Source organism: Panthera uncia, assembly GCF_023721935.1.
Source record: "Panthera uncia isolate 11264 chromosome D3 unlocalized genomic scaffold, Puncia_PCG_1.0 HiC_scaffold_8, whole genome shotgun sequence".
Lineage (NCBI taxonomy): Eukaryota > Metazoa > Chordata > Mammalia > Carnivora > Felidae > Panthera > Panthera uncia.
In genome coordinates this window covers 11890921-11963009 of record NW_026057586.1, presented here as the reverse complement: position 1 = coordinate 11963009, position 72089 = coordinate 11890921, and the positions used below count along the sequence as shown (strand labels likewise).

The 72089-nt window shown below is 37.3% G+C and overlaps 1 long non-coding RNA gene across 4 annotated transcripts; it reads left to right on the top strand.

Annotated features, from left to right (window-relative positions):
* Positions 1 to 20625: 20625 nt before the first annotated feature.
* Positions 20626 to 42047, top strand: LOC125914442 (uncharacterized). Of its 4 annotated transcripts, none has more exons than XR_007455312.1 (7): positions 20626 to 20673; positions 21033 to 21121; positions 28722 to 28863; positions 29339 to 29418; positions 29575 to 29729; positions 36147 to 36340; positions 36428 to 37052. It is a non-coding gene; the product is annotated as an uncharacterized LOC125914442 (long non-coding RNA). The 4 variants fall into 4 exon arrangements; XR_007455309.1 differs by having other exon boundaries at positions 20626 to 20872; XR_007455311.1 differs by lacking the exons at positions 36147 to 36340; positions 36428 to 37052 and adding an exon at positions 41951 to 42047 and having other exon boundaries at positions 20626 to 20872.
* Positions 42048 to 72089: the final 30042 nt, after the last annotated feature.

Sequence of the window (72089 nt, the reverse complement as noted above, 5' to 3'; positions counted from 1 at the left end):
TCCCCAGAGCATAAAACAGTGCCTGAAGTGTAGCAGAAACTTGATAAATATTTTGTGACTTAATTACTAAGCTATAAAATCTATACTCGAAGACATATCACTGAAAACATTTTATATGATCTTTATTTTAATTAATTAATTATTTTCATCTTAATTCAAGTTAGTTAACATATAGTGTGGTATTGGTTTCAGGAGTAGAACCCAATGATTCATCACTTCCATATAATCTTTATTTCAAAATGGGACTTCATCTGCTATAGTTAATTAAATTTTCCTAAAATAAATATGTCATCATCAAACACAGAAGAGAAATATTTCTTATAATATGGAGTCACAGGACTCTTGTTGGAAAGCCTACACTCAAATCAAAAGGGTTTTCCTACATGGCTAACATTAGTAGATTTCACAAAAGAAATATTCAGAGAATTAAGCTAGTCACAAAAAGACACTTACTGTATAATTTCACTTACATGAGTTATCTAAAGTAGTCAAATTCGTAGAAACATAAGGCAGAATGTGGTTATCAGGAGACTGGTGGAGGTAGGAAAAAAGACATTTTTGTTTCATGAGTATAAAGTTTCAGGTTTACAAGATGAAAACATTCTAGAGATCTGTTTCACGATAATGTAAATATACTTAACACTGCTGAACTGCACACTTCACAGATTTACACAATACTGTTATTTGCCTTCTCTAGCATCATTCCGTTACTTAAATCCATTATATATTTTGGGGACATATTAAAATGCAAATGCACATAAATTAATGAGCAAAGATGGAGATGAACACATATCAGATTATAAATGTACTTTGTGGCCCAAGAGCCCAGCAGGTTACAAATGAATTTGAACATGGCTACGACTATGTCACATGAGACAGCAGTTCAGTACTAGCATTATTAAATGATTTTACTTTGCAGAACTGGGGCTTCCAAATCACCGACCAATTTAAACTATCTTAAATAGTCCTCCATTGTCTTCAGGATAAATTCATTCTTGGTTTGCCTGTAAATCTGAGCCCTCCACAATCGGCTTTATAATTCCAACCTCATCGCCCGCCATTATCGTGCCCACTCTTCCCAGTCACCTCTGGTGCTCAACTGCATTCATGCCTTGCAAGTTCTCAGTTCAAAAGCCTCCTTTCCTTGCTGTCTGTTAGAGCAATAATGTCTTTCATTCCATTCTCCCATCTGTTTAAATCTTACTAAGAAGGGACTTCTTCAAATCATTTCCTTGTGAAACACTGCCTTATGTGTATTCCTCTCCATTCAGACATACTCTACAGAAAAGTTACTTTCTGTCCTAGACCCCAAAGACCTACCAAACTGCAGAGGGGAATAAGGGCAAGACAGTATTTGGCCTGGTGGGTGACTCAGGACTCCAAACACCGATGTTTTCCTTCACTAGTAGCCACTCTTCAGGAGATTCTCATGATAAATTATTTCAACAGCAGACAGCAAAGTCCTTCCGGAGAATGAGTTAACTTCAGGTATGAACCTATCTCAATACTCGTGGAATAGAAGTTGAGTTTATGAAAGCCATAGCAGGGATAGCTAATAATAAATTTGAAGTTATCTGTATTGCTAAAATATAAACATTTCTTCCATCCCTAGGTTATGTCCAATCTACTAATCATCTATGATGCTCCCAAGGGTTTGGTGTGAGCATGTTTGTATGAATATATATGTGTATGAATGTCTGTACCTACTTATTTTGAGAATTTAAGGGAGTTTTGACCTTCATACTTGACTCACATGGTATGAAACTTGGTATGAAACAACACACAAATGGGAGTCCAGATCCACAAGTGACCTGTGGAACAGAATAACACCAACACCGAATCTTTGGCCTTATTATAAAAGAACATGGTATTTTCAAAAGGCATATAATAGCCATACCAACAACTTTTTAGTTTTATGTTCTTGGAGGACCAACATCTGAACCTTAAGTAAAATTTTATAATAGTATTGGGTATTTTTATTTGTGTTCTTTTTGAAAAAGAAATTAGCCATTTTACTGGATGTGTACCTAGTGCTGGTTTTGATTTGCATTTATATGATAATTAATGATATCATTAATGACGTGACAATTAATGATCAGTTTCTCATGTGCTTATTGGTTATTCTCATGCCTTCTTTGGTGAAGTGGTTTTTTTTAAACGTTTGTTCATTTTTTTAAAACGTTTATTTATTGAGAGAGAGAGAGAGAAGGAGAGAGAGAGAGAGACAGAGAGAGTAAGGGGTAGAGAGAGGGAGAGAGACAGAATCACAAGCCAGTGTAGAGCCTGATGCGGGGCTTGAACTCAGGAACCATGAGATCATACCCAAGCTGAAATCAAGAGTCAGATGCTTAACCAACTGAGCCACCCAGGTACCCACCCTTTGGGCACCCATTTTTTAATGTATTGTGTATTAACTGACTGCATTTTTAAATGTTCTTGTATTAATATAACAATTTTTATTAGATATACATTTGGCAATATTATATTTCAGGCTGTGGGTTGTCTTTTAATTTTCTTACGTATCTTCAAAGAGGCAGAAATATTTTATTTTAATGAAATATGATACAGCATTTTTTTGTGTGACTTATGCATTTCGTATTCTAAGAAAACCTTGCCTAACTAAAGGTCACCATATTAGTTTTCTATTTTTCAATATAAATAACCTCAAATTCAGCAGCTTAGAACAACAACATTTTGTAGTTAGGTAAGTTAGAAGTACAGGCACATTGTGTCCTGGCTTGCAGCTCAGGGTATCACAACACAAAAATCAAGGTATTAGTGAGGCTATGTTCTCATCTGCAGCTGGTGGTCTTCTAGACTCCCACATTTGTGGCAGAATTCAATTCCTTGCCGAGGACTGAGTACCCCATTTCTTCACTGGCTGTCAGAGAGGAAGTTTCTCACTGAGTTTCTAGAAGTTGCTCAAATTTCCTGCTGCTGACCCTCTCTATTTCCAAAGTCAGCTTTGGGGAATCCTCTTTACATCAAATCTTTTCCATCTTCGAATCTACTTAACCACAAAGAACCCAGATGCTTTTAAGAGTTCACTTGATTGTGTAATGTCTACCCAGGATATTTCCTGATGCGGGGCTGGAACTCACGAACCATGAGTTCATGAGCTGAGCTAAGAGTCAGACGCTTATTCTGCTAAGCCACCCAGGCGCCTTATCCTATTTCACTGTCTTACATACAGTAATTTTATATTAAATCTTTGTATCAGATAGTTCATTTACTTTTCTTCACAGAAGTATTTGGGCACTTGTAGGTCCTTTATATTTCCATAACAATTTTTGAATCATCTTGTTATATTTTATAAAACATGCTAAAATTTTAATTGGGATTATATTGGAACTCTAGATCTATTTGGAGGCATATGATATTTTCAAAATATGGAGTCTTATAATCCATGACTGTGGTGTATATCTCTCCATTTGTTTAATTTTTCTTAGCAAAAATGTTTTTAGATGTCATTGGGTGATTTTTCTATTTTTTTTACACTTATGCCTAAGTATTTCCAATTTGTTGATGTTATAGTACATGGATTAGTTTATAATTCAAATTTCCTATGGCCTGTTGTGTATAGAAATATATTTGATTTTGTATATTGTCAATTTTCTTAACTTATTAATAGTTACAGTAACATTTTGGTGGATGCCTGAGGCTGGTTTACATAGGCTATCACATATGCAAATAGAGCTTTATCTTTCCTTTCTGATGTATATATATATATATATGTATATAACTTTTCTTGTTGTTTTTCCTTATCTTATTTCCCTGACTAGGGAATAAGCTCTATGTGCTTATTTCCAGTAACACATAGAGTAGAAATGATGAGTGAGTTTTCTTTCTGTTTCTTACGTTAGGAAAAAAGCTTTATTCCTTTATCATTTAGCATTATGCTAGCTGTATTTTAAAAGATGGTTTTCTATTGGGTTGAATAAATTCTCTTGTTTTTCATTTTAATTTTTTAATTTTTTTTTACCTTTTCAACTAATGGAGGTTGATTTTTTTCAAATGCTTTTTATGTATATATTAAGGAGATCATATGGTTTTTCCTTTCTAGTCTATTCATATAATGAATTGCGTTGATTAATTTTCACATACCAAACCAACCTTAAATGCTCTAATAAACTTGCTCAGGATATAATTGCATTATGTAATCATATTCATTATGTGATATATATGTATGTGTATATATATATATATATATATACACACACACATATACATATATACATACACACATATCATACATATTTGAATTTGCTTCACTAATATTCTCAAGAATATTTGGGCTGTTTTATGAAGAAAAATCATAGTTTTCTCTTTTTGGTAATAGCTTTGTCATGTTTTGATATAAGAATAACTTTGTAAAATGAGTTTGGAAAGGTTTTGTCCTTAATCTTCTGGATAATTATTGTAGAATTGGCATTATTTGTCTTTAGATGTTTTATTGATTCTACTATTGAAACCATTTGAACCTGGGGGTTTCTTTGTGGAAGAACTTAAACTACAAGTTCAATATATTTAGAAGGTTCAAAACTACCCAGTTTATTTATTTATTTATGAGTGAAATTTGGAGATCTTAACTTACAAATTTATTTTTTCCCGTATTATCATATTTATGGGCATAGAATTCTTAATATATACATATTTTCCATTTACTACAGGATCTACGTTATGTTCCATTGCTTATGTAAGCTGTATTTAATATGTATCTTTTGTGTTTTTCTTACAATTAATCTAGATAAAAGCTTATCAAAGTTATTTATATTGTCACACCACCTTTGGTTTCATTTATTTCATTATTATTTAAAAATTGTTTTTTAAATGTTTATTCTTGAGAGAGAAACAGAGCATGAGCAGGGGAGGGGCAGAGAGAGAGGGAGACACAGATCTGAAACAGGCTCCAGGCTTTGAGCTGTCAGCACAGAACCTGATGCAGGCTCGAACCCAGGAACCGTGAGATCATGACCTGAGCCAAAGTTGGTCATTTAAGCTTAACCGACTGAGCCACCCAGGCGCCCCATATTTACTCTATTATAATTTTAATGATTTCTAAGTTAATGAATTTAGTGGCATAAAACAATGTATATTTATTATATCACTGTTTCTGTCATTCAGTACTAATTTTTTTTTCATTTTTCAACCCTAATTATTGTTTTATTATTTATATATGGTGTGCCATATATTGAGTAAGTTTTTGAAGTTAATTCGCCTTTTTACAGTGTTTGGAGGTATAGTTGGCTTATGTTAAATTCCATATACTTAATTTTTTTTAACACTTACTTATTTTGGAGAGAGACAGAGTGCATGCATGCACGCATGGGGGAGGGGCTGAAAGAGTGAGACAGAGGACCTGAAGCACTTGCTCAAGCAGATGTGGAGCTCAAACTCACAAACTGTGAGATCAGGACTTGAGCCGAAATCAAGAGTCGGCCATGTCATGGACTGAGCCTCTCAGGCGCCCCTAAATCACATATACTTAAATTTGATATGTAGTAAAAGCTTGGTTTGGGAACATAATTCATTCTGGAAGCATGCTTGTAATCCAAAGTGCTTGTTTATCAAAGCAAATTTCAAGAACCTTTGGCTCAGTGTGATCATGTGTTGTTCTGCATCACGAACTACTCATATTGTAAGACATCACTTGTTTATCAAGTTAAAATATATTAGAAATGTTTGCTCATCTTGTGGAACCCTGGCAGAACAAATTACTTGCAATCCAAGGCTTTACTGTATTTTGATATAGGTATGCACCTGTAAAAACAGCCTCACGATGAAAATAATTTAAAAATCTCTTTACTACCACCTCATCTCCAGACAAGTGATTGATCCACTTTCTGTCACTCTAGATTAGTTTCCATCCTCTATAGTTTATATAAATGGAGTGCAGCTACAGGTGCTCCTTCTTGTCTGGCTTCTTTCATTTAGAATAATTATCTTGAGATTCATCCATGTTGCTTTGTGTATCACTAGCTCCTTCTTTTTTATTGCTGAACTCTATTCCATTTATAGATATGCCAAAGTTTGCTTATCCGTTGACTAACTTATGGACATTTGGAGTGTTTTCACTTTTTCGTTATTCTGAATAACGTTCCTGTAAACATTCACGTCTATGTCTTTGTATGGACATGTGTGTTTCACGTCTCTTGGGTGAGTTTGCAGAAGTGAGACCGTTGGGGTGGGTTACATGGTGAATTTATGTTTAACATTTTAAGGAACTCTAAAGTTGTTTTTGCACAATGGCTGCACCATCTTCCATGCCCAGCAGCAATTATGAATGCGCGGACAATTTTAAGTGTTCCCGAGGATGTGACAAAGCCATCACATTCACACATTGCTGGGTCCAGGGCTGTTGGTAGAGCCTCGCTGAATCCTCTGTTCAGGGTACACAACACTGCAATCAAGACGGCAAGCAAGCTGTGTTCTCCTCTGTAGTTTGGCATCCTTTGCCAAATGTATTCAAGTTGGAAGAATTCAGTTCCTTGTGATTGCAGAACTAGAAGCCACCCCTGTTCTTAGCCAGTTTACAACATAGCTGCTTGTTGTTGTTGTTTTTTTTTTAAGTAATCAGGAGAGAGTCTCTGAACCTAGACCCTCTTTTCAAAGGCTCCCCTAATTCGGTCAGGTTCACTAAGATAGTTTTTTTTTCTTCATTAAATTAAAAGTAACTGATGGGGTATCTTAATTATAGCCACAAAATGTTCACCTTTGCTACATAAGATAATAATCCCAGGCATCCCATCTCATCACCTTTGCCATATTCTCTTAGTGAGAAGCAAGTTATAGGTTCAGTCCACACTCGAGGGGTGTGTATTATACAATGGCAGAAGTCATCGGGGGGAATTTTAGTATTCTATCCACCACACCCCCTTCTGCTCACTTGGAACCTAATTTGCTTTTTATTATTAACTTCTTGAAGTCTAAGCTTACACCATGGATTGAGAATTTCCTTCGCCTCCAATGCAGACATTTAAAGCTGTCAGCATCTGGGCACGACCGTAGCTGCGGTTTACGTGTTATGATGCACTACCATTTCATTTTCCTCCAGTGAAAATTGTTTTCTAATTTTTTCTTTCGAGTTATTTCTTGAATTGGGGGTTTAGAAACATCTTTCTCAATATTATAACATTTGAGGAACTTCGAAATCTTTTTGTGATTAATTTATATTTTTATGCTATTGTGGTCAATCGCACCCCTCATAGGGTATCAACAATTTTTAATTGATTGAGAATTTGTTTTTCAGCCCACAACATGCTCAATGCTGGTGAATACTCTGTGCGCACTTGAAAATCATGTGTATTCTGCTATGGTTGTAGGAAATACTCTAAAATTTTTAATCAGGGCCAGTTTGAGAATATTATCAAAATCTGTTCTATTATCCCTCAGTTTTTGCCTCTCAGATCTCTTGCCTTATCTTTCTGATGAAAACCCAGTAGAGGCACACGGAAAACAGTGGCGAGCAGGGCAGACCCCCCTGTAGTCAGAGGCTCTCAGGGATCATAAACTTTTATGCTTGCCTGCACTTGTCCTTTAAGAATTCATTAAAATTTCATTTGATTTTTTCTAGCCGGGTTTATGGTCGCCCCCTCTCCCACCAATGCTCTGCCAAAGGTGAAACAATTTTATGTGACCTGTCTCTCTTCAGAGGGGCTTTTATCACCTTTGGAATCCAGTTCACCTTGTGAACTTCACTGTGATGGAATTTGAAAAATGACTTTTCCCGTTTTTAGGACAGCACCGATCTTCTCTTGTGGTTTTCTACCACCTAAGTACGAGCAGAACCATAGAACTTTGGGGCTTTGAAACTGCCAGCAATGTTTCTGCACCCTCCCCAACCAGGAGGAGCCTGGAGGGAGACTAGGTGGGCTCCCCACAGGCCTCTGTGCTCCTCCAAAACTGGTCCCCAGTCTGGCAGCTGACGGTCAAGTACGTTTTGAAAGATTGAAAATTCTCAGCACAATGAATACAAAAATGGGTCCTTGCTGATAAGTGATGGGAATGATAAATGATACGATGTTGGGAATCAGTGTTGTAAAAAGCAAACTAGTATTTATCCCACAAAATCTAATCCGTCCTCTCTCTCTAGGTAATTCCGAGGGCTTTCGTGAGGAGAAAGAAACACCTGTCACAGGTCCTACGGAGCCCTAAGGAACCACCTCTAAGTTGTCCACTGTCTTGTTGTCTGTGGTTTTCACGAGAAAAAGAAAAAGTGGTGCAAAGATCTCCAGAAAGATACATCCTCAGCCATTAACTCAGCAGCGGGGGAGGCTGGCTTGTTATTTAGTGAGTATCTGCGTGTACATATGTGTGTGCACACATATGAACGTGCGTTGTGTAAGAGACAGAGTTCCTCATGGAATACTCAGTACCTAGTTACAAAACAAGAAAACACCTGTTAGCTTTTAAAGTGCGATACAACCCAGATTACATATTATCCGGAAACAGTTTATTTCTTCCATTGCTCTTTATAGTGCAGTGCGAATTACCATAAGTAATGTATTTTCTAAAGCAACTTTAAATGAAAACAATACTATATTATGAAATCTTATAAGACTATAAAGGAAATAAAAAAGAGTACACTAGCTTAGGAAGGACTGTAAGGGCCGCGGAGAGTGAGCCTGGAGTTTCTTCAAACCTTTAAGGCCAGACTCTGGCAGAAAAGACCTTCTTGTTCCATGAGCCAATCCAATCCTGATTATACCTTCTATGTGCAATTTGTTTAAAAACCCTAATCATCCTCTCCTGCTCCAGATATAACCTCTCCACCCCATGTGGTTTATATTATGTAAATGGAATCAGAAATGTAATAGCTCAAATTTGATTATCGCTGCTTGCTGCCCATGGTATCATTCAAAGTGCAGGTTGACACATGGGCTTCTAGTTTATGGGACCGCATGTCATAAGCATATTAGTTAAGGCAGTAACAGCTCCTGCTTGATTTTACACCAAAACTGGCAAAAGGCATATTTGTAAAATATGCTAAGCGCCCTAACAAGTGACTTCCAAATCTCGGTGGCTTATGCAAGTTTCTTGTCTGCATCTCAGAGGTGGGTAGGTTGGCTGGGGGCGGGAAGGGTCCCGCAGGCCCCTCCTTGGGCTCTCCCCGCCCTTCACTGGGTCCTTTGGCTGATGAGCTAGAGGGCTTTCGCTGAAGACCTAAGAGAGGCGCAGAGAGGCCAGCCCGCTGCATCCGCGCTTGCGCACTTTCCACTGGGCACACCTGTCACATGGCCAGTCCTTCCAAGGGGATTGCAGAAAGCTGTCGCAGCACGTGATCGGGTCCCAAAGGGGTGTGGTTAATGGAGACACTTTTCCTGCAGGCCAATAAAATACAGACTTATCAGAGAAGTACCTATTAAAAATAATGTTTTACGTGGCCAGCGTTTTAAGCTTTTACCACAAGACATTGTCAAAACACAATGAATCACTAAGAATGTGGAAAGTTGACTTCAGAAGTGGAAAATAATTTTAAAAACGGCACATAAAAAACTGTATTCAATACCTAATCTTCCAATCGTGTAAGTCACGGGGCAGTAGCCAAGTGGCAAGCAAATGAGAGATGAAAGGAAAATGCTTCCTTATTTCTTTCCCGTCCTTGGTCCCGGGGGTAGAGTTTTCTAGCAAGTCTGCAGAGATGCTACAGATAATCACAGAGCCACTGCAGGAATTTGGAGTATTCACATCGCTACTGATCGGAGAATCCTTGAGAGCACACGTGTTGTAACCCAGCCAGACTATTCGTAAGGGAGAGTTTACGGAAACTGGCGGTAAGCACAATTGCCACAAGCCATGCGGGGCTTGCTAATGATTCACAGAGTAGAATCAGCTCCATGTAGGAGAAAAAGAACCCATTGCATCATATGTCTACCCTTAATATGAGATATTCTAGGTTTCCCATATGCATTGCTTTTTGTCGTTATTAAAGCACCCTAAATGTATTGTCATCAACATTATGTATCACAGATGATGATAGATTTTAGTAAAGGATGAATTTTTTTTACGTATTTCACCGCACAATAAATCTGAGGACACACAGAAGAGCAAAGTGTGAAATAGAATAAAATATCACTGATGATCCACTTCATGGACCCAACAGTTAGCGTCTAGGAATATAGTTTTTCAAAATCCTTTTCTCTATTTTATTGTTGATTGCACTATCTGTTGAGGATGATCTTTTGAACAGTCCATTCATTTTATTATCTATTTCCTCTGGTAAATTTATTTTAAACATTGTTAAAATCAATTTGATTTACTTTTATTTAGTGTATTACACAATTCATTAGTTACTTATCTTTACACAGAATAGACCTCTGGCAAAAAGAGGCACTGAGACCTCTATCCTAAACTCACCATTTCACAGGTGACTAAAAAAAAAGAAAATGAGTCATGTAGATCCTGAGCTATAAGGATCCACAAATGGCACCTCCCATTTCCTTAGGCTATAAAGAGCACCTAAATGCCTCGAACTCTCCCAAGTTCCCAAGAGCAAAATGTCTACTGGGCTCTTTTTTTTTTTTTTTTCTTAGAATTGCATATTTAGTCGTGTTTCTAGCAATCACGCTGTGTCACTTACAAATGGGGGCTCATAAATATTCCAGCTTGCACTGTCTTGCGTATGGAGCGTTCACATTTGATGGTGTAATTTCATTTTGGTTAAGGAAAATTTTATGCATTTGGGATCCTTTTAGTTCCCAACATGATTAAACCTAGTGTTGTAGCTAAAAAGCTCTTATGGCAATTTATCACTTGTTGGCTTAAAGAAACTTTCATTACTTTATCCTGTGACATCGTTTTCTTTCCTGGTTGCACAACAGATTTTTCACTTAAAGACACTTTTCTCTTCTCACACTCTATCTCGGTTACTGCCCACGTCCTCTTTCCTTCCAAATGTTTTGTTACATTTTCCCTTGCGCCAGATCCAAGAGAGTACTTCTACGAAGAAAGAGACAGTTTCTCCATTTCATAATTCAACAAAATTCCTTAGTCTTCCTTTTGCTATGCACGTCTTTTACTAAAATGCATTAGTAGTTACAAAAGATAATCCGCTCACCCACAAACAATTGTACTCAAATACAAACAATTGAAAATAATCTTCATTTCCCAAAGCCCTAGCATATACTTTGATTCATTTTTGGTGTTTGAAATTAATTATTTAACTTAATGTTTGTGGCTTCTAACCTAGAAGAGTGCTTATTTTAATTTATAAAAAGGAAACTGAGGATATTAGGGCTTGTATAAATTTCCTAGAGTTCAAATCTGATAAATAGAAGCAAATTTTACTTCCAGACTTGACTTACTCAAAATCTTCAACTTATTACCACCTTGCGATCTTGTCTGGCTCCAGAATGTCCTGACAGAAGTGTTGTTAGTAGAAAAAAAAAAGAGGAAAATCAATGATAAATTTAAGGAGCTGTGTCACCTATTATATCTATTAGTGCTCCTTTCTCAGACTATCACAAAGACTTGAGAGCTTCCTGTGCCCCAAATCAAGAAACTGTTTTGGGGTACAGGTAATGTAGCTTGCTGATTGCCTCATTATGATATCCAGCTACTAATTTTAAAAATAGAAATGGTGAAAATATCTTAAAATATTTTATCAATAATTTTTTAAAGTTTAAAACACTTTCACAGATTCGCAGAAAAGCTCCCTATGTTTTATAGTTCATTTTATCTCATTTTGTCTTTTGAGAGTATATATGGTTTTCAGAACATACCTGGTCTAGTTTGTTCTCTTCTTTAGCAGAGTTACCTTATTCATTTTAAATACAGTAGAATCTATTTGTTTGTATTTGTAGTGTACCTGTTTGTCACCCACATTGCTGATGTGACTTTATTTTTGTGTATGAAACCCCTGGCATGATTCTAAAAGAACTCTATGCGGAGGAAAGCTCTAAGCAGCGTCCCTCTCTCATCCATTTTACCCATTGTCCCAAGCTCCCTGCAGAGAATCGAGTTCATTGGGTACAGATTCAGCCTCCCTGTGTTTCTTTTCTTACACAAATATGCATATACAGGTGTATTTCTTATCCCAACGTTTTTGTTTGTTTGTTTGTTTTTTCTTACACAAAAAGTAGCACCCGACAGATACTCCTTTGAATGTTGTGCTTACTCATATCTGGCTTTTTTCACTGCAGCCTGTGGGCCAAATAAAGCCCATCACCTGTAAGCTGAATTTTTACCTTTTTAAGCATTGTAGGAAGAAAAGAAAAAAAAAAATGTTACAGAGATTTAACGTGCCTAGCAAGCTGAAAACCTGACTATAAGTTTTCCTGCCCATGACTTAGCATACTTAATTTAGGCTCATCTGTGTTGTAGCTTATGCTTAAAGTTTATTCCTTTTTATTGCTGAATATGATTCCATTGCTTGGATAGATCACATCGTTTATCCATTTGCCAGTTGATGGGCATTCGTATTATTGCCACTTTGGAACTATGAACAACAATGGTTTTATTTCATACATACAAATCATTGTGGGTACATATGTTTTCATTTTTCTTGGGTGGATACCTAGAGGTGGAATTATTGGGGTTTATGGAAAATACATGTTGACCTTTTTTAAGAAAATCCCAAACTATTTTCCAAAGTGGCTGCAACATTTTCCATCCCTACCAGCAATATAGGAAGGTTTCTGTTTATCCATATCCTTGTCAATATTTGTTTTCTTTCTTTGCATGATTGCCATTCTAGTGGGTGTAAAATAGCATCTCATTGTGGCTTTAATATTCACTTCCCTAATGACTAATGATGATGACATTCTTCATTATTTTATTTTATTTTATTTTATTTTATTTTTTTAATGTATATTTATTTTTGAAAGAAGAGGGGGGAGAGAAGAGAGAGGGAGAACACAGAGGAGAGGCAGAGACAAAGGGGAACAGAAGATCCAAAGTGGCTCAGCACTGCCAGCACGGAGCCTGACGTGGTGCTAGGACTCGAGAACTGCAAGATCGTGACCTGAGACCAAGTCAAAGTTGGACACCTAACAGACTTAGCCACCCAGGCACCCTGATGGTGAAAATCTTTAAGAGCGCGTTTTTTTTTAAATGTTTATTTATTTTTGAGAGAGAGAGAACATGAGCAGGGGAGGGGCAGAGAAAGAGAGAGACACAGAATCCAAAGAAGGCTCCATGCTCTGAGCTGTCAGCACAGAGCCCAATGTGGGACTCAAACTCATGAACTATGAGATTATGACCCGAGCTTAAGTGGAATGCTTAACTGACAGAGCCACCCAGGTGCCCCTCAATCTATTGGGTTCTAAATTTTAATTTTTTAATGGTTTATTTATTTTTGAGAGAGAGAGAGAAAGAGAGAGCAAGGAGGGGCAGAGAGAGAGAGAGAGAGAGAGAGAGAGAGAGGGAGACACAGAATCCCAAGCAGGCTCCAGGCTCTGAGCTGTCAGCACAGAGCCTGAAGCGGAGCTTGCACTCACGAACCACAAGATCATGACCTGAGCTGAAGTCACTTGACCGACTGAGCCACCCAGGCGCCCCCAAAAAAGAGCACTTTTAAAGTACATTTGGGCTGGATGTCCTCTAGTTCTTGAGCAGAAAGAGTTCTTGATGTATTTTGAATACAAATCCTTATCCACATTGTGTGATTTGCAGTTGTTTCCTCCCGGTTTACGTAATGGCTGCCGGCAGAGGATCCCCTGCCTCAACTGTCTCCTTCGAGCAGCTTCCATTCCTGCACCATCCATTTCCTGGAGAGCAGGTAAGAAGGGAGGAGAAGTACGTGTCTAGCCCCTGCTACCTTTACCTCCGCATATTCTAGTTATTTAGCGTCCACTTGAGTTGCCTTAGTTTTTTGTCGGGTTCTTCCATAGTCACTCAGTTGTGTTCATGCCTTGGGTCTAAGACTTTTAGGATCATGACACCCAAATTCAGGGTCGTGCGTTTTCTGTTTGAAGACTGAATATTTTCACACTTGTCCTCAGGCTATTTCCTCGCTCAAGTCTGGATTCTTCTGTTTCATGAAACTCAAAAGTATGGTAACGGTAACTGTGTATGTACTTATTTGTTAAAAATAGAGTTTTAACTTATTTTTATTTTTTGTTAGTAGGATTGTGGGAGAGTGAGTGGCACCTTTAAGAACGTTCTTCCTTGGGGCGCCTGGGTGGCTCAGTAGGTTAAGCAGCTGACTCTTGATTTTGGCTCAGGTCATGATCTCACAGTTTGTGAGTTCGAGCCTTGCATGGAACTCTGAGATGACAGCACAGAGCCTGCTCGGGATTCTCTGTCTCCCTCTCTCTGTCCGTCTCCTGCACTGTCTCTCTCATTCTCTGTCTCAAAAATAAATAAACATTAAAAAAAAATGTTCTTCCTTGACTTTCCTTGCAAAATTTAGGAAGGAATACTTTCTCAATAAGGGGGCAGGAGATGGGATTGGGGGAAGGGAAGAAAGAGAGAGACACAGAGAGATGTGTGTCCAATTTACTTTTTCATTGTATGAAGCTAGTTGGTGCAAAGCAGTGTCTATCAAGTTTTCTCTTCTGTGTATTCTCTCCACTTCTTGTAGGTTTTTTGTTCTACCAGAAGAAATGCAATGGTTTTGAGTCTCAGAGTAAGAGCATATCATTTTCTTACGTGGCACTAAGTATTAAATTTGCATTCAGTAGTAGACTTGGAAAGATTCTATACAGCAATAAGTCATAACGATTTTAACTTTGTTGATTTTTCCTTTAGTCTTTATTCCTAGTTTGTTGAATAAATTAAGTTTATTTCTTCTGGTAGTGATCTGTCAGCTTTAATCAATTTTCATAAGATTTGTTTTATGTGAACTCCAGGGGCTTTACCACTACTATGCTTGTAGTTCATACAACCAATTACCTTGATATTAGGTAGTATTTACTTAATTAGAATTATAATAAAATGATAAAAATAAAACAATATTTATGTGTTTAGAAGTAATATGTGTTCCTAAATGGAATTTTAGACTATATTTATTATGCCATAAAATGTCTTAACATCATTGTAAATAATAGTGACTTAGTAATTAACTGTGCCTGTATAGTCCCTGGAGAAAAATAAAAATGAGAGGAACTTGCAATCACTTTAGTAATTTGTGACCCAATAATTTATTGGAGTTTGGTAAGATTACAGATTAATATTGTGTTTTTAGTTATTTGCAGGCAGAAATCTTGCCAAAACTATGCAAATAACAGGGGTGGTGAGAGGCTTAATATCATGTCCAAGCCTGATTGTATAGGCAATTTGAATATTAATTGGAGTAGGTAGGCGAAGTAGAACATCAATCTCATGAAGTCAGGTCACCTTGACAATGGACTTGTGTGGTTAGGAATTCTGTCTTCCAATTGATAAGTCCTCTTTACTGATTCACTTCTGTTGGGGAATATTTCTACTTGTGAGATTGATAAGAATTAGAATTTCAAACAGAGGGTTCACCTGACATTTACTTTTGAAACCGTACAAATGTAAGACTTACCACCTCTGGTCTTAATAGAATGGGTTACATTTGTAAAATATTTCTAATTTCTCAAATACTTAAAAAAGTTGAACAATGCTTACTACTTGCTACCTTAATACATATTTGAATTTGTTATTTTTTTTTCAAATGGATGTTTTAGTTTTAATTTAGTTTTATTTGGTTTTTTTCTTGATTAAAAAAACACTTGAGGGGCGCCTGGGTGGCGCAGTCGGTTAAGCCTCCGACTTCAGCCAGGTCACGATCTCGCGGTCCGTAAGTTCGAGACCCGCGTCAGGCTCTGGGCCGATGGCTCGGAGCCTGGAGCCTGTTTCTGATTCTGTGTCTCCCTCTCTCTCTGCCCCTCCCCCGTTCATGCTCTGTCTCTCTCTGTCCCAAAAATAAATAAAAAAAAAAAAACGTTGAAAAAAAAAAAAAGAAAAAAAAAACCACTTGAACATATAACAGTATTATATTTTCTTTTTAGATTTATCTTCTTCCAATCCATGTATTAATGGGTTAATTATCAATATCAATTAGCTTAGAACACTATAGATCATCATGTAACATGACCATCAATATTATATTAAAACGCTATTCCAATCAAATTAAATATGAAAAAGACTTATAGGACTTAGGATTTCTAGTTTTTCAGACTTATAGGATTTCTAGTTCTAATTAGTTAACTGCTAGCCCTTTCTTGGATTCCCCTCTAACATTAAACTTCCTTCATTTTTAGCTACTTTGGTTCCTGATCTGTATTTTCTCAAAATTCTACAGATTTGAGTCACTCCATTAATGGGGAGAAGAATAACCTTTGTGCATTTTCTGACAGCTTCTATCAGTCCTGTTTTTGTAATGTCAAAAAAATAAAATACCATAGAAAATCATTCATGTCAGAGGTAGATTTCAACTAATGTGGTCCAGTGATAAAACTTGGACTAGATTTTTATTTTGTAGTATGTGGTATGAATCTCAGAATAAGATTTAGTTAAAAAATATGTATATAATATAATTGTATTATATCCACATATGAGTGCATAAACTTTACATTGATATATTTTCAATAAAAGGATATTAATTTATCATGAACTAATGTGCAAAAAACATAAGTTCTTCTCATTGTAATTATGTAATTTTCAGCAAACTTTTCCCTATTCATTACAAGATACACATGAACCTAATAAATAATATAAATCTGAATATCTTCATCAAACCCTGTTTCTTATCTTCTTTGGTCTCTGCATTACTGAGCCGCAGATTCTCAATTTGAAAGTCATGACAACTTTGAACACTTGATGAACATTTTTCAGATGTTGATTCACAAAAATTAAAAGAAAACAACAACAACGCTTCAGAAAAATTTCCTCTTGACTTATATTAGATCGGAAAGCTTCCTTGATTTTTCTGACAAACTTGTATTAAAAAAAAATCAGTAACCTTCAGCAGACATTCAGCAGGACTTGACAAAGTTTTGATTGAGGAAAGATTGATTCTCTAAAGTTTGAGTGGTCAGACATGCACTGAATTTGCTGCGGTTCATTGCTATATCCCAGAAAGGATTTCTAGCCATTCTCGCCTAATGAGCTTATTAGTAAAAGGCTGAAAGGATCACAGATTGTCTATCAAGGAAGATTGTCAGTCACAAGCTGTTAGCAACTCTGCTGTGATTTATACACCATGAGTAAAGAACAGAATGGTGCTAAAATGCTGCTTATTATGTCCCACAGCTTGTGCGGTAACACAAATAAAGTATGTGGAGCAAGGGTTTAAAGGGGAAAAATAAGTTCTGAAGAAGAAAATCAAAGGAGATTAGACAGAATAGTGCTTTACCACCTCCCATTTCCTTTAGTGGTAATTATAATGCAGAGGAGAAATCAAGGCAGCTGCAACAATAATAGCCAAAGTCCAAAATGACGCCATTAAGGTCGAGTTGGGGGAAAAAAAAAAACTAAACAAACTAAAAGTCTGATCAACTGCTGTTAGCAACAGGTAGAACTGAATTTTCTCCTTGGAGATATTTTTCCCCCCATATTTTTGGAATTCTCCATTCTACAGCCTTTCATTTGTGCCTTAGTTAAGCTTTAAAATTAGTATTTTGGCGATGTGTTGAGTATGATTTTATATATATATATATGTATATACATATGTATGTATATACATACATATATATGTATATATATGTATGTATATACATACATATATATGTATATGTATGTATATACATATATATATGTATATGTATGTATATACATACATATATATGTATGTATATATGTATGTATATACATACATATGTATATACATATATATATATATAAAATCATACTCAACACATCGCCAAAATACTAATTTTAAAGCTTACATATATATGTATGTATGTATATACATACATATATATACACACATATGTATATGTAATTTGTGATATAATTATAGAACACACACACACACGTATATATGTAATTTGTGATAAAAATTATAGAACACACAAAAAATTCAGACTGGAATATACGCACCAATATTTCCAGTGGCTCCCTGTTATATTTGTATTTACTGAGACTTTTAATAACTCCATATTCTTCCAGTAGCTAATGTTTTTAGATAGGCAGTACATTTTGTTTTTTTGGTAATGACATAAAAATTAATGCCTTTGCTACATTCTGTCTTTTTTAGCTTAGCAACATTCCCATCTCACTGTGAGTTCTGTTGTATGATGTATAGGGAAGCCTGTGTAAGAGTAGGAGTTATATGGCTAATGGCTCCCCCCCTGCCACAGGCACTAACTGAGGATTAGTAGCGCAGCTTGGTCTCATGGGACTGTAAACTCTCTTCACTGAGGGTGTTGAATTTCCTGATAAAAGAAGTCATCAACCGCAAGCACGATAGAGACAGCAGCCCAGGAGCCCTCAGAGAAAGATCAGAATCAGCTAAAGCTCATTTCTTCCAGACATTTCCATTCTCTCACCTGTTGGCCAGTGAAAGGTACTGTACTGCCCTGTCATCAGGCACTTGACAGGGATCTTTGTTAGAAAGCTCTCCTTTACATATAGTCAATGAGAGTCTATATTACTAATGCAGCGATTCGGAATTCTCTGAAATCACTGAAAAGGAGCCTGACCAACAATGAATAAATGAATGAAAAAATAAAGGATAAAGTGAAGACAGCTGATGATGCGCGTGCAGCACAGGATGTGATAACTTCATCATGGGACACAGTGATAAATATGTGATAAAGCTAGAAAACGTTCAGGTTGTAAATGTTATCATTTCTATTATATGTGCTATTCAAGAATATGGTAGTCTTTGTTTTGTGTATATTGCCTGAAAACTCACAAATTATTGATGTAGGTTACTTTTGCAGGAGAAGACGCATATTACATTAACAGCAATCACATGTGCAATAGCCTCTTTAATTATAAATTTCTCTACGAATATAAAATCTCTGTAGATCCTGCTCATCTCATGTAAATATAAAGAAGTAATGTATACATTATCATAACATTTCTAAATTTAAAATTGGGTGCGGTTTATTTATATTTGGTAGAACTACTCTATCACCAGCCCCAGCCTCGATACTGTACAGAATGTGCTGGGAAGAGAGGACCAGGTTTACCTAATGGACTTTACTTCTAATATCAAAGATTGACAGTAACCAGAGACTCTGCGGCAATGATAGCCTTGAAATTTCTAAAGCGGAGAGAATAGTTTGCACCTTTTCTCATATACCCAAGTCCTGACAGCATGAAGGGTTTCCTGATGGCTCTCCAAAGAGACACGATCGCCCTTCTCAAAGCTGTTAAGCTCAAACTTGTTCCACTAGAAATAAAACAAAACAAAACAAAAAACAAGACATAATCGAAGAGAACATAAACAAAATGAATGTTTGGTGATAAAAGTCAAAGTTTCCAAAGGTGATTAACAAGGTGACCCCACTTGTTGCTGATGGAGCAAATAAGAATATCATTCTGAAACAAAAGATAATTTAACCTCACTCTTATGAATTTTAAAGTACCGATGTTCTGTGTGACAATAAAAAGAATATACAGAATATAGCAAATAGGTCAAACTCCTTGAAGAAATATTGGCCTTTTCCTACTTCAAATTAATGTTTTCTGGAACATATGTCCTTGGTTGAAATCGAGTTTTAGCTGTTACTGTAGGTGTTATTTTTTTTTTCACCTATTGTATTGATATATAGCATTCCTAATGTGTTTTACATTATTAGAATTAAAATTTGTGATTTAGGTTTCCTGGTTCTCAGCCTCCTTCTTGAAACTACTTCTGAGATTATTTTTCTTTTTATACTGCATTGTTTTCTTATCTATTTTTTTTTACCTGGAATTTTGGTTTTTGAAATTCAAAGAGTCATTTTCCTAAAAGATTTTTTTCTTTTCTTTTTTTTTTTAATACTGAACATTGAGGTGCTTGGGTGGCTCAGTCAGTTAAGTGTCCGATTCTGCATTTTGGCTCAAGCCATGATCTCACAAGTTTGTGGGATGGAGCCCTACATGGGACTCTGCACTGTCAGCAAGGATCCTGCTTGGGATTCTCTCTCTCCCTCTCTGTCTCCTCCTTGCTCATGCTCTCTCTCTCTCAAAACAAATAAATAAACATTAAAAAAAACACTGAGCGTTGAAAATACACTACAGTTGATAATTTGAGTTTGTTTCCCTATTAACAGAACTAGCTTCATACACACGTGTCTAGGCACATTTTCATTTCAAATTGGACATTGAAAAATATTATTAAAAGATTTCTCTAGGGGCACCTGGGTGGCTCAGTCGGTTAAGCGTCCGACTTCAGCTCAGGTCACGATCTCGCGGTCCGTGAGTTCGAGCCCCAAGTCGGGCTCTGGGCTGATGGCTCAGAGCCTGGAGCCTGCTTCCGATTCTGTGTCTCCCTCTCTCTCTGCCCCTCCCCCGTTCATGCTCTGTCTCTCTCTGTCTCAAAAATAAATAAAATGTTTAAAAAAAAAAAAAAGATTTCTCTAGTTAGCAAAATCACTCACAGTTGATCACTACGCATTTTATACTGAGTTTTGTCCCTTCTAAAATTCACATGTTGAGGACGTACTAACCCCCAATGTGACTGTATTCAGAGACAGAGACTTTAGAGGTAATCAAGGTTAAATGAAATCACAATGGTGGGGCTCTGATCCCATGGGTCAATTGTCATCATAGGAAGAGGTAGGAACCCCGGAGATCTCTCCCTGCCTGGTGAGCACAGAGAAAAAGGCCAACCAAGTAAGAACATAGTAAGGAAGTGAGTTTTGCCAACTCAAAGAGAAAAGCTTTACCGGTACTCTAGTATTAATGGACTACTGGTGGCTCCAAATCAAGTCCTTGTTGTATACTAAGAGAGATAGGAGGTAGAGGCAGAATGGAGCCCCCTCCAGTCCTGAAGGAGCTCTGGGCTAGCACTGGATTTGCATAAGCCTCAGCTGTAAGTTCCTTCATGTACTTCCTGTTTTCACAATTGGAAATCATATACAAAATAGAAGAGGTCCGTTTGGGGGCAAACAGAATTTTGGAACTGTATGGGAATAGGGATGAGAGTCACAGGCCTTGTGCAGTATTTACTAAGCAATTTGGGGTCCTCTCAGGTGAAAGCTGGAGAGGGCAGTTCACCCTGCATCGTTCGCCAGCGTTGCCGCAGCTCCTAGAAGAGACCCTACCGCACGCTGGGCGCTCGGTGAGTAGTTATCACATAAGTGGACTTTTGTTACTTTGATTACTTATGGGATCACACTGATATAAAACAAAGTTCAATTTGGAAATACCGCGGTCCCATTTGTGTTTGACAAAATTATCCCTAAGCCTGCGCAACATCAGTGGTTTTTCATCACTAAACCCACTTTTGAGTCCTTAAAGGACTCAAGATTTCTGTGTCAGCTTTACTTGCTTGTGAACTAATTAAGACATAAAATAAAAACAGAGAGGGAGGCAAACCATAGGAGACTCCTAAATATAGAGAACAAACTGAGGGCTGCTGGAAGGCAAGTGGGTGGGGGATGGGTCAGATGGGTGATGGGCATTAAGGAGGGCACTTGTTGGGATGAGCGACCCGTGTCGTATGGAAGTGATGAATCATTGGGTTCTACTCCTGAAACCAATACCACACTGTATGTTAACTAACTTGAGCTGAAATAAACACGTTAATTAGAAAATAAGTTAATTAATTGAGCTATGGCATCTTTGGAGATGTGTATATTTTTGTTCCCAGAGATATCTCCCCAAGTCACAGGGACCCAAGTTTGCATCAGGATGAAATCAGTGTTTTTCTCCTAGGCATCTTGCAGACATTCATGTGTGATCACCACCTACCTGATAACTATTCTGTATGTTGCATTTTAAGCGACTGCCACCAGGCCTGTTCATAATGACATCCGACACTCGTTATTGTGCAGCCCAGCTACGTTCCAATACGTCCCAAGAGTAATTACTCAAACTTAGTTAACATCTATTTGTTTCCTTTTTAGGCATAAGACAATCGACTCTGTACGCACCAAAAACTTGTGTGTTTTTAAACAGGATGCCTAAAGACCAATATAAATTTTCCCAAATGCGCATTGTCTTTTCAAAATGAAGGGGTTGAGAGGTCACCACTATAGTATGTGCTTTGTGAGAATTTGAATAGGAGTTCTTCCCCCAGCCGATGATTTTGTGGGAAAAAATGTACATTAATTAACACACACTGATGGCACAGTAGCACTGAGGCATTAATAATAGTCAACACTATGTGAATAAGTGTATATCTAGTTCCACCAATTTTCTTTTTTTCCATTGGCCTTTTACCTATCCCTCTTCTCTTTTCTTTTTAAAAAATGTTTATTTGTGTATTTGAGAGAGAGAGAGAGAAAGAGAGAGAGAGAGGGAGAGAGAGAACAAGTGGGGGAGGGGCAAAGAGAGAGGGAGAGAGAATCCCAAGCAGGCTCTGTGTGTGGATCCTGACATGGGGCTCGATCCCATGACAGCAAGATCATGACCGGAGCTGAAATCAAGAGTCAGATGGCCAACCAACTTGAGCCGCCCAGGTGCCTCTATCCTCTTCTCTCCACTTTTTTTTCCCTATTTTTCTCCACATCTTGTTTACTTTTCTCATAATTTTGTTCCATAGTCCCTTTCTTGCTTAACTTTGTTTTTTAACCCATGGGCACCCATCATATACTTCTGTTTGGATTTATGAACATAAACATAATTCACATGTCTAAAAATCCAATATTATACATGGTTCCTCACACCATGCTCTGGATTGCCATTACCTCCCCACCCCCCAGATTCTCACGAAATTCTTCCTCTGTTATGATGTCTCTCCCATATCCTTAAATTCCCCTTTTCTCCTATTTTAATCTAAGACATGCAACGTGCATAAGTTTTTCTTGTTTTATTTTATTTTTAAAGGGACTTTCATATTTTATTTCTGTTGTTTTAATGTTTATTTATTTTTGAGAGAGAGAGAGAGAGAGAAAGAGAGACAGAGCATGATTGGGGGGGAAGGGCAGAGAGAGGGAGACACAGAATCTGAAACAGGCTCCAGGCTCTGAGCTGTCAGCACAGAGCCTGATATGGGGCTTGAACTCATGAACTACGAGATCATGACCTGAGGTGAAGTTGGACGCTGAACCGACTGAGCCACCCAGGTGCCCCAAGTTTTTCTTGTTTTAAAGGGAAACAAAATGCAACACCCCATACCCCAGAATTTCCTTCAGCCATCTATTCTATGTCTTTCTGCGCCTTTACAGCAAATTTCTTAAACTAATGGCTTACATTATTTGATAGCACTTCCTCTCTCCCAACTCCTTCCGTTCCTGCCTCTAATCACTCCTAATCTGGTACCAGTAACTCCTGCATTACTAAATCTTTAAACATCATAATACTGGAAATTCTGACAGAGCTGACCACTCACACTTTCTTTAAACACTCTCTTGACACGGCACAGGTGACAGTCACTTTCCTGGTTTCATTCTAACTTGTTTCCATGTCACTAGAGCATTTTGGCTGCTCTTTCTTCCTTGCAAAACCCAGGTCTTTTCCATTTGTCTCTTTGCACTCTTTTAGCTCAACTGTGCCTAGAGATACAAAGAGGCATCTCTACATCCATCATTCCAAGTTGTTACCTTGAGGAAAGTCTTCCCTTCTGACTAGCAGAATGTGGTGGCCAACTGCGTCGGGTATGCACTGTTCCTTGGTATCTCACTGGCAACCCAATCCCTAATTTATAATTCATAATTTTCTTTAAAAGCTACATTTGCGTTAATGTTTCTTCTCTCCATCTGTGTTACCGCCATGCATCCAGCTACAAAAACTTGAACACTCTTCCCTTTACTCCACATATGCCATAGATCAATCAATGAATTCAACCTGTAAGTACCTCTCAAGTTATCCGCTGCGTATGATCTCTGTACCTAAGTCCTGGTCTGCATAATGTCTGATTGAAAGCAAAAATTCTGAAGACAGTTTATTGTTTTCTCCCAGTTCGTCCACTTATCTGCGTTACGACCTTGAGCAAATTATTTAGTGTCGCTTGGGCTTCAGTTTCTCCATACATAAAAGTGATACGAGCAGTCTTTTTTAATGTTACCGTGTGGAAATAATACCAAAACATTTTCTTTACACACTGCCTCGCACATAAAAATTTAGTGTTAAATGAGAGTAAGCAGTTACGATTAGAGTGCCCAAGTCATTCATAGACCATTGCTATAAATAGCTTTCTCACCAATCCACCGTGGTCGATTCTTTAAAAGAAAATACGATCCTTTTACCTCCTTTCTTAAAATATTACAGTGGTTTGCAATGTCTCCCGACACAGCAACGGAGTCCAGAATGCAGCCTGCCGATGGGCTCCAGCTAAAATATGCTAGGGTCTCTCACCGCCCTCCGTCCCTCCCCTTGCTGTCCCGAAGCCTCGTGTTTTCCTGAGCGCCACCTGCTTCCTAAGCTGTTTCCATCTAAGGCCTGAGGCACACATTGTTTCCTCTGCTGGGAACAATTTCCCCTTCACTTTCAGACTTATTTGAACATCTTTTAGGTGTCTATCCTCCGGAATAATTTAAGTACTTCCTCCGAGGTGACAGAATCTCTGTCGTTCTTCTTGTTGTCTGGGAGAGTTTATCTGTTTAGTTACTAATTTAAAGGTGATCACTCCGTCTGGACTAAGTTCTCTGAAGTTAGAGACCTTACTTCCTTTGTTTACTGCCAAGTCCCTTTGTAGAACATCCCACCTATTAAGCAATTGTATGTATCTTCTAAATGTATAAATGAATGAATGGAGGAAAGTAAGAATGAATGGATGAATCAAGAAATGACTCTTTCAGTGCTAACCTAGTATCTGCAAAACTCAATTTTTCCAGACTTTATTGAATCATAATTATGAAATGGGTAATTTTAGTTGCCTTCCAAAAAATATCTACATAAGGACAATTTTTTTATTCGATTAGTTTTTTTTTTAATGTTTATTTACTTTTGAGAGAGAGAGAGAGAGGGTGTGAGCTGGGGAAGGAGCAGAGAGAGGGAGATGTACAATCCGAAGCAGGCTCTAGGCTCTGAGCTGTCAGCACAGAGCCCAACGTGGGGCTCGAACCCATGAGCTATGAGATCATGACTTGAGCCGAAGTCAGATGCTTAAACAACTGAGCCACCCAGGCGCCCCAATTAAGTAAGTTGTCTCAAATGCCTCTTTTCACAAATACAGTGCAATGAAAGTGAGCCAAAAAGATGCTGGGGCCAGCTTAGGGTCATAAAATAAACTCCTTCGTACATATATGATTAGTATACCCTGCTTCTAATGCAAAGTCTGAAATCCTTATTTTTATGATTTAATACAGTTACTCAAAATATATTTCATACAAAAACTAGTTAGCAACCATTTTAAGAAAAAATAGGGAATGGTTGCAGGCTTGCATTTTTTATGTCTACTATTACACATATCATATTCTAATAATTCTGGAAAGCACTATTTGAATTAGTGCTTTAGTTAGCAGGACTGGAGAAGGAAAAGAAAGACCAGCATAATAGAGGTGAAGGTTACAACATTTGTCATTTATATGGCATATTTTTTACTTCCTAAGGCAAATGTTAACACTTTCCTTCTGTTACTGTTCAATGTGGGCAAAAAAAATCTCTACTTTGAACATGTATTTTATTCAGACATTTTATTTGAGACTTCTTCACAACACCTTAGATGATTTCTATTTACATTTAAAATATAAAGATATAGACATAAGCAAATCCTAAAATCAATCCATGACTACATTTTGTTGTTGTTGTTGTTGTTTTTGGAAACCTGTTTATTTAGAAGTCCTACTGAATCAAACAGATTTTTGTTTTCTCATTTTTCTAGATCACTATAGCCTCAATAATAAATGCAAAAATCGTCATGTTGGATATTTTAAGATACTAAATTTAGCAACAGACCATTTTCCCCTTCTTCATCAATAACTCAGACATTATAAAAGTTAGGTATAGGGGCGCCTGGGTGGCGCAGTCGGTTAAGCGTCCGACTTCAGCCAGGTCACGATCTCGCGGTCTGTGAGTTCGAGCCCCGCGTCAGGCTCTGGGCTGATGGCTCGGAGCCTGGAGCCTGTTTCCGATTCTGTGTCTCCCTCTCTCTCTGCCCCTCCCCCGTTCATGCTCTGTCTCTCTCTGTCCCAAAAATAAATAAAAAACGTTGAAAAAAAAAAATTAAAAAAAAAAAAGTTAGGTATATGCATGTATACATGTACACATATAACTGTGACATACCCGCAAATATATATACATATTAAAATTAATAGGTGTACCTTCTATTTAAAATATCATCAATTTAGAAATTAAGGAGTAAACTGTGAAACAAAGATTTGCAACATACATGGCAGATAGGGGATTATTGTCCAAAATGTACAGCTAAAACCTGCATAATAATAAGACTAACTAAGCATCCCATTGTTAAGTTGGCAGGAATAGGGACGCATGACAAACCCATAAATAAAACACAAAAATATAATAAAATTCATTATTTATTGAAAACGCCAATTAAAACAACAAATTAAAATTCCTGATATTACCAAAAGCTTAAAGTTCATATCAAGTGTTGATGATTGTGGAGAAAAGGAATAATATCTGTAGTTATAAGAGCAATTTGGTTGTAACCTGCTGAAATTGGGAATGTGCATACTGCAATATACAGCATCTCTACTCATTTTGTATCCATACTACGGAAAAAAAAGCCCTGAGATATGCAGAAAAGTGTCAATAATGTTGCTTATAATAATTCAATACTGGGAGTATTTTAAAAGTTCATTATTTGGGGAATAGCCAAATCATTCATGGTATATCCAAAATTATGACCCATCAGGTGTTAATTAAGACTAACAGGGTAGCCTGTGGGATGCCTGGGTGGCTCAGTCAGTTAAGCTTCTGACTCTTGATTTTGACTCAGGTCATGATCTCAGGCCCCTAGGCGGCTCAGTTGATTAAGCTTCCTACCGTTGGTTTCGACCCAGGTCACGATCTCATGGTTCATGTGTTCGATCCCCATGTCAGGCTCTGCACTGACAGTATGGAACCTGCTTGGAATTCTCTCCCTTCCTCCCTGCTTCTCCCCCACTCATGTTCTCTCTCTTTCTCTCAAAATAAATAAACTTAAAAAAAAAAAAAAGAATAGCCTTACATGAAAAAAATCTAAAAATATTTAAAGTTAACTGAAAAAATGTAATAACAGTTTTTAAAATAATATTTAAACTAAACAGTTTTATGTGCATATAGGTACACATATTAACTAAATTAAAGTATGATTTAAAAAAAATTTTAATATTTATTTAATTTTGACAGAGAGAGAGAGACAGAGCACAAGTGGGGGAGGGGGAGAGAGGGAGGGAGTTACAGAATCCGAAGCAGGCTCCAGGCTCTGAGCTGTCAGCACAGAGCCCGACATGGGGCTCGAACCCACAGACCGCGAGATCATGACCTGAGCGAAGTCGGACACTCAACCGACTGAGCCACCCAGGCGCCCCACATATTAACTAAATTCATTCCCTCCCCGCAAATCAACAGTCCAGTTTATTATTTTTATCCCCATTATGCAAGCAAGGAAATGGAGGTATACAAAACTTATGTAACTTGTCTGTTACCTATGTAACAAGGTGTCAAGTTACTAGCCAATAGAACTGAAATTCAAACCCAAGTACACCAGCTCCAGCATCTATACTCTTAAGCAAACTATAGAATTGTAAATATACTAGGGAAATAATGCAAACCAAATGCAAACCAATAATACATATTGCATGTACCCATATTTATAAATATATACCTAAGCTAGCTAAATAATAAGAATATATCATATTGATAGCAACTGAAACCTCTGGGGGGGGCGCCTGGGTGGCTCAGTCTGTTAAGCGTCTGACTTGGGGTCAGGTCATGATCTCGCTGTTTATGAGTTCGAGCCCCGCGTCAGGCTCTGTGCTGACAACTTGGAGCCTGGAGCCTGCTTCACCGTCTGTGTCTCCCTCTCTCTCTGCTCCTCCCTAACTCATGCTCTGTCTCTCTCTCTCTCAAAAATAAATAAACATTAGAAAAATTTAAAACCTCTGGGAATGAAACATGTCAGAATTGGGGGGAGCTAGTTACCTTTATTATTCATGTTTTAATCAAAGACAAGGAGACCATACTCAGATATATCTTTCTGAGTAGAACCTAATAAAAAAAATAAAAGTGTCAATTAATTTTAAATCGGCTTAGTAATAACGTAAGTTCATGCAATTAAGTTTCTAATTTTGAGAAAAAATTAAGGTATGTTTTAAGCAGAAAGTGAAAAATTATTGAGAATGTGACTTTTTAACAGGTTTTGGAGTGAAAATAATGTATCGACTCAAAATTGAGTGTTATTTTTAATGTGTATAACACATGATTGAAAATTTAAATCAATGAAGGTTACTTTTTCTTCTCTTTATAGTAGTTCAGAAAGATACTATTTACAGAATTGGGTGTTTTTGTTTTTTTTTTTTTAATTTACCAGATGCTAAAAGAGAGTGACAGTGAGTTCATAATACTGCTAATGTTGATGTACAAAATTTAAGAAAGAATGAAATGAATTCCTAATTGTTCATAAGGAAAAGGAAAAAAATTGAAAGGATGCTTTGGGAGGAGTGAAATGATTTATTAATAGGATATCAGAAAGTTTCACAAACTCAGAGTTTAGGAGATGCATTTCGTTTTCGGGAATGAACTCATGTCAACTTACCATGTTTACTCTTAAAGCTCTTTTTTTTTTTTTGTATTAATTCTATACATTTTTGTTTCCCTCTCTTTCTCTGTAGATGTCTTCCTGAAATTAGATTCATATACAAGGAAACACAGAGACTTATATAGCCACCAGATGGAGAAAGGGAGAGAAAGAATTTTTTTTCCCTTCATCTTAATCACAGAGTAAGGATGAAGATCCATCCATGTTTGCAACAGGTCTCTGTCCCTCTTCCAATCTATCTTGGACAGGATGCATTAGATATTGTAAACGTTTATGCCAGATTTCGTCATTTTAAGCCATAAAGATTAGGGGCTTGGCAATTTTCAGAAAAAGGAGCGCTCAGTAAATGTCTCCTACGCTTACAGAATTCTTACCTTTTAAGAAGACAACTTCTCGATCACTTTGGAAGGACAGTCAAAAGATTCGAAGGACATCCATTTAAAAGTCACATTTTAAAATTTAACCCACATACTAAAGTATTATTTTCTTTTTAAAAAGTAAATGCTTTCAAAAACTACTTCAAGAAAAATATATGACACTTTATATCTTAAACTTTACTTTTCTATTTAAAGAAAGCTTTATAATGGGGAAACATGATAACTTATTAGATAGGAAATGAGAAACAATAAAGCCCTAAGGCACTAATGAAACTGTGGCAAAAAACAGCTAATGAAATTATTGTCATTACAGGTACCATATCTGAAATTCTGAGGTTGAATTTATTCACAGCAAATGAAAATGGATCATCTCTCCACATAATGATTTCCCAGGTAGGGTGCTTTCACAGCAAGTAGTGCATTGGGTTGTGGAAGGAAAATATTAGAATTGATTTTAATATTTATTGCATATCTAACATTAGAAAGAATTTAAGCTTTGTAACATTTAATAAATGATTGACATCTATTCTCTCTTATTCTGTATGTCAGATGGTTTGCATTGCAAAGAAATTCCACAAAGAAGGATTACATGGCTTTGTAGATAACACTACTGCAGAATAGGAACAAATTATCTCATAGATTTATGCAGAACTCCCACTGCTGGCCATGACAAAGTCACAGATTCTGCATTTGCCTTCCAAAAAGTAAGTAGCAAAGTGGAAACAGTATCTAAGTTGATTCTTTACAAATACTGAACAACAGGTGGTTCAGGGTTGTGATGAAAACAATTTATAAGAACATGAACATCAAGGAAATTTATAAAAGCATGAACATCAGGGAAGAAAGAAAGAATTACATTAGTCAAAAAATAAAAACAACTAAACAGCGTAGCTCTTAAAGCTAATACCAATATTAACCCAGATTTCAACCTTAAGTCATTCATATCAAATCACTAACTTTTCACTTTCAAAACTAATGAAGTCTATTTAATCACATTGTTCATTTCAGAAAATGTTATTGATAGGCTTTGAATCATTAATATATGAAGTAAAAGGATTTAAATTACTGTGTATGAAATCCTGTTCTCCCTTTCTTAAAAGTCCCATGTTTGTATACGCTTTTAATGTGGCAAGATATTGGTGCAATGTTACATATAATGAAGACATTTTATAATTTTCAAGGAATGAGACCTGGTACTTCATTATCTTATAAAGGTGATGGTGATAATGATGATTGATTGATTGAAAAGCCCTGTGTAGCTTCGTGATGTGGACATATTTCAGATGTCCTCTCTTGCAACTATACTTATCAAGGCGTAAATCATATAATGAATACACCACTTAAGAAAACATACAGAGCTGCGCTTTGAGGGAATGACTAATTTCTTGTTTTGCTTCAATTTGGGATCCTATCCAGTGGAGGGGGACATAGTAAAGCTCTCACATGTATCGATAACTTTATTTCAAGATTCCCACTTTCTCCTCTCCAAATATAGTGGACACTCATTAGCACATTTTTCATTTTCTCGATGCATCCCATTTTTTCATTTATATCAGATTAATTGGTTTACAATGTAGGAGGCCTTCTGAGCATGTTGGGACTTGAATACCATTGAGATAGTTCAAAATATTGTATTGTGTGCCTACAGGTTTCTCCCACTATCTAAAAGCAGAGTGTTCCTAAGAAATTGTTCCTAAGCCCAAATGGTGAAAAGCCAAGAAGCAATTACCATTAATTTATGTGGAAACTTTTTTTAGCATTCCTAGACCCAAAGCATAACCTATCTTGGGCTTTTCTGATGCCTTAGGACGCATCTTGCCAATGGATGCACAAAATAAATCCAGATAAAGCACACACCCTCAGAGACAGCTCAGAGCTCTGGTGACTTTTTGCTGAAATGAGGGGTGTAGTTCACGAGGGAGGAGCTGGGGTGTCGCTCTCGCTGCCGGGGTGCAGACTGCCTCTTTTGGGCTTGGCACAAACAAGCACTGATTATCTTTTGGCTTTTCGTCTTTTTTGGTTTGGTTTTGTTTTAATGTGAATCACTATCGGGTTTCTTTCCGATAGTGAAAACAGGTCCTACTGGAGGTCTTTCATAAAAGGAAAGGGGCATAATATGAACTTTTGAAAAGCAGGGGATATCTGTATTTGAAATGCGGAAATTCTGCCACCAAATTAGAAAATGTTTGGCCAAACAATAGAAGCCCTTTTATCATGGGAAGGATTGTGTTTTGCGTGTTCTTTTTCTTTTTAGCAGACAGAGCAATAATGCATAATTGAATGGCTGTTAAAACAGTATTGGATTCTTGACTTAGCTTAAATAATTCTCATGTCGAAAGCTGCTTTTTTTAGTCTCTACTCCTAGTGACATTTCACGCTAAAAGTATGCTTCGGAAACCTAAGTGAGTTGTGCGCTTAACCTCACAGCATGGACAAGCTTAATTTTCCGTTTCTTCTTTCATATATACTCTCTCTGCTCCTCTGACTAACTGGACGGTAAAATCTTTGTTCAGCCTCCCTGGGTGAGAGCTACCGGGCCATCTGCGCTGCCAATCTATAACCGATCTACGGCATGACTGAAGGAGCAAACGTTTATCCATTTGACTAAAACAGCAGCGATTCTCATCACTCTGGTACATTCTTCAGCCTGTTTCAGGCGCTGCCCGCTAAGTTCATCCTTGTGAGTTCGTACTGGAGTGGCCTTTCTCCGAAGTGCATAGGCATCTCAGAAAGCCCCAGCTTCCTCTCACTAAACCGTATGCCCATCACCTCCCAGATACGTTCCCCTCCTTGAGACAAATGAAATTAACTGGGACCACACTTTCCCTCAGCCTGATGACAGGAAGAATTAAACTCCCTCCCTCCAGAGAGCGCTGATTCTATGGGAAAGCTTTCTCACTCTGTCTACGCGTGCTGTCATTTAATTCAATTAAATCCACAGCTTTTCGCCTTTTAGCTTTAATGAAGTGTTACCCTTTACCTCTCTTCATACCATAATAGCTCCAGCCCAGGCTAATTCAAGACCTCTTCTCACCAGGGCTTCCCTCCAAGGGCTCCTTGATTCAGGGAAAGGGCTTTGGTCCTCGGGGTAGTCCCTCTTTCATATTCCACTTGGCCTGAGTAACACTCCGACTCTATTGGAAATGAAGGATAATAAGAAGAAAAATTATATTTCAGCGGAGCTAAAATTAAAATATTGATTGCTGTATAATTTATGTGTGAACACAGAGCCATCTTTCTTATTTCAAGTCCAAAAGATTCCAATTGACTTTGCTCTCACATACACTTCATGCTGTATTTCCCTTAAATGCAAGAGTTAAGTGCACCATACTTCCCATCAACATCCTTGAAGGACACTCCTGAGAATAAACACACTGCTGCTTTACTTTGTTTATTAATTCTCTTCTTCTGGAGGGAACTGAACCACATACTATCTGTACTGCATAAGCACTACTTTATTTTCAAACCTTTATGAGATTTTCACTTAATAAACCTTGACACATTTTGCAGTCAGTGAAATTAATAGCCACCTGAGAGCAGCTTCGGGGGGTCATGTTGGATGGCCCAGTGACTGGCAACTCCAGGATTGGTGACACTCCTGAGTGTCCCTAATTATCACACGGGCTCTTGTGAAATTCTAAAATGACTCTCAGAAGGAAATTAATTTTAACTGGCTTAATTTTTGAAAATACATCCTGTGCCACACTTTTCGTGGCCGAAATGTCCACAGTCAAACATGGAATGTGATCATGTTGAAATCCTATGTCGGGTTGCAATCGGATTCCGTGAACCTGGTTTGAGCACGCACTTTGCACAAGGTCCTGAATCCGGCCCAGTGAATGTTCAAAGATGCGTTAGAAATAGTCACCGCTATGGAGAACTTAAACCCTTGTGGGGGACATAAGCATATAAATAACTAAGTAAACCGTGAGAAAATTAATTTGCTAAATACAAGTTTTGCCATGGGAGTGCTGAGGAAGACACAATTAATTCTGATGGAACGTGCCAAAAAAGGCCTTGAGGAGGAAGTCAGATAGCATCAAGGCTTTGAAAAGTGAACAGGATGCTAGAGACTTGGTAAGAGAGCGGAGATACTGTGAGAAGGGTGGCTATTGCTTGTAAAGGAGAAAAGGTGGAGACCTGGAGAATTTATAAAAGTATGTGGTAGAAACCTATGAGAAGATGATGATTTTGCAAAACTTGAACAATGATCTTCTCTTTTAAAATTAACATGAATTGGGATGCTTCACTGGCTCAGTTGGTTAACGTCCGACTCTGGGTTTTGGTGCAGGTCATCATCTCATGGTTCATGAGATCGAGCCCCGCAGCAAGCTCTGTGCTGACGGCAGGGAGCCTGCTTGGGATTCTCTGTCTCCCTTTCTCTTTGTCCCTCCCCCACTCACATTCATTCTCTCTCTCTCTCAAAATAAATAAACATCAAAAAACCCTCAAACATTGCAAAATAAATAAATGAGGAAATAAATAATAAATAAAACAAAATAAAATCAACAGGAACCATGCATGGGATAATTCACAAGCAAGTTTCTTCCCCCCAACACATCTATTTAGTCAATATCCAACTTGATTGGAGAGGTTCTGAAAAGTGGGCGTTGAGTTCTTGTGGCCTGTTAGTAAGTAGAGGTGTCAGTGCCTATTAATGCTATTAAATGTATTATTACTAATTAGTTAATCATTAAAAATGTGTGCTTAGAACTTCCTGGGGCACCTGGGTGGCTCAGTCATTAGGCATCTGACTTCGGTTCACATCTTGATCTCACAGTTCATGAGTTCAAGTCCCACATTGGGTGAGCACGATCCCCGTTTTTGGGTAAAAAGCAGGCCCTGTGTGAGCTCTGCTTCTCTTTCTCTATCTCCTCTCTCTCTCTGTCTCTCTCTCTCTCTGCCCCTCACTCACTTGAGCCCTCTCTGAAACTCAAAAAAAAAAAAGAAATGTGTTCTGAACACCTGCCACGTATACAGCACCATATAGGAGCTATTTATTTTAAATAAAGATATAACTCCCCACGACATCCTCTGACTTTTTGGTTCATACTCTTACACACACCTGTAAGCCCGGACTACTCCTTCTGTCATGCCTCACGCTTGCCTATGTATTTCTTCGTTCTGACAAAGTATCATATTTGGTTGAGAAAAAGGACAAGTTACACTGCAAAAGGAAGGGATATTAGTTATTTATATACATCATTTATTAACACATATCATGTATGGTTGCATGTTAATTATTATGAACATAATAATGATCCCTAATAGAGGCCCATGGAAGTCTACTTTATTGTAGCGGTGTATCTGCATATTTGTAGGCATCCTGAAAATCATGGGTACGTACAATCTCCATTCCATTGTATACATCCAAAGGAAGGGAGGGAAGTCTAGTTTGCCGAAGGAGAGAAACCCAGGGAAAACGTTCATGGTAATGTCCTTCAAACATTTGAAAGACTGCTAATGTGGATTAGGTTGATTAGGTAGCAGTCGAATAGAAACAAATTCTGGCTCACTAGATACAATCAATTACCGACAGAGCTATGAATCAAAGGTAAGTGGAATCTTGTAAAATAACGTCGCCTGCTATATACACAAAGCATAAAGCATAAACAGTCATAAGCAGATGTGTTGGACCATGTATTCTTCCACTTTTCTCACTGGGGGGTTGGCCTTAAGTACGTGAATATGGAATTCAACTATAATGTCTCATAAATTTATGCTGTGTACCTGGCATATCCCACATTGTCGTGTATTATATGCCCATATCGTTGGGATGACCATCCCCTGTGGCTGGCTTACACATATTTAGATACTCTTCTTCTTTGTCTTGCTAGCCTACAACCCAGCTTCTAAGTTGGCCCCAGCATGGGATCCATCCCTGAAGCTTCTTCCTGCATTGACTTTCATGTAATGCCAGGTTTGGGCGCATCGAGGCTTGAGTCTGTGCTCTCGCTCTAAACCATGGTTGGTGTTCTCTGTCCTGAGGATCAAATCTAGCATTCTGACTATTTGTATAAAGGACGTTTTATCGGAACAAAGCCATTTCCATTCATTTATGTGTTGTCTATGGCAGAGCTGACTAGCTACAACAGAAAGGGTATGCCCCACCGGGTGAAACGTCCTCTCTCTGGCAATTTACAAACGTGTCTGCTGACCTCTGCTGCAGACCACATCTCAATGCTTCCTCAGAAATGATTTTCTTTTTTCTTTTTTTTTTTTAAAGAAATGATTTTCTAATTCTCACGCCAGAATGCCGTCTGTTGCTAATGCTTCCAGATTCCCAGGAAAATTTTGATACTGTTAAACATGAAATTAGATAACTATGACTTATCTCCTTACTCCATCATTTGATTTTTTTTCGCTCTCTTTCTTTCCGATCCATATACTAAAATAAGCAATAACAACTACAGGGCGAACAAAAATAAGTGCCCTTGGGATCTCATCACCCTGAAATCCACACCAGTGTAGGTCTCATGCGTGGAGACGTGGTTTTGCTGCTCCAAGGAGTAGAGCCCAATGCATTTTCCAATATTATCATAATTACAAGAGTCAGTTCAGTTCTATAGTGTTATTTGCATCCTATGATAACAGAGGCAAAAGTTCCAGGTTGTACGCTGGGTTTCAGTGTCCCAGAGATATGATAAGGTCATTATGAGTACTTAATGAGACAAAACATTTAAAAAATGTCATAAAATATGACCAAAAATATGTCAGCCATCCTTCTTCTAGTTTTCATATTTTGTATCTGAGGTACTGTGTTTCCGTGGCAACTAGAACCGTAACTCTCTGCCTTGGGGAGTCAGACGGACTCAGAAGCCCCCCTCTTTATCTGTGCGGAACTGGGCTTAGAAAGATTGCCAACAGTTACCTCTCAAACTCATGCAAGTTACACTTCATACCCAATTCCCGGTACCAGGGAATATAGTCGTTTATCGCATGGCCCTACTGACATAATCCAAAGTGCATGTTATTATCACATTGTGACACTCTAGAAATAATACAGAATACCGCTCTGATTCTGCTGTTGCCGAATGCTAACTGCAGGTGCCGGCATGCTTCTGGAAAGGTGGTGTGTTTTCATACTAACCCAGTCTCTTCCTTCACCCCACCCCCGCCAGGCGTCCTCACCCCTAACCAAAGACTGTGAGTCCGCTCTGATAGAATGTGATGGCTCTGGGTGAGGAATGAAACCTCAAATCAAGAAATGCTGTTTAAGATGATTCTGTTCTCCCTCTGCCCGACATAAACTCAGGTGATACTTCAGGCTCTCTCTGGAGTTTTACGCTGACCTTGGATCACCACACGCAATTAGGTCAGTGTATTAAAAATAACCATCTGCCTTTTGGGATTTAAAAACAGGCCAGCACTTTGGTGCCAGTGTTTCTATTTTTTGTTGCAGTGTGATGAAGGATAATGATATTGGAGGATCCGATACCCTTCTCAGCGAAACCTGGCTCTCTTCTCTACATGTTCATTGCAAAAGGAGAGGCCTCTTGTTCATGAGTAAAAGTGTGAAAGGAAACACTCATGGGCTTTAGAGCCAGACTGCCTGGGCTCATCTGAGGCTTGACTTTGGGCAAGGACCTTCACCCTCTGTGCCTCAGTTTCCAGTCTATAAATGGGGCGATAGGACATCCTTCCTATGTTCACTGTTACAAAGACGAAATGAGCTAACCTACCGAAGGGCTCATTCAGGGCCTGGTACTAAGTGTTCAACATAAACTATTCTTACCATTGTCATTGTTGTTCCTGTCCTGACAGAATTGTGTGTCCTTAGATCTTTTAAGCTTTGATCGCTTCGTTTCTATAATGGGAAAAGTACACCTCCTTTGAAACAATTATTTTGGACAATAAGATCTCACCGGCTGTAGAACAAATAATCGTGTGTGAACAAACAGCACCATAACGCTTTTACTCAGCATGCCACAAATGGTTGGAGAGACTTGGATACTCCCCGGGAAAGAGAGCAACCCCCGTGTATACTCATCCTGCCATAGGAAGAATAAATACTTCTCTCAGTGCATTAAAAAAAAAGTTTCCTTTGTGTTGACACCAATCTCAACAACTGCCACAGCAGCCCAAGAATCGATCAGGTTTTATTTAAACATTTTTCCATGTGACTAAGCTAAGAGATAAAGATGTGTCCAAATCATTTGGCATTTTAAAATGGGAATGATGTTCATTTGAAAAAACAAAATGAGTGTTGACTTGAAAAGTCAGGTGTATCAACTACGACTAGTGTTCCAAAATGATCTTAAAGGTTTCTATGAAAATGCCCAATTAGGGCTTTCTTACCTAAATAATTGTGTTTACATATAATACAAAGACTAATCATTTCTTTAAAACTTTTTTTTAATGTTTATTCATTTTTGGGAGAGAGAGAGAGAGGGACAGAGTACGAGAGGGGGAGGGCAGACAGAAGGAGACACAGAATCTGAAGCGGGCTCCGGGCTCTGAGCTGTCAGCACAGAGCCTGACGCGGGGCTGGAACTTACGAACCACGAGATCATGACCTGAGCCAAAGTTGGACACTCAACTGACTGAGCCACCCAGGCGCCCCAAAGACTAATAGATTTTTATCACCATTAGAAGGAAACCAGGACTTCTTTTTCTCCCAGTCATTATTTGTGTGGTTCTCTTGTTAGAAATTTAACATTTGCTTATCATGAGCTTTTTTTAAAAGTGGTGTTTCCATTCAGAAATCTTTCATACTAGTTCAGTTTCAAGATTCACACATACATATGCATGTATGTATACATGTATGTGTACTTGTGCAAACTCATATTTTTTTCCACGAGTTTTTTTTTTATTCTTATAATGCTTCCTGCAGCAGAAAAAGAAAAACAAACAAACAAAAAACAAACAAAAAAAACCACAAAGAAAACAAAGGAATGTTACAGGAGGGCATATTAGCTTTACTTTACAAGAGGAAATAGTAATTAAGCAGTTAGTTTATTTGTTGTTATACCACAGAGTTACAACCTCCCTCTTTCCCACTTCCTGCTCTCTGTTCTAGGCGGATCTGCCCTTCTTTGGCTAATCAGTCTCACCAGCCTCCATCATGCCTCGGAGGTTTTTGCAAATACTTCCTCTCATCAGCCAACACTTTCCACGTCCCCTCTGTCTTTGCCTTGTACAAGTCCTACTCACCCTTCATTAGAGAAGACCCCAAGAGAAGTCCTTTTTTAGAAAAAGTTACCTGTTTTAGAAAAACACAGAGGCTGGATTTCTTCTTAGATCTTTTCATATGAATAGTTACATATCATTTGTGTCATTTCTTTTGGTTACTGCAAGGAATACGTATTTGTTAACTGGTTATATTCTTCATTAAGGAAACGTTTCTTAGCTCTCTTGGCCCAGAACCAACCACATTACTTCTGTTTACATTCCATGAGCAGGAACTATTAATATAGAACTATCCAGATGCAAGGGAGCTGAGGCTGTGAGCTATAACTTCCATTTGGGAAGCCACTTCTCACTCACTATTCCATTAGGGAAACAAAATGAATTATTGGAGGACAGGAATATTGGGTAGCAGTTTACTAATGACCGAGATTTATAAAACCTGAGAGAAGCTCTAAGTGATAGAATTACTGCTGACCAATATAAGAAAAACAGATAATAATATCAACACTAAAATTAGGTCTTAAATTTGTGTTGGGCTTTTGCTTTTCAAATAGATTTTTCATTCAGTACCATGTCTCATCTTCCATAAAACAAGGAGGATGATTTCCAGAAAGATTAACAGCAAATCCAAGACTATTCAGCTACTAAGGTACCAATCAGGTACTTGAACCACAAGGTTCTAAAGGCAATTGTTATTATTCTTACAATGCCTCTTTCTAAAGGAATTCAGTTAACTTTCTTTCTAAAATTATTCATCATATTTCTGTACCTGGGGAATTGCAAGACGACTACTCTTCTCTGCAACAGAATAACATGGATCTACAGTATATGAGTCCATTGAATCTAGCACGGAGACAAATCCTGCCTAAAAAGTAGAAAACGAATACAGATACGTAATGTTTCTTTTCTAAAAAAACAAACAAATGAACAAAAAAAACACCCCACAAATTATTAGGAGCCACATGTATGCATTGGGAAACTGAGCTTCAGAATGCTTAACAGTCTAGTTCAAGATCACACAGTTAAATGAGGAAGTTGGAATTCAAACCTAGCAGTTTCTGATTATGAGTTCCACAGAATCCCATTATACCCAGACATGGGGGATTTATTATCCTGTATAAATAAGACCAATGTTATTTTCTAAATGCTTATAACTTTTCATTTTCACTTAAGGGTAGCATTTGAGCATGGATACCTCTTGGATTATCTGTTCAGTACAGACAGAAAGATCTGGAAAAACAAATCAACTAGACTCAGTAGTAGATTTATGTAGATTTACAACATCTTCATGGCTCTATTCTTGGTAAGTATTTCGGGCAAATGGAATCTCTAGTTCCATCAAATATTTTAGAGGAGTAGAAAAATGTAGAGATTCTTGTTCACTCTTAAGGATTGCAACAGTTAGTTATTCATAGACCAGTATGAGGAAGTTTACTGGTATGATAAACCTAGTGATCAATGAAATGAAATGAAATGAAATTAGCTACAGTTCAAATGAGGATGTTTAGAATGTATAATCAGTAAGTATGAACAACAGTACTGCCAAAGTCATGAGTAATCCTATCTCCTCTTTTAAAACTGTCAGGAAAGATAAATTACGTGGGCATTGGGTTTGTACATTCCTTAGACAAGGAAATCTCCACAAATTTCTAAAGATAATTTATACTTGAGTAGGAACTCTGGGCTTGTTCAGTGAAAGACATTGACAATTCTAGTGGGTCTTTTTACAGATCCTCAATGATTAAAGGAATTTTGACTCTGGAATATTCACATATGGTACACCCATCAGAAATAGGAACACATCATCTCCTTCATTTCATATCAGAGAATGGGAATTTATCAGTATGAACTGAGAATGACAACAATATCAAACAAACCCTATGACTAAGATCCATGGGATAAAAGGCCTTTCTCAAATATTTTTGTTGTTGTTGATTAGACTTTTATCTTAAACTATGCTAATATTTGCCTAGGAATCAGAAAAGGAGAGTTCTAACTACTTAATCTCTGTTTTGTCATCTTTAATGAAAACACTTGCCGTGAGTTATTCGACTAATTGGAAATTATGGAAATTACAGGAGGGGCACAAACTCTAACCAATTGGAAAATCTGAGCGAGTACCAGACTATTGACTGCAATCACCAGCACCTAGCCATGATATGAAGATGGGCAGCCCAATTTATTTTCCACATTCAAGAATGCATTTTATTTTTTTTCCAGACTATTTTTTAGAGCAGTCTTAGGTTCACACAAAATTGAGAGCCAGGTACAAATTTCCGATATATACCCCCTGCCCCTGCACATGCATAACCTCCACCATTATCAACATTACTCACCAGAATGACACATTGTTTACCAAGGATGAACCTACATTGATACTTCATAATCGCTCAACATCCATACTTTATCTTAGGATATACTATTGACAGTGTACATTTTATTAGGTTGACAACAGTATAATGATACATCAATAGAATATCAAAGTATTTTCACTACCTTAAACATCCTACACCCTCTGCTTATTCATCTTTCCTCTCCATGCCTAAAAATCAAAGATCCTTTTATCAACTCCATAATTTTGCCTTTTCCAGAATGTTATATAGTTGAGATCATATTGTCTGTAGTCTTTTTAGATTGGTTTGTCTCATAGTAATACGAGCTTACGTTTCCTCCATGTGTTTTCATGGATTGATAGCTCTTTGTTGCTGTTGTTTGTTTGTTTGTTTTTTGCTTGTTTTGTTTGGATTTTTTTAGCACTGAATAATATTCTATTGTCTGGATGAACTACAGTTTATCCATTCACTTACTGAAGGACAGTGTCTGGGTAAATACCAAAGAGCGTGATTGCTGGATCATATGTTAAGAGTACATTTAGTTTTGTAAGAAGCCATCAACCTGTCTTCTAAAATGACTGCACCATTTAGTATTTCCACCAGCAATAGATGGGAGTTCCTATAGCTCTCCCACCTCATCAGTGTTGGTGCTATCCATTTCTAGATTTTAACCATTCCACAAGCAGTGGAAAGGTATTTCGTTGCTGTTTTCATGTGTGTTTCCCTGACAACCTATGACATGGTGCATGTTTATTTGCCACCACTCTATCTTCACCGATGAGGTATCTGTGAAAGACCGTGGTCTATTTTTTAAATCAGATTATTTGTTTTCTTATTGTTGAGTTTTAAGAGTTCTTTGTTTATTTTGGATAATCCTTTATCAGATGTCTTTTGCCAATATTTTCTCCTAGTCTATGGTTTGTCTTTTAATTCTCTCAATCCTTTCATGGAACATAAGTTTTTTATTTTAATGAAGTCCGGTTTATCAATTATTTTTTTAATGGATTGTGTCTTTGGTGTTGTATCTAACACCCAAGGTCATCTTGATTTTTTCCTATGTTTCAGCTTCCTTTTCATCTCTATTCACCTATTTTAATGTCCTCCAAACATTACATGACAGGTATGGAATGAGATGATTTCTATGGTACCTTGCTTTATGTATTTTAAATGACTAGGATTATAGTTCAAAATATTCATTTCCCATGAGAAGCTCATGGTGCTTCTGATGTAAGCAACAGAAAACAACATGGCTCAAGGGAAAATGAATATTTCACTGGCATGAAAAGGTTCAGATAGTCGAAGGGGAATCCACAACCAGTGGGATACAGGTGTCCACGTCAAGATGCCTCAGATCCACATGTTTTCACTCCTTGTAGTAAACTGCATGCATTGTACAAAGTCCAAGGGAAAAGTGATAGAAGGGACTTTTTTGAGTGTGTCACGTTTTCACTCCTTGCTTCTAGAAATGAAGAGCATCTTACCGATCTTCGAGTGTGACATGAAGAATTGATGCAGGGGTATTTCCTCAAATGACACCGAACATGTTAATAAAAATATATTACAACTTCAGGTAGTATATCATGTGTCTACTGCACTCATAATGACATTGTTGCCTATTAGTTTTCCATTGATATGTAACAAATGATCTCAAATGTGGCAGCTGAAAACAATATCCATTTATTATCTTCAATTTCTGTAGTTGAAAAATCTGGGCAGGCTCAATTAAGTTTTCTACTTACAGTGTCACAAGGCCAAATTCATCATGGAATGTTCTTCCTTCCCTCCTATATCTTTTCAAACTCTACCAATATCTCAAGACACTTTGAAGTATCGTCATGAAAATTTTGGGACTTCTCTAGGAATCGCTGGTATCTTTCTTCTAAGCAAATGCAGTATACATAGTTTGTAATACACAAAGTTGGAAAGTATTAACATTCCTTTACTATTCTCAAATTTTGGCACATTTAAAAAAAACTAGAGTATGAGCTATCACAGGGTGTCTATTTTGCATAAATTTTATATCACCCACAGCATTGACCAAAGTTTTAAATACACAGCAGACAGCAGTTGTTAGTTTTTACCCATATATTGACATTCCCAAGTAAAATACGAATGAAAATAAAAATCATTCCATCTGAATACTTTCCATTAAACCTGAGATATTCCCCTCCCTTTACATTCATTGAAGTACTTTTTGCAAGCTCCATTGTCATTTACTTTCTCATTCTCTCTCATTCCCGTCCATACAAATATTCCCAACTGATGACAAGGTTAAATCTTTAACAGGAAGGTTAACAATTGTAGGCACATGAAAAAGGCCTGAATATGAAGACAAAACAAAATTGCCGAAAATTCAGTATCACACAAAACTATCATGTGGATGCCTCATAACCGTCTTTCTATGCCCTGGGTGGATATATTTTGGAACAAAGCAGTTGGCTTAGTAAGAGATCTGGCGCTAAATAAAAGGTTTTCAACCTTCAGGGTTTAGCATCTGAACATACTCTTCAGGTGCCAGATTGGCCTGCCCTGGAGTTGATGGGGATTTGATGAACTTGTATGTATGTACAGCCTCAGTGGATGAAGAGGCAGGGCCTGGGAAGGAGGAAAAGCCACTGAGAGAGAGAAGTGATGGGAAATAGCATCAGAATGTACGGTAATATGACAAAATTCAGTGGGTTCAGAGCCAGTCCATTAAGAAGCAAGGTTTGAGCCATCAAGCTGAGACATCTGGCCATTTTAACTTGGCCACCGATGGCGAAATAAAGGCAGGCTATCCTGGATTCAGCAATAATTAGGATGACTTCAATGATTCCTGATATTTCCATTTCAAGACTATATCTGAACAGTTCTATGTTTGGTGTCTGCTTTTCCTTTCATTTTAATCAGTTTTATATATATTTTGATGGCATGTTTTCATGAGTATAGAGGTCATCTATCAAAGAGAAAAATGGCCTTACCTTTTTCCTTGCAAGAGATTTGAAATAATGACTAAGATGGCCATATCTAAACATCTTTTCTAGTAAAACAGTTGAAACTTCCTTCACCTACGGACTGTTTGCATTTAAGTGGAAAGCACAATGGGTAAATATTGGGTGAGTGTCCTAAGTCGGGCTTATTAGTTTGTGTTCTCTGAGGAGTCACTTGTCCTGTCAGAGCTTGTATTGTGACTTGTTGAGAGCCCTGACATGTTGTCTCCTCACTGAGGACCTCACCCTTGGATGGTAGAGAAAACAGCTTATGTTTTAGGATTTCTTATGAATGCAGATTCTATGGTCTCATTTGGAAAAGAGCAAGCACAAATAATTTTGAATGTTTTGGTTTAGGATATTTTAGGATATTAACATATACTATTTAGTATGTGAATTAGAGACAGCCTTTTCATGGTCAATGAGCAAAGCAACAAGAGTATTTTCATTCCTCATTTGCATGAAGTTTCGAATTTGCAACCAATATAAATCATTTAAATTATTAATGGTAAAGCACACTAGTTATTTGAGTAGACCTAAAAAAGGAAATAAGCCAATGAAATATAGCCTTTAGTTTCTAATAGAAACAAAACATCCGGCTTTGGAAGTGGATGAACTGGTCTGAAGGAAGCCTCATTCTGATGGAAAGAGGAATCTGGGGGCAGGCATCCTCAACAATCTGAGCCCAAATGATGGCTCAAGGATGTTGGATCTGTGTAACCTGCATCTTTTTTTTTTTTTTTTTTTTTTTGGATAATACCATAAGGCACGATCTCATTCCTTCTCTTTGTTTCCTGGCATAAGAGCCAGAGTCCAGTGAGAGAGACTAACTGTTGGTTGTCACGAGTCACATCATTTCCGGGGAATAAGTGCTACTCTGGGAGGGGAGCAGGATAATATAAAAATAAACAGTTGCTTGTGTTTCCTTAATCCAATATGTCAAATCAGTAAGTCCATTTCCTTAGAAATAGCTCAGGCTTTTTGTGTGTGTGCTAGGTGGGTGAGAGCCAGAGAGTATTTCCTATCAGCACTTCTGGTCCTTCCCAATCCCTACACGTAACTGCAGGAAAATCCTTGAACTTCTCTATCTGATAAAGTACATGTTTACCTAGCAAAGTAGATATATATCAGTAAACTTTTATGCACCAGCATGTCAGATCCAGAATTTGCCTCATTACCCTCAGCTTCATGCCAGTGTGACTGTGTAAGTCTCTGGTTTAGGGGCCAATTCTGCCGCCTCAATCTCCTCACCCCACTGGGCAAAGCCAGTGCTTACGACTGACCTCCTGCCTTGTTCAGTGAGAGTTCTCCACTTTCTCTAGAACTTTCTCTAGAACTTTATCGTCAGTTCTACTGGAACTGAAATCTTTCTATGCTCTCCATCTCACTTGTTAGAACATTGATTTCTTAGGACAAAAAAAAAGTGACATGTATTTTTTATACTGCCAGGAATTGTGCCAAGATATTTTTGCATTTATTATCTCATCAAATCCTGAAAATGAAGTTAAGATACTAATATTATCACTGTAATTTTATCAGCAAACAGAGGGGTAGCCTCCTTAATAGTTTGCTCAAATTCCCTGGCTGCCAGATTTTGGGTTGGAGGACAGATACACAATCACCTAAGTTCCCAGCGTCCCCATCTCTGAGTTAGCTTGAATTTTAGATCACAGCAGGTCTTAAAACTGGCAAGTCTTTATAGATTCTAGTAATACTACATTTTAAAGAATGAGTTCGAATAATGAGCCTATTCTTCAACCAGTAAGGCTGGCTTAGTGGTAGGTCATCTGATGGCAAGATCTGAATGAAGTAACTGAATATATATGAAATTAATATAAATAAGAATTTTCTTCAATATTAGTTAATCTATGAGAAAAATTCACAATGGTATAAATTGCATTAACATGTACTTTATAATGGCTTATCTTTCTGGAAAACTATTAGAACTGTCAGAAAATACTCCCCAGTGGTAGAAACATCATTTTCTTCCTGTTCCAATTTTTCTGACCCAAAAAGAATCACAGAAAAAATACTGATCTTGCTAATTCAGGAGAATCTCAAATATAGAAGAATCTGTATATAGAAGAATCCAGCCTCTTGTTGAGAAAATATGGCATCTAAAGTCTATCTTAAATTTGTAAAATCACTTGTTAATTTTCATAACATACAATCTAATAGATTAGGAGGGGAGTGATATTTGTCTACAGCATCTTATGTAGTCATTTATCACAGCACTTCGTTGAAAAATTTATTCAACAAAAGTTAATAAAGTAACTAGTAGCTTTTAAGCAGTGATCGGTTGTGTTTTAAAACACCTAATTACATTTTATTGTACGGTTTTTTTCTAAATCTACAATTTTAAGAAATTCATAAAATATCAAAATCAAAACCATAATCAGGTTATTGTATTCTATTGTTTTCTCATCAAATTTTATCTGTAATGTATTTTATCAAGTTAATTTACTGCCTCTATTAGAGGCACCTTGACCAGGGTGATAGTGGTTTGTAGATTTGCTCATTTGAGATGGAAAACTCAGATGAGACTTGACCAAGGCTGATGCTTCATGACATTTGGAGGTGGTACTGCTTTTATCTTTTGAGGGTAGGAGTAGTCAACGTCTCAAAATTCACACCTGTGCTCTGGAAAGAAAAACAAAAACACTAATAATCAGAACATAATTTGGGTCCAAGATTCTCATACTTGGACTTTATTCCATATGATAACCTTTATTTTTCACTGTTTAACAAAACAGTTCTGCGTCAGGCATTTATACGTTTTCTCTTTTTCTTTATATCCCCCAATGCTACAAATGTCCCCAACTCCTACACAGCAATCAAGAAACTGTTGGACTCTCTTCCATTCCATGGTTGGAAGAGAGATGTTTGTCACACGTTTGGGCTTCAATGGTGCTTTCCTAATAACATAGAATGATTCTAGTCATTACTGGCCACAAAAATTTCAATGTTCATTCATCCATTTCTGGTATTCATTATGTGATTTGATTTTTCACAATTCATTCAAGACACTATAAGTTACCAGTTTAATTTCAAGAAGCTACACTTTAAGTCTTATTGTTTGTTTTCAATGTGTTCTATGCAAGATCAATTCTAGAATGTTCAGTAACGCATCCTTGAAGTTCATGCAATAACTTCCTGATTTTTCCCCCTCTTTTGGCACTTGAGGATCTTCTTATAATCTTTTATTTCCTGAAAAACTTCTACATTATTTTATATAAAAATAGATAATCCTTTTTTCTGATTATTTAGAAAATGAATTGAATTTGAAGGTGAATATAACAGACATTGAACAGAATTCCTAGAATATAAGGAGAAAGAAGATAGGAAGTCAGACCACAAAAGACAGAGAGTCCAAGGTATTCCAACCCTGTGTGCAGAAAAAGAGCTGTTTGATTTTCTTATCAATTTTTACACTTCATTTTTATAGACTTAGTGTTTCAAAACCCTCCTACTGTGCTTATGCATTAAAAAGTTGAGTTAATAATGCTGGCATTAGAGTTAGAGAAGAATATGAATTTAAGTTATTCGCAAATGTTAAAATTGCAATGCAACCAGTGTATACAATGTAAGAGAGTTACGCAAACGGAAATAATGCAAAACCACTTTAAATGTTACAAATGAATATTTTCGTGGCATCGATGAAAATGTCCAAAGTCCAATATTATTTATTCTTTCCTACGAAGTCCATCTCTGGCAGTGAGAATTCCAGGAAATTACAAAATAATATCAAAGAGTTTTTAAAAGGAGTTACAAGTCACATGAGCTAGTATCGTGAATACCAATTTTAATTATAATATTCCCTATGAGATAGCCCAGAGATGAACAAAGAGAGAGGCAGGAGTTTTAGAGGGAGGATAGCAGTTCATACAGTCACCTCATAGCAGGTACCTCTTGTATCATTGTCCCTCTTTCTCTCTTTTTCTGTCTCTCTTTCTCGTATTGGTTGTCCGCACTGGAAAGGGGGAACCTCTTCCATCCCCCAGCAACAACATCACCAACAAAGTACCATGCATAGGTTACCTATTCCAAGGCGGAGGACTTAAACCTCCTCGTCTGTGCGAGAAGAGCCTGTCGGTTCTATGATCACTAGCAAAGTTCTGCAAGTGGAGAGTTTGTGCAGGAAATCGGTTTCGGTGGCAAATCTCCGAGTATTACAGAAAGTCACTCTGCTTGCTCCAGTTCTGTTGTGTGTGCCTTTCTCTGGCCCCTCAGGAAAGGCTGAGACAAGTCTTAGACCTGAAGATTTAGTCAATCTCTATTACCAAAAGCATGACTCACAAGCGCACTGGAAATTGAGATACTCTTGAGTGGTTTGGACAAGTCAGCTCGTATCACTGGCTTTCAGTTTGCTCGTCCATAAATGACAGTTTAAGCTCAGTGATGCCTAAAGCACTTATAGCCCTACAATTCTTCTAATTTCTTCTCTCTCCTCTCTGTCGCTATGTTAGAAAGTTTTCTCTTTTATGTTTATTTCCAAACGTGTGTTGAATCAAATTTCCGTATGCTATTATGTTGGCACTAAAATGCAACACAGTCAAACTGTATCAGTTTGCACAAGCAAAATAATGGTCACCAGGAATTTGCTAAGAAGTATCTGAGTAGAGACTGCCATCCATATTTTCATGGCAACTGGGGCCCTGCATTGTGGGGTATAGGAAACGGTAGCAAGGGTAGTTGTGCATCGCGGTAGGCTGTAGAAATCCGTACTAGAATTTTTGTCTTGAAATTACTTTTGATGGCTTAAAAAAAACCGAACTTTGGTTTTTGTGCCATTTGCAAATAATGTCACATCTCTCAGTGACGTTCAAAATCCAAAGAGGTTCATTTCCATTCAACAGTAGCATGGACATAATTTCAAATCAACTTTGGGACAGCGAGAGCAAAATGTTGTTTGGAAGTCATTGTGCATGGAGAATCATGTCTTACGCCATCTGTTGACAAAATGGAACTCTGCAGCCTGGATGCCTCCTGAATAAACCCAAGGAGGGTATTCGTGCTAGAAGCTAATTTAGAGAGGAGAAAAACAACAACAACAAGGCAGCAACAACAAAAAGCCATGGGGTGTCCTCATAAAAAGGCAAACAAAAGAAAGATCAAGAAGTACAAACCCCGAGCTTAGATGCTTCTTTCTTTGCACACATCTGCTTACTGAACACATTCCAATTTAATTATATAGCCAAATTACCATCCCCTTACAGAACTATTGTCATGGTTTTCAGATTCTTCCAAGTGTCAATTTCAGTGTAACTCCCTGTATATTTCAAAACAACGCCTGGAAATTTTCCTCTCTCTGCAATTATGCAACATTCAAAGATACGAGAATTTCTTTTCCCCCACCTAATCAAATTTTTCATGTTAGCTTCCTAAAAAGCACCTCCCTTTATGTACTATCTGCCTAAGTCATTTGTCTCCAGATTTTATTTAGACAATTAAAAAAATCGATACTTAATTTTCAGAGATGTTAGAGATGTAGGGTATGTATTTACTTCAAACTTAAATGAGCTAAAATTTCTGCCTATATAATAAACGAAAACTTAAAAAAAAACCCTAATCTACTCACTATGATTGTTAAATATCTAAAAGTATTATGAAAAGGTTTTGTTTTTTACAATAGTGGTGTCTATATTATAAAAGTTTTTGTCCAAAAAAGAAGTTTCCACGGAAGCCCTATGCCATCAGAAAAGGAATTCATTTGGTTGAGAAGTTCTCTCATCATGTGCTTCTCAATGAAATGTACTTGTTGTCTACAGTGACATAGACTTAATTAGAACAATTATTGAGGCTTTAAATATATGCCTATAAAAATGATCAGCTTTACATAGAAAAAGGAACAACTTTATTTTTATCAAAGATGACTTTATATTCTTTGAACTGATTGGTAGAATATAAGATATAAAAACTAAGAAATAGTCCAGAAACTATATAATCTACTTATAAGACTAATTTACTAAATCAGCCACCTATTTATATTCATCAAGCATTTATTAAATGTGTACTTTGTGCCAAGGAATATGCAAGATGATTTTTATATCCATTATTATATAAAGTTTATACATGAATCTTTTAAGGCAAATCCTTCTTCCCTATGGAAATAATTCACTCAGTATTCCATATTTTAATTATCAATGGTTTGGATGCATTATGTGAGTATTATCCTCACTTTTCATTCATAGTTTGGGGTCTCTCAAATAGAATATAACAACAAAACTAAAACAAATCAAGTTGCAATACTAATTGGATTATGAGGATTTTGAATTCTGTTGATATTATAGGAATTTGACTTGCATTAGCAGGAACAGAGGTGAATTTTGTGTGGCCTGAAGTTTATATAATTTTTAGTCTTTCTAAGCTTCGTCTCCTTAGAGTAAGTCCTTCTCTGTACATCACTCCTTTCCTTACTCAGAAATATATTGTTCCTAAATATCACAACGTGCAAGAAATCAGCATGATTTTTAAATCTTATAAAAGACAGAATAAGTCTGATGGAGATCTGAATGATGGTTAGATTATTGCAAAGACTACATGCTACCCTGAGGTGCTGGGGAAAACAGCCAATGGATCCAGGCAGAAGCTCATCCATTTAGCAAATAATTGGTTTCTCCAGTGGAGGCAGCTGCTTTGCTGCCCTTCTGGCTGAAATGTACTGGCAAAAGGTCCCTATGGATGCAAAGGAGGACAAAAATATTGGTGATACAGGAAAGATCTAACAAAATAAGTACCTAAAGCCAAGAGAAAAGCAGTTTATAACAACCTGTTTAGGAAACTGGGCCCAGATCTGTGTAGAGAAATGCCAGTTGCCTTGTCTTCCTTCAAATGCCAGTTGCCTTCCTTCCTCCCTTCCTAGTCTTCCCAAGCTAGTATTTAAAAGTATTTAACCATGAGCTCTCTTTCAATAACACAGGGTAAGAAGGAAAGCTGCTCTTCATTGATTCAGTCATGGATAATTGTTCAGAAAGTAGGAAGTGCTTCGGTAGAGAAAGAGCACCCCTCATTGATCAGCATGGCAGTTCACTTTGTCAGCATTTATATAAAAGCCATCATCCATAAAAATTTCTCAGAAGAGTTTGTTGTAGAACCAATTAGTAATTTGAACAAATGAGAGTGAATGAATGCCAAAACTCTATAATGTTCATTGTACTGTCTCGTGTATGACTAGGTGATTCTGAGAGTGATAAAAATTATTTTTACTTATCTAGAGCCAGGATATCATGCCAGAAATATTTTTCTTTTTTTGTAAGTATCTGGTTAAAAAAAATTAGTTGTAGATACTTCATTGTGAGGGAAGGCCTCTTTACTGGGAAGGACAGAAGAATGTTCATAGAATGTGTAGTCTCTGAACAGGAAAACAAAGATATAAATAAACAATAATTAAAAAAAAAAAAAACATTGCATACCAATACTGTAGTACTGTAGAGGTGTATTCAATAAATTATCTCCTTGATTCTGACTCAGGTGAATTCTTTCACCTCTCGTGCCGTTGGCCTCCACCTGATTGTTGCCCCATATTTGGGAGCTCCTATATGATTGAGAGACATTCCATTTAGACACCACAAAATCTAAGTTTTGTTGCAGGATTTTTTATCTCAATACCCGGGGTTCGTTGTCTCTCCACTTTGAAAAATGAAGGGGTGGACACAAAATGAGCAGCAGGCAAAAGTTTATTAGAGTATAAGATCAGAAAGAAAGAATAGTAGGGAAGCTCTCTTTACAGAGAGGGGTCATTCGAAAGTGAATGCCCATCCACAATAGGCAAGGATCCTTGTTTTGTAAGGTTCTGGTTGCCCAACCTCTCCCTTCCCCCTTTGTTCCTTCTCAGGTCCTACCCTTATTGGCTGGACAACTCTAGGTCCTGGGTTGTCCATTCCTGATTGGCTTGTTTTCATTATATGAGGGGTGGTGTGTGGCCAAATTGTTCCTTGTGGGTCATACATTTTATGGTGTATTTATTTTTAGTTAGCTCGTGTGTCAAATTCCTGATGGAAACCTGAAGGGGTGTAGGTGGGGTCTGTTATATTATTAAGGGGAACCTTACACCTGAGGGGTTCTGCTCTAGTCAGACACTCCCAACATTGTTCCAAAACAGGTGTCTTTCCCCACCCAGCGACCTCAGGTCCTAATCTTCCTCCCCCTGCCTAGTTTATCCTATTTTTTCCTATCATAGTTTGACTCTCAATAGTGCTTGACCATGGATTCAGACACACCTAAAAATGTCTGGATGACATATGTTGCACACTGACCAAAGATAGATCTCTTGGTATAAAAGGTCTAGGAACCTCTGTGAGCAATTTGTCCTAGGAAAAGAAATGGTTGAAATGTTTGTGGTAGTGATTAGAGATCTCACCTAATTCTTCTCTTTCTGGCCACAGGATAATGTAGCATGCATGTGATTTGCTTTCCTAATGAAATATGAGTGGGAGTAATGTCTCAATTCCTGGTGAAAGACCGTGAAAGTTTGTTTGCTACTTGCCAAGTTCCCCACCCAATCTCAGCCATGGTGGAAGCCTCTGTTGAGAGGCCGATTCTGACTGTCAGCTCCCTGGGTGACCAGTGACCAAATCCTCTTTGCTATTTAGCTGGATGCGTCTTGTGAATGAGTATACCGTTAGGGGTTGCTGTATCAGTAATCTCAGTGATCCTTCTGGGACCTTGAGAACTACAGAAGAATCCTGGGTGGTGCATCCCAGGCGGGGCAGGAACAGAACAGGGAATCCCGGTAGAGAAAAGAACATGGATTACACCCCTGTAGGATTTCTAAAAATATTACAGTGCACTTTAAATAGGGGCTAGACATGTCTTAATTTCAGCAAGTCCGAATTCCAGGGAAACAAAATTTACTGGTAATGTGACCCAATAATGTACTGTATCTCTTCAGGGGATTGGGTTGTCCAGAAAAGCCTGGTTACGTGTCTCTTAATTTCAATTACTGCCTCAGATATTTCTGTTTTAATGTGAATCCTTATGCTCTTCCTTCTTTTCTTAGCTATGATCATTCCAGAAGCCATAACATCATATATAAGTTTTTGAATCTTTTCTGGTAAAGACAGGGTGTTTGATATATTTTGATCATATTGATGGTAACATGATAATGTAAATTTAAATACTTAATTACAAACCAAAAACTGATATGAAATAAGAGTAAAAATTGTAAAATTGGCTCAACTTCAGCTGGCCCCAAATTTGAGCTTCCCCAAAACAAAAATTCCATACTGTCAACTCAGAATCTCAGAAATTGCCCTCGATCTTTGAGAGCTTCAATATTCTGCACATTTCAGAAGAAACGAGGCAAAATAAAATAATCATGAATTAACACAGCTTCACAGAGCTTTCTATAAACCATTACAAGTATGCAGTCACAAAATATTTTTAATTTATCCTATAATTCCGCTTAAAATTCTCTAAGTGATCTAGTTGAACACAATGTAGTTTAATAATTATATTGCAGGTTATTAATACTTTAAATAAAATGTCTCTTCAATTAAATAGTTCCAAGTGTTTGATTCTTCAAATTGTTTAAGATTATTTTTTTCTCATCTCCTACTAAATTAAACTAATTCTCTTAGGAACTAAAGAAATTTTGGATACACCTTGATATTAATGTAGAAAGTATCTCATTGGAAGAAAATATCCTTTGGCTCTGCCTAAAATCTTGAGTTCTACTCATTGTTTTTTGTTTGTTTGTTTTGTTTTGTTTTCCTTCCTTAAATGATGGTTTTCCTATCTGCATTAATGCAAAGTCCCCCTTAGTAATTTGAAATGGTTTTAGTAATAGGAATTATACAATGCTATGGAAATATATAGTATGGCCACTGAAGCAACCTGTAAATAAAGTTATCAGAAAACGTTAATTGCTATTTCAATGCAAGCCCAAGGTCAGTAATGCTATTCACTCTTTCCCTAAGAGATTTGTTGCTATTAGGAAGATCTCGGAATCTGAACCTTCGTGTGACAAGTACAAATGGTAAACTTCATGAAGTTTTTCCTGTCTCAAATGAATAAAGCATAATAGAAAACATCCTTTGGTTTCATTATAAATATCTGGGAACAACACCAGGCAGGCCAGCCTGAAAAAGAAGCAGAAATGAACAGCAACAAAGTTAGAGATGCACAACAGAAGCCCTGATCAAATTGTACCTGAAGCTTGAAGTGTCTGTTTATATTGCAGTTTGATGGGTCAATAAGTCCCATTTTCTTGAGTTGAGTCATCTGTTACCTGCCACTGAAAACATAATAACCCATGCATTCAAATACGAATCCCTTAACACTTCCATTAATTTGTAAACTCAATAAACTTTGAGTAATTGTTGATTAAATGACATTTAATTTATATATCCACAAATTCTATATAAGTGCAATGACAGTTTGCCAATCAAAAATACCATCAGTTATACAAATGGTATGTAATGTGTCAGTCATTTTGACATTTTTGCTTAAATGAGTTTTTTAGTGGATTTAATAGATCTAATAATAAAACACAGGAGTATAACATCAAGCTTTTTTTAAGTTAACTTAATAACTTGACCAAAAACCAACAAAAGGGGTAAAGTTCTGAAGAGGTAGTTACTATAGAAATGCTAATTAAAGTAAATGATGGTTTGAAGTGGTTTATTACATTGCCCAACATATGTATGTTTGACTATGATACAGAAACTGAGCATTGCTTCACACAGCAGGATGGGAAAGAAATTGGTCCTAATTTTATGTGGAACAAATTGAAAAATTGTGTCAAAAAATACTAAGAAATGTATTCTTTTTTTGATTCATTGATTTGACTTCTAAAATTTGTCTTATTGAAATAATTGACTAGTGTACAGATATGTTAACATAACTTTTTTTTTAATGTTTTCATTTATTTTTGAGACAGAGAGAGACAGAGCATGAGCAGGGGAGGGGCAGAGAGAGAGGGAGACACAGAATCTGAAGATGGCTCCAGGCTCTGAGCTGTCAGCACAGAGCCCTACCTGGGGCTCGAACTCATGGACTGTGAGATGAGCTGAGCTGAAGTAGGATGCTTAACCGACTGAGCCACCCAGGCACCCCACATAACAGTTTTTTATATGACAGAAAATATATTTAAACATATCAAAAATTAGGATTTAGCTTTAAAAATACGTAACAATACAGTAATTTATAAAACTGGAGAAGTTCCTTTTATCTTGGCATTGTGTCCCAAAAACTAAAATAGAAAAGAAACTGGAGAAGTGAGTTGAATGCAGCTGGAGAGGGCTTTGTATGCCTGTCCTGGAGCTGAGACTTAACCTAAGGACAATGCTGAGGTGTTGTAAGGAGTAAATCAGAAGACTGACATGATCATATGTGCATTTTTTTTTCAACTCACTCTAGCCACAGGCAGAAAAATGAATTGTAGGCTATACGTTTGTCATTGGAGAAAACTGTCAGAGAAAAGAAAAACTCTCCCATTTAAAAATAATATTTTTAACACTACTCAACTATTTAACAATCATTTCTTGAGCACATACTATATGTCAGACATAGTAGGATACTGATGTAAACAACCTAAGACCTCCCCTATTAAAATGTGCATTGATTGAAAATTGATCATTTATTTCAAGTATATCTGTAAGTCTCAAGGCAAAAGGTAATGGGTGTGCAGCAATATTTGGGCAAATTTTGCTCTACTATTTTGTAATATTACAAGCAATGATCTATGCCATATGATGTGCAAATGATAAAGGTTTGGTGCATATGAAAATAATTTTGTTACAATAAAAATCATCTAAACCTCTCAAAAAAGTAATTTACTATGTTTATAGATATATTAGGAAAATATTATAGAAGATTATTGCAGAAATGGTACATTTAGGTGGATTCTAAAGTGTATCTTTTGGGTCATAGTAGTAATGTAGATATAAAAATTAGAAATTAAAAATGGAGAGGGAGAAAGAAACTTGGAAAGAAAGAAAGAAAGAAAGAAAGAAGAAAGAAAGAGAAAGAAAGAGAAGGAGATAAGGAGGGAAGGAAGGAAAAAGGAAGGAAGGAGGGGGGGAGGGAAGGAAGGAACAAGGAAGGAAGGTAAGTAGGAAGAAGGAAAGCAAAGAAAATATTGGTGTCCAACATGAAAGCCACAACTAGTATACGAAATCTGGTTCTTAACAGTAGTAACGCTGAATTCTTCTTATTTCCACTGAAAAGCAATCTTCGAATTATCGTTCAGTTACTTTCCAGTCGGTAACAAGAAAGAAGCACCAGAGACAAGTGTTAATAGGAATGGTCCTATCCAGCTTTGGAGGACATGTGGCCAGTTATTACATGGCTCCTTTACCTTTGGAAGCAGATTTCTCAGTTGATGGGTGACATAATTCCTTAAAATCCTAAGCATTTCTGTCCTTCTTGCTTTTGCTATTCAACTTATTTAATCACGCCCACATGAGGACTTACTTTGTAGAAGCCACCTAAATGGGACACATCAAGGAAATTCCTGCAAAATGATGACTTTTATACACAGGATTGAATACACCTTGACTTGTATGGATGCGTATGGATGATTTTCGCACTGAAGACACGAAAGACGGCAGACTGCCCACACTGACACTTGCTCAGGTTAGGCTGAAATATCTCAAGATTAATAACTTGGAGATATTTTCGAGGAAGGCCTTGGGCCTTAAAAGTGGACTTCCCCTCTACGCCTTTTCTTACACTTGGCTTGTTCAGTTTTCTGAGAATTAGCTATTGTTAGGGAGTAGATGTCTTTTGGAATATCTGGGCCAGCTGCAGCTTATCCAGGGTCCAGGTCTTAGTTCAATAAATACACAGGACATTGAATCCAACCAAAAATTCCCATTATTTACCAAAGTGGATTAAGACTGAGGTTAACGCAAAGCTGGCCATTAAAAGGGCATGCAAAAACTTCAGATCTTAGGGGTAAGTTGTGTAGTATTTAGCACAGCGGTTAACTTGGAAACGTAATTGCCGGGTATGATGGTTCCAAATCAGTGCAGCTTTTACTGATATTAAGATACACCCTTCGGGATATATAACATGTCCCAAGAGTTCAAACTCAGACCATAAGAACATTAACTCTCCTGTATTTTTATAGAGGTTATAGGGCCAGGAAGTTGCCAAGATGGTTCAGAACAGGGAATATATGACTCTATCTCCCAGATTTAAAACCACAGCCTGGTATCTAGGAGATATTGGAGAGGGACTTCATGAAGCTGAAGTATTTAACCCAATAGCTGAATTCTTGGGCCTTGTCTGAGAGCACTTCCCTGAAGCATTTGCAAATATAAAATTTTGGATAATAGTAAAAGCTGACTAATAAACTTCAACTTATTTCAAAATTTACTAGCCTAGACCATATTTTTTGAGATACTGATCATTTAAATGAAGCTAAACCTTGAACAAAGAAATAAAATATAAGCCAAGATTTACATCAAATTTTGGAAATCAGACAGATGATAGATAGATAGATCTTCTAAACAGAAGACATACTGCCCAGTAGTTTTCTCTTTTCAAGACCTTTTCTTTGCTTTCATGACCCGATTTTACCCCCTGGTGCCCCTTCTCATTGCTGAGACTCTCTTTCTATAAGTGCACTTCACTTACAAATTTTTATTTATAATCTCAGAATAGTTCTGGTGCTGAGGATATATACATTAAAAAAACACACACACAAGATCTCTGACATTATCCTGCTAATGTTATATGGAGAGACAGCGAGCAAAGAATAAATAAGTAAACACATAAACAAAATTAATTTGGTAAGTGAAGACGATTTAAAAAGTAAAGCAGGGCAATTGGCTGGAGTTAGTCTGGGAGAGAACAGGGAGAGAACATCTGACATTATCACGTAGGGGTAACATGATAGTCTCTTCCTTCTGTTCGTTTTCATTTCATCCTTTGTGCTTAGTTGGTCTTCACTGTACTTAGTATTTTGCTTTTTATATTTTATGTCATCAAGGTCTGTGGGTGACTTAATCAGTTAAGTGTCCCTCTTGATTTTGGCTCAGGTCATGATCTTGGGGTCAGGGGATTGAGTCCTGTGTTCACTCCATGCTCGGTGCGGAGCTTGCTTGAGATTCTCTCTCTCCTTCTCCCTCCGCCTCTCTCCCACTACACTCTCTCTATCTCATGCACTCTCTCTCTCTCCCCCCCCAAAAAAAACAATTATATTTTATGTATTCAAGAAAGTGTTATCAATGAATATATGAGATCAGATCACTAAATGCAAGTTTTCATTTTCTCTCTTATTTTTGTAACGTTCCTGAGCAGACCTGGAAATCAAAAACAGAGGAAGCTTTACAATATATATTATATTCACTGGTTGAAAGAAAATACTATTAAATGTTTGGGCTTTCCCCCCCCCCCCCCCCACATAGCCCAAATAAAGGAGTAAGTGATGAAAAAGCAATTTAAGACAAAAGGAGATATTACAAACTGTACTAAGACAGAGAAAATGTTCCTTAAATGAGCTTAGCATTTGGGAACAGTATTGAGTTGATGCTTTTACTATCTAAAGCTGTACATCAATATCTGCTGGAGGGTGTAGATGTTCTACTCGAGAAGAAATTAGCACAAACATCCAAAAACATGTGACCGCAGCACAGAAATGTAGAAACATAAAAGAGCATTTACGTTTCTGCAAAAACAATTTCTGCATGTTAAACAGGCATAACATTTCTAATCCACCAAAACCTAAGAGTTGTTTTGTTTGTTCGTTGTATCTGGTGTGCGGCGACATACTGATTGGGGGTCCACGCGGGTCCCCTACAAGGACAATAGCAAGGCCCCTCACGCACCCCAACTCTCCACACCGGGGTTCTCTCCTTTCATGCAAACAATAGCTTATAGCACTAACCCGCACAGCAGCCTGGCCCATCGTAGGGACCGTTTGCTGTGGAGCTCCGACTCTGGGGTGGAGAGCCCGTGTTCAGTCAGTGATCACAGCTCTAACACTTGACTCTTGTGTGACTTTGAGAAAATTGCTTAACCATGTGTCTGGTTTTCTTGACAGTCTCAGACGGTAAATAGTGGCAGTACCTCGTATCGTGGGGTTGTGAGAATTAAGTTAGTCAATGCATATAAAGGCCTTGGAACAAGGTTTGACACGCACACATACAAAAACCTTTCCGTAGAAATATATCATCATCATCATCATCATCACCACCATCATCATCATCTATTTAGCTTCCATCAGTCTTTCTCTACGTTATTTTCTCAATTTAGTCAGAACTCGGGGGGAGGAAAACAGACCATTATCACATATCACTATTTGCAGAATGGACCAGGAAAGTTGAAAAATAAGACTGGAACTAAAACTTAGGGCTCAACAACGCAACTAGAAGATTTAGTAAGGCCTGGGAACATAAGGTCAGAGATTCTGACCTTGGCAATGGAAAAAGATACTATGGCATAAAATACCGCTGTACGTGGAAAAATTCACACAGGCTAAATTTTTAGCAGTAGCGCCGGATGACCCGAGTGGACTTGATCCAACGAGTCAACTGGCCACCGGGGGTGCCTGGGAGACACCAGAGGCTCACGGAAGCGCCTGCCGGGCTGCCCTGGTTTTCTTTCCTAGGAGATGTCATACTTCTGGTTTTCCCCAGGCTTCATGAATAGAAATCAGTGGGTTAGAGAAGAAAAACCAAGGGGTTGCAGGAGGAGAACACTTCCTTTCCCAGCCTGATGCTTCCTGGTGAGAGAAGCCAACGTGCTCCTCCCCCCCCCCCCCCCGGCCCCGCGACCTGGCCAGCATCTGGGGAGCGTCCACTGCCAGGGAAAACGCAGTCACCTCTCTGCAGGCCTTTCCTCCCTCAACCCCCCATCCCCCACCCCGCCCCGGCTTCCTGAAACCCGAAGTTGTTCACTTCCCTTAAGGGAATCCAAACTTACAAACACAAAAGTATGTACAGAAGTGAATATTTGGTTTGAATGTGGAAAGATATTACAACAAATTTTAAATTTTAAAAGGCTGGCAGTTAATGTTAACCATCACAAAAAATCCAAAAACATGAAAAATGTTTTTTGTTAAATAATGGCCTGCTGTCGCTGTAATGATCCCTCTCCCTTTTCTTGCCGTATTGGTTGATTGCCTCTTTATATGGAAAAAAAAAGCCTAATATTATTTTTATAGACTTAATAAAATGATAGCTTTGCTATTCTTCTAGCGTATTTATTTATAAATAAAAATGCGCTCTTACTAGTTTTGGAATATCAGTTGCACATTTACAACTTGTAGAATGATGTCATATGTGTTTAAAGTTATTTTTTCTTTAAAAATTTTTTCTTAATGTTTTTTTTTATTTATTTTTGAGAGATAGAGACAGTGCGAGTACAGGGTTGACAGAGAGGGAGACACAAAATCCCAAGCAGGCTCCAGGCTCCCAGCTGTCAGCACAGAGCCCGAAGCAGGGCTGGAACTCACAAACCACGAGATCATGACCTGAGCTGAGTCAGATGCATACCCGACTGAGCCACCCAGGCACCCCTGCAGCTCTTTTCAGTATGAGAAAATCTCTGACATGTTTTCTCATCAATGTGCTGTAAGATTTAAAAGGATTTTCTTGGGGGTCCTGGGTGGCTCATTTGGTTAAGCGTCTGACTTCGGCTCAGGTAAGTTCGAGTCCTGCAAGGGGTGCTTGGGATTCTCTCTCTGTGCCCCTCCCTGACTTGCGTGGAGACTTGTGTGCTCTCTTCTCTCAAATAAATAAATAAACTGAAAAAAATAATAATCATAAAAGAATTTTCTTCAGGTTGAATTCTGGCTCTCTATATTTCAAACTTTGTTTCCTCATAGGTCTGGCTTTGGGTGCCATGGGCTATGATATGGTCTCTGACCCTGCATTTAAAATATCAGAATGCCATCGGAATCACCATGGTTACATTCCTCCTTCTGTACGTCCAGCAACAACATAATTGAGCATGAAGTGAGCCACATACTTCATTCCAATAAACCCAAGCTTGATATTATCATCTCCAGCTCAGTTCCTCATTTGAAAACTGGTTTGGATCCAAAACCACATTCATATTAAGCCGACACTACCTAGCCCACGAGTATGTGTGATGGAGGGAAGGCAGCGTGGAAGGACACATTTGTCTATGTCAAGGCAGTTTAAACACTTTGTTTTTGCATTTTTTACAAAACGTTAGACTCCATTTCTATAGCCTCCATTGCCTTTTAGGGTAAATGTGGGAAAAATAAATCGGGTGTGCTTATCTGAATTCCCTCTCTCCTTATGAGGAGAGAGCCTAACTGTCCAGAACCAGAGTTCCCTTCTGTTTTCAACATACCGAGAGTCCCATCACCATCTCTACACCCACCCCCCATGCCCACCCACACCTTGTCACACACACACGGAGGGAGACCCAGTCTATCCTGAGCAGGACTAGGTGTTAAGGCTGCTAACTCTGGAGCTGAGATTCCATATTTACACGGATTTCACAGTCAACATCTTAGGTACACACATTTAATATTAAAAAATAAGTTGATAGCTGGGCCTCCAATTGGCCTGATATTTTAAATATCTCAGTATGAATAAAAATTGAGAGAGAGAGAGAGAGAGAGAATATATCTTAGCAGTCTCTCCATGTGCAATCATACGTTCCCCATTTAAATTAGCATAGTGAAGAATTTTTGGAAGTTACTCCTTGGACTGTCGGACAGCTCTGTAAAATTGTCCGATTTCTCACATCTCTTATTAAAGTCTTCATTTACTCTTTAATTTTGCTTACTTACTCTTTAAAAAAAAATTTTTTTAACGTTTATTTATTTTTGAGACAGAGAGAGACAGAGCATGAACGGGGGAGGGTCAGAGAGAGAGGGAGACTCAGAATCTGAAACAGGTTCAAGGCTCTGAGCGGTCAGCACAGAGCCCAATGCGGGGCTCGAACTCACAGACCGCGAGATCATGACTTGAGCCAAAGTCAGACGCTTAACCGACTGAGCCACCCAGGCGCCCCGTGTGCTTACTTACTCTTTAATTGTGAAAAGGCTTTCCCCTGATTGCTTTAAAATGACGTTCTGGGAAAATTCAGGTCTGGACCAACACGACAAATCTGTTGTGTGGACATCATTTGTTCTGTACCCATCGCTTATGAGGTAATTTGCATTTGAAAAAAAAGCGCACTGTGTAGCACAGGACAGACTTTTAGGACAGAGATGATTCTATACATGGAGAAACAGAATTTTGGCTTTTCAAACTGTATGAGAGCCAGCCCCGTCACAGACACCTGAGTGAGTCCTTTGAAGAAAACTTGAAATAAGTAAAAATGGAATCAATTTTGACTAAAGTCCCTGTGCATTTTCCAGGACAAACAGGTAGGCTTTACTGCCTGCTCACCACAGTATGACGGAAAGATGAGTGACTTTTTTGTTTTTTTATTGTATCACATTTAGATAAAAAACAACAAGAATTTGGACAGAGGAAAATGCAAACAGGAGACAGCGGTATTTAACAGGGACGATACAGCTACTCAGGAGAATGTGGTTCAGGTGCAATAAGGACTGTGGTGGACAGTTTGAAGCTTCTAGAAAGAGATACCATACTCACATTTGGGGTCAGGAGAGAGGCAGGCACTGTTCATAAAGGGAGTCAGTGGACAAGTTCTTATGTACAGGAGCCATTTGGGTATTCCAGTAACAATAGGGTGTGAGAATTCACAATTGGAGATGAGAGTCAGCAAAAATACAGACTATTATAGTTTATTGTATAATAGACAATTATAGATGTTGCTGATTCATGATAACTGGTCCTTTCTATTTTAGAGGAAGAAACCTTCAAAATAACCTTTCTACCTGAAGCTAGAGCTCAAGTTTTTCTACTAAATGCTCTGTCTCCTGAAGAATATTCTCTCAGTCTGGATATTATGTCTATTAAAGTGTTCAAAAAATTCGAGGAAAATTTAGGTAATGGTAGGAAATGATGGATAACCTGAGAACTATGACCCTGCTATAAGCAGGAGGTCAAGGCTTGACTTCTTCCATAAACTTTAAGCTCCTTATAGCCCCAAAGCAAAACATTTGTCCACAACACAATGGGAGCTTACGACATAATTGTTGATTGGTGATTAAATATAGGTCATAAAGTTATTTCTAAATTTACCCTTCAATTTCTTCTTATTCATAATATATACATAGAATACTTAATTTAAACTATGAAAGAATGTTTAAATTGGAATATAATTATGTGTCATTTTAGTTAACTGAAGAGACCCTATTGAATGACTCACATACTCATGAACGAAATATTCAAAAATAGGTTCTAACTTTAGATAACTTGTGAACTAGACGTACTTTTTCTTTTCAGATCCCAGTGACTGTTTGTTTTTTTTTTTTTTACCATCAAGGAAATATTTTCCACATGATACACCTCATGCTTGTCCTTTTTGACATTCTTTTTGGTACTGATAAAATGATTAAAATATATCCATTACTATTTTTAAAAGTAGTAATTATGGGTTTATAATGGCTTAAGATATCAATTTACCTACAGAAGATCTTTTCAACTTATTAAGAAAAGACATGAAAGACAGAAAAAAGCCTTAAGTGATAAAATAACGAAGTCAGAAGTGTATGCTAACTGCACTAAGCACATAGCCTGACATGCCCTCAACAGGTGATGGTGTCTTCCACTTGCTTATTACTACATTCTGGAAATATTTGAATTGCTGATATCTTACAGGTCTAATAGTGTCCCGTAGCCACTCAACGGGATCTCACACATGTATTTCACAATAACTGAGCACTAAATAATCTGACAACGGCTGATAATCATTAGCGCTCCCTGGCCTCCCCTGGGTCATCTATGGAATCTTTACAAAATAGTTCTAAATGGAGTTTTTCCCCCCAGTGTTTATTTATTTTTGAGACAGAGAGAGATAGAGCACGAGCAGGGGAGGTGAAGTCATGACCTGAGCCAAAATCAGACGCTTAACCGACTGAGCCACCCAGGCACCCCGTTGCAAAATAGTTCTATAACACTGGCAAGTTCTCTTAGGTGGGTTAGGGATTTGTAGAAAAGTTTTCATGTCTAGCTTAATAAAAATGTGTTGCTGTCTTTTCCTTTAATTTGAAATGTTCTCTAGAGAGGCAGATTGAAGATTTCCAGCATCTGGGATCAGAATGTAGAGAAACAGTCACCAACTGTTGACCTTGCCCTTTGTTCCTCATCTTGATGAGTCATTGGAGTGCACCGGTCGGTTGAGTTATCTTTCCTTAAGATTCTACAATTCTTAAATTCCTTCAAATGAAGAACTATGGCAACTCAAAAATTAACAAAACGATGCTTCTTGCTTTACCTGAAACATGACCTACCAAGTATGGAGGTAAATAACAGATTAATAAAGTGAAACCTTCACAATACCCTTAGATCCAGCTTTCAACACACACTTTCAGTTGTGTTCTGGAAAAAGATTGTTTACGGGTATAGTGTATAATATGGTAACTCAAATGTCAAAGTCTATTTCTATAAGCGGTCAGCAATAATGACTGTAATTATGAGCCAGTGTTTTATTTATAAAACGTTGTTTTCCTTCCCATCTAGAGTTTCAAAGTGTTTCACTGGATGATATATGGATGATGATGTTGAGCTGTGTGCTCTGTCTCTGTTGGCAAGAATTCGAAATGGTTGTGTGTGTAAATGGCAATGAACCCCAGAGACAGGGAATGTGTACACCTTCCTCAGTGTATTTGTACATCCATCAGTTTCTTTCCTACATCAAATTACTTTCCCTTTGCTGTTTTCCTCTAAAAAGCTATATGATAGATCTAAAAGCTCTAAAATATCTGTGTACAAGATATACCTGTAATTTTAAATGTTTCTCTGGAGAGGTTAGGAGTACACTCACAGAAATATTCTATTTACTCTTTATTTCTGTTGCTGTTATGCTCTTGTTTATATTTGTAATTTTAATCATCATTGTAGTTTGAAAATATTTTCTTAATGTGCATATTATTTAAATTGGCATCGATGGGTTATTCATAGACCTAACAAGGGCCCCAAAATATATATTCTAGCTGATTGTTAATAGTTATGCTCCTTTTACTAAAACTATCTATGGCAACATTAGTCACGAGGCCTAGAATGCAATTATTTCTTTAAATAATATTTTCTTGGCCAAAAATTGCAATAATGGTAAAAATGACCAAGATCATACATTATTTTTAAAATAGATCTTAAATGTCATTTGATCTCTGAAGTAAGCAAAAGGAGAGAAACCTACCAAGTGGTACAGTCTGTGGGCTGTGTTGATAAATCCAACAGAAAGAGTCTTGGGGAAAAAAGACGACCTTTATTCACTGCCTGATATTGGCCAGATCTTTTCGTGCCCGTTCATATAATTAAACCATCTTAAAAGTGGTGTTTCTTATCATAAATATTTTATAAAAATGACAGAGAAAATATTAGTAGTTAGAATAGCTGGAAATTTCTTTGACCATCTGTGTTATATATTGTATGTGTGACTCATCCCATACCCAGCTTATATTTTCATAATTGGCTCTTTAATCTAAATACCAAATGATCAACCATGGATGCCAGCTTGACTGGGATGAGAATTACAAGCATATGTACACTACCTCGGGTTATTATTGTCAGAACACTACAAAATATGTTTGTGACTCTTGTATATAATTACACCCTGGACTCATTATAGCTAGTAATAACGCAGTCTTTTATTCAAGTCAGGATTACTCTGGACCAGTGTAAATGTTGCTCAGCTATATTAAGTCATTCAGAACATAGATGACACTGCTGAAGGTTGTTTGGGAACAATCACAACTAAATTGGCAGATTCAATAGCACAGGAGAGCTGAATCCAAATGCTGGGTTGAGAAAGGAAAATGCACAAAGTGGCTTTACCTGGTCAGTGACAAGACTCATCACAATGTATTCCCAGTTTTCTTTCTACAGATAGAGACAGTTCCTGTGCAGCTGATGTCTAATGTGTTGATGTTATTTATCACAATAATATGATGTAGCAAACATTTGGTTTTAACAGTGATCTGGAAAGAATAACGAGCAACAACTCACACCATCTAGATTTTGAATGAGTTTACTATAGCTGTGCTTGGTAGGATAGGATGCAATACTGAAATTCTTTTTTCTATTATTTTAATCATCTACAGTTGGCAATTTCAAAGGAATAGAGAATGCTAAATTACTGACTCTCTTGATGAGTTAGAATGTCCTACAACCCAATCTCCATTACGATCTAAAATTTGTTCTTGCTGTGCTTTAACTCACCTCTTCTCATGACTGGCTTATCTCTGTTCAAACAACACCTCCTCCAGGCCCCAAGTACACCATATTGTTTATACTTCTTATGCCATTTATCTATCTATCTATCTATCTACTTATCTCTCATCTGTCCATCATTTATCTATCATCTATTTTTATCTATCTGTCATCACCTATGGCATTTACCTATTTATTTAAATACTAATTTGTTCAGTCTTTCCACAATATAATGTATGGTTCCTTACATAAAGGCAGGGATCCTTTTGTCTTGATTACAATTATATTCCCAAGTCCTAGCATGGGACTAGACATATTGAGTACTCAAAAAATATATTGTTAAATGAATAAATGCTTGAATAGAATACAAACCATTTGAAGAAAATTGTTTGATCCTAAAGAGTTGGATTGATCTTATTGTTGTTATGATGATAGATAGTGTATTAACAATACCTATTAACTTAGCTCGAAGTAAATCCTATATCATTGGGTTTACAGATTGAAAATTTGTTTGGGCATTTTTACAAAACTGAATATTATTGCTGTATTCAAGATTAACTTATTGCTCTGAACCAGACAGGGACATTTAGAAAAAATTGCTGATTTACCTTTAATTTTACCCTTATAATTGAAGGAAGGTTTCCTGGCTTCTTTTTCTTACCTGGAAAAAAATGAGGGTGGGGTAAATTTGATACTAGTTCAGCTTCCTTATCAACTTCCTCATAATACTTAATTTTATCCTAAAGTCTGTAATACTGATTTCTCCTAATCTTCATATCCAGAACCCCAGGAGATAATCCATTCGATGGATCACCTTTGATTGTTCTTGGATCTGATTGTTAGATAAATGATGATGACATTAATGTTTTAAATAAAATATTCTTCTTTAAAACATCAGGTATCTCTTTACATTTTTATAGGTCATCTCTCATAGTATGATTACAATTGTTTTAGTTATTCTCAAAAATCCTACTTTATAAAACAAACAAATTACACAATCTCTGACAAATAGAGTTGAAAGAGATCCTAGCCACCTGGACTGCTTTTCAGATGAGAAAATGAGAAATGCTTTTCAGTGTTATTTAATAAATTACTCCAAGTCACAGAGATGGCTGGTGGGGAACTCAGGGTGAATATTCCAGGGCATTATGTTCTTTCCATTAAAATAGTATGCTGGTTTTAAATTATTACTGTAAAAAATACATCTTCTGTAGAGTATTATCTATTCTATTAAGAGACAGAGAAGTACACAAACAGGGTAAAATATTACAGCATTTCTGCAAAAGTATCTTCCTCCTTTGAGTTTTATGACTTTGTATGTGATACTTGGATTACCTGCCCCATCATGTGCATTCAGACGTCTTCTATTAATCCTGGAAAACCCTGTTCAATCAGGACCATTGTGGTGGGAGGTTCATTGAACATCCTTCCTCCATCCAACAAGAGTTACAACCCTTTAGAATGAATTTGTGTATACCTCCCACATACTACATCTGCAGGGAGTATTACTTGTAATTTAGTATACACAATGGTCCAAACATTTTCAAATATATTAATTGATATTTATGCAGCAGAAGCAGTAACTGGTACCATATTATATCTCCACTTAGTGCCCAGAAAAATTGCAGAAAATTACAAAAAGTTTCATAAGAAGAATGCATGGTTTGTGGGAGAGATCTAGTCCTGTCTCCCTCTAATCATAAATGCATTCAGTACAGTTAGTTTTTGCCTGAGCTTGAATAGAAACTTAATTGAGCTCCATGAGTCCGCTGTTTAATATTTTGTAATAAAACATTATACAGCCATTTTAAGTCACAGAACAGAGCCTGAATTCAGTAATTTTAGTGCTTAATAATGATACAAACTCCAAAGCCATTTTAAACTTAAAGCTTTACCTATTCTCTCAGCTGCACCTGCCTTCAAAACGTCAGCTTTTAAAAATTGAGGTGTGGTCAGCATGTTATCTTCTCTTTCTGAGCTTCAATTTTCCCCTCTGTATCTTGACAGTCCCCAAATTTCCAGGGATTGGAACAAGTGGGTTGGAGAAGAGGGAGGGTTTTTCTCGAAAAGCCCTGACTTGGGAAGATGGCACTGATTTGCCGCATACCTTGGAAATAAATGTTCAAAGTTGAATCTTCCTCTAGTGGTCATGTTTGCGGGTGGCTTGGAGTCTACTAAGTTGCTGGGAATCTCTCCTCTGGGTATACTTCCATCAACAACTGCAGAGAAATCCTCCTGGGGGACACAGAGACACAGAGACCCAGAGAGGCAGTGATAAACGTGTCTCAACCAAGGGAAAAAGGAATGGGGGGATTTTATTCATATGCCATTTTTGGTTGAAACTTGCTCTTAGGAGAAAGTGTAGAAAGACCTAGAGCAAGTTCCTGTGATCAGAAGTATGTCTTCATCCAACACATAATAGCTGTTCCCACTAAACAACCTTTAGCTCATGAAAGGTATGGGTGTGGTCCCCAGAGCCTCATCTGCTGCGCACACACTGTTCCATGAAAGTTACTATGGGGAGAAGGGACATTGGATTCGCTGAGTTCCCTTTATATCAATGACAGATGCCCAAGTTATTAGAGAAAACTGATAACAGAAAATATATATAAATATGTTACCATAGGACCAAGTATGTCCTTATGTATGCTTCTAGCACATTTTTCTCAAATACGGTATTTTTATATTACAGTGAGAAAATTGTTTTAATGATGTTAAGCTAAAGTGTAGAGATGTAATCTTTCTGAGTTCCCTGGCTTCATATTATTCATTTAGTAGTTTCTCAAACACGGATAGCTGAAGGTTTATTAATTTTGTTGGTAACATCAGTGGTCAGGGAGAACTTAAAAGCAGACAAATGTGAATTGTCATAAAATTTGCTGGTCATGGATTATTAACCTTGAAAATAATTAACTAGATTTTTAAAATAATTTTTGTTTATAATTTCAAAATAAGATAATAATACAAATAATGAGATTTTTGTTTATAATTTGAAAAAAAAGTTAGGTCTTGTCTCGGTTCTGAAGTTTGTGTCAATGTCATATAAAATTCATCTCAAATGTTACCTACTTAAGAAAGCTATTTCTTACTATGGACCCGAATAGGATTAACATCTCACCACCTTGCACTAATTCTGCACCCTCTCCATACTTCAAGACTGTCATTATATGTTTTTATGATTTATTATTTAAATCCAGTTTCCTCTGTAAAAGCTGTGACTGCATATTGACTCCGTATTTCCAATGTCTATCTCAGATGTTGAGACATGTTTTGCTTAAGCAGATTACAATTCAAAGACAACCAATTAGAAACTAAAGTAGACACACGAGTATATATAGAAAATAGATTACCCTGGTACCAAAGAAAAGTAAACAATATCCACAAATATTATATAAATATAAAAGGTCAGTTTTTTAATTTTATTTTGGGTCCCAGTCCATGCGAGCAATTATTGAAAATGTGGCTGTGTAGTTCTTAGAACAATAGTAATGCCAATCCTTTCACTTTCAAAGGCCAGATAATAAAGAACAAGTGGAAAAATAGAAATCACCTTTGGAAAAAAGAAACACACACATGACAAGCTACGGTTTTTCTATAAGGAGCTGTTTTGTTCCTTAGATGAACATAAGACAAAAAACAGACTTGCATTCTTATAGCTATATCTGGTTAATGGAACATCTCACTAGATAAAATGTTTTTGACAATCAATGTAAGACTTTGTTTATAAATCAATACTTTTCCTTAATTTTGTAATTTCCCATTTTATTCTCCATAGATAAATAAATATTTGACTTCTCAGCATCAAATATTTTCTCTTTTGAATGCTCTTTGCTATCAAAGTTCATTACGTAGTTACCAAATAATTTTGTCACCTGAGCCTTCTCCTTTGAGTAGTTTAAAGTGGGAAAATATTGCACTGATTCCAGCATTTATTTTATATAAAAATTGCAAATCACAACATAATGCATCTGGCCAGAAAGCGTCCCTAAGGAAATAAAGGAAAATAGCAATGGTTTCAAAAGAATCCTCAAGGCTTGACCAGATGCCATTTGAGAGATGAAGAGGCCCATATATTTGACCAAATAGTAAATAAAGTTTGCAACTCTTTGGCACATTATCCTTTATGTATATTTATTTAAATAAAGCTAATATTTATGCTCATATGAAAAGAGTGATGCTCCATATCAGCAATATTTGGGAATAGCTGAGTTCATCCAAAAATCAAAGCCTGCTGTCTGTAATTGAGGAAACAAATACTTAAAAGTCTCCATTTGCATCTGTACACGTTCAAGTTTCATTAAAAGCATTCCTATGGTTAATAAATTGTCTAAATAGATCAAGGGCAGACAGTCCCCCAAATGGCAACACATATTTCTAAAAATGACATAGAAATGCATTTGTCTCATATTTCGAAAAATGGCAACTCGTAGTTCACATAATCTTTTTTTTTTTCCTGTAGCTCACTTTAAATACTGTTGGCTATCTCAAAAAAATGTACTCACTCACTAGTTCACCCATTCATTGGAACATTTATTTAATCTTTCATTGTTTTGCCCAAATGTACATTGTGATGAAAGGTATCAAATGTCTTGTTGAAGTCTGAATGCTACATGTGTGCTAATTTTACCAGCTGCCAATCATAAATCCGCTGACAAAGCTATTTTGGCTTCTAGTGAGCATGAATTTCTTTTCTAAGTCATTCAGAAGGCATCCAGCTATTATATTACTTGGTTCTAGGATCTTCTCTCTTGTTATCATTGGGTGAGTTGATCTCCTTTGACTTTTTGTGAACTTCTCTGCTTTTGGCACCTCTGTGTTCCATGAGGTTCTTCAGAAAAGAAAGCTACATTGACGTTGTAGTAGATTTCTCAAAGTCTTGAAAATATAATAATTGTTTGTATGTATGCAGACTGATCTTGCTCATTTTGACATTTCAAATAAGCCCTATTTAGGCTCTTTGGTATCTGAAAACATGTAGATGTGCTAGATTACTTTTTTATGTATTATAAAATAATAGAGAAATAGAGAAATAAATTTTATTTATTATAAAATAATAGAGAAAACACATTCTTTTGACCTTCTGCACTGTCACATGGATGCTCTGTGCTCTATGCAGAGGCCAAGTTCTTCTACAGAGATTATTCTAATGTCATTATCTAGAAGGAGGGACACAGGAACGCCATTAGACACATACATGGCTTTAAGGAGACATATGCCTGAGACTATTATTTCCAACTTGCTGACATACTGAAGTTCGGTTAACCTTCACCAGGGGGCAGGAGTGCTCGATTTGGTGGTTCATATTTATACAGATTTTTTTCAATATATGGTGGGGTTCCATCTCAGCAAACCCTTTGTGAGTTGAAAGTATTATCAGAGCTTGGCCTAGCCTTTCTTAATTGTGCTCAGAACACTTTCAGTAGGCTGCAGTTGGGCGAAATCATAGAACACAAAACCTATTTGTCAATCGAGTGTTGACTATCTTGTCTAATGTATTGATTACCACACTGAAAGGGAATGAGAGAATGGTGTGGACACGGATGGTTGTCGGTGTGTTGGTGGTTGACCCTCACTGGTCACTGGCTGACTGGGAACCAAGGTGCTGCCCTCCCACCCCCCAGCATCATGGAAGAGGGCCACGCCACTTATCACTGGCCCGGGGAGGGATCTACATTCAAAATGCCAAGTGCAATTTCTACTAAATGTGTATCACTTTCACACCATCACGAAGTTGAAAAATCCTGTCAAACTATCACAAATGGGGACTGCCTGTAATGAACTATAATAAATATTAGCATATTTTACCTTCCATTCTGTTCTCCCCAAATCAGGCATCTTTTTTTAAATTTACCAAAAAAATTTTTTTACTTTTATTCTTTTCATTTTTTGATATTTAAATTTTTTGAGAGCAAGACAGAAACAGAGCACAAGCAGGGCAGGGGCACAGAGAGAGACACACACACAGAATCCGAAGCAGGCTCCAGGCTCTGAGCTGTCAGCACAGAGCCCAACCCAGGGCTCGAACCCACAAACCAAGAGATCATGACCTGAGTGGAAGTTGGATACTTAGCTGACTAAGCCACCCAGGTGCCCCAGGCATCTTTAATAGTACTTCTCTGTGGATACATTTTAGAAAGTAGAAACAATAGTCTTATTTTGCATTATATAATTACCAGAAAAAATATAAGCTGATTAAAGGTTAGATCTAAAAAGAATCTGAGTGACCACGTAGGCGGAGCTCCTTGTTTTTCCAGAGAAGATCCAGAATGATTAGAGTGCATTATCCGATGGCAAAGTTCGAGGATTCTGCAACTGTCAAATCAATATTTTACACAACAACTCCCAGTGTTGGGCATGGATCACGTCCTGTGTAGGTCTCAGGTTGGAAGGGAAAGTGGAAGTCTCTGGGTACTCAGCTATCT